Raw genomic sequence first — 54,452 nt, forward strand, 5'->3', positions numbered from 1 at the left:
CAAGATAATATCTTTGAGATTCATTCAAGATGTGTGAATCCATAATTTCTTCCTTTTTACTACTGAGTAATATTTCATTGTATGAATTATCAAAATTGTATCCATTCATTGTCTGATTGACATTTAGATTGTCTCCAGTTTGGAGGCTATTATGGATAAAGCTTTTATGAACATTTGGGTAGAAATATTTTGTAAATATATACTTTCATCCCTCTTAGGTCAATATTTAGGAGAATTGCTGGTTCTTATGATAATGGAATATTTAACATTAGAAGAAACTGACATCCTATTTTCCAAAGTGGCTGTCCCATTCTAGGACCCACTAGCAGTGTATGAGAGTTCCATGCAGAAAGCTAGGGCAACAGCCACTCAAGAGGCTGAGGTGGAAGGATTGCTTGAACCAGACAAATTGAGGCTGCAGTGAGCCGTAATTACACCACTGTACTCCAGCCTGGGCAACAGAGAAAAACCCTGTTAAAAAAAAAAAAAAAAAAAAAAAAGAGCCTGGGTAAATAGAGTCACCTTGTTTGTTCTCCTTCTCCCAGGTATCACAGACCTGTACTGCCTGTTGCTCAATGCCTTAAAACCGTTGTTATATATACATACACAATAATGGTGCTACCTGTAAATTATTGAGTTGTATATGTGTGTGTGTGTTAGTTTTTAGTTGTTAAGAGTGGGAGGACATGTCCAATACCAGGTATACTGTCATGGCCAGTAGCAAAATCCACTTGGTGAATATCTTTAGACATATGATACCTGAGTCGCACCCTATACCAATTATTAATAAACCCGAGTTCCTGGAGAGGGGAGAGAAGAAGTGATCCTAATGTACAAGAACGTTAGAGAATCACTGGCTCAGAGGATTCAATCCCCAGCCTAAGGCAAGATCGTTCAGAATGTGTCTCAAGCCTCCAGTCTAGATCTGTCTCCTCTCCACCATTCCATAACCATCTTTTGTCATTTCTAAGCTGCAGCCATATAGTAGTTTGTCGACATGAATGTAGTATTTCAAATCTTGGTGTCTTTGTACATAACCTTGCCTTTACCAAGATTCTTCTGGTTCAATACTTCTACTAGAAGTACTTTCCTTCAAGACTTAGCTAAAATGTCTTTGGCTCTATGAGGCATTTCCTGTTAAAGAGCCAGAGATTTCTAGGGTAGAATCCTGTGTTAAAAAGAGTATCAGGAAAACAAGTGCAGTTTAGTATCTAGCACTACCATTTACGACAGGATGAAGTTAGACTTTATCATCTGGTTGCCTCAGGTATAACAAGGTAATCATAACTACCCAGCAGAGGGATAAATGAAATTACACAGGGAATGCACAGTTGGGGGAGAAAAATTTCTCCTTTACTCTCTCAGAGTCTCCAGCTGGGTCCGAAGAATTAAACGGACACAAAACAGATTAACAGAAAAAAAAACACACATACAAATTTTATTTAATAAAACTTTACATGTATTTAGTAAAACTTTACATACAAAATTTGTATTAGGCCGGGCACGGTGGCTCACGCCTGTAATCCCAGCACTTTGGGAGGCCGAGAAGGGTGGATCACGAAGTCAAGAGATCAAGACCATCCTGGCCAACATGGTGAAACCCCATCTCTACTAAAAATACAAAAATTAGCTGGGCGTGGTGGCACGCATCTGTAGTCCCAGCTACTCGGGAGGCTGAGGCAGGAGAATTGCTTGAACCCGGGAGGCGGAGGTTGCAGTGAGCCGAGATCGCGCCACTACTCCAGCCTGGCGCCTAGCGATGGAGTGAGACTTTGCCTCAAAAAAAAAAAAAAAAAAAAAAAAAAAATTGTATTAAATAAACACAAATTTTATTTAATAAAACTTTACATGTAAGTGGGTGTCCTCATAAGAAAATTAAGACCGAAATAAGTGTCTAGGCCTATACTAAGTTGAACAAAGGCAATTATGGAAGAGTATCTAGGAAGGTACGGGTTACTTTAACAATGCCTGTACAGATTTCTCTCAGCCTCAACTTCCCTTCTTTGGTGATGAGTATCTTTCCTCTTGGTATAGGGACGGCATCTATCACATTGTAGTTTCTTTTCCTGCTTTCAGGAAGAAAAGGTCAGAGTGCTCTTATTGCACCTGCTGTTTATCAAATGCCTTTTTTTTTTTTTTTTTTTTTGGATACTGAGTCTCTCTGAGACTCGCAGGCTGAAGTGCAATGGCGCCACCGCGGTTCACTGCAACCTCCGTTTCCTGGGTTCATGCAATGCTCCCGTCTCAGCCTCCCGAGTACCAGGGACTACAGGCGCCCGCCACGACGCCCGGCTAATTTTTGTAATTTTAGTAGAGACGGGGTTTTCGCCACATTGTTCAGGCTGGTCTCGAACTCCTAACCTTGAGTAATCCACCCGCCTCGGCCTCCCAAACTGCTGGGATAAGAAGCGACCCCGCCTGGCCGAGTTCTGCTTTCAGCAAATTATTCCAGGCACTTTTTACGGTGTTTTTCACCCTCAATAACAATTCGCACTGTGGAGGCGACGTACTATCAGTCCTTGACAGGAAAGATGAGAGAATCTGACCAAGACCAGAAGTGAGGGTTGCAATTTTTCATCAGATGAAAAATCCAGAGGATGTTTTCATTGTTGAGCTAAATGAATCCGCAAGTCTAGACTGCCCTCTAGGGCGGCCTACAGCGCCCCGAGGCGTGTAACAGGAGCAACACAAAACTAACAGAAGTTTCCCAGCGGAGACATTCCCCGAGCCAACTTCCTTCAGGCCAGAAAGGGAAACCTGACACGTGGTCCAGCACCGGAAATGGAGGCGCGGGTGCGGAAGGCCGGGGCGCGCACGCGCTGTGCGAGGCTCCGCCCCTCCAGCGGTTGCCAGGTTACCGGCCCCGGAAGTCGCGGGAGCTGCGTCCGCAGTGGGCGCCGCTAGTCGGCGGAAGATGGCGGAGGGCGGCGGCCCTGAGCCCGGCGAGCAGGAGCGAAGGTCTTCCGGGCCGCGGCCTCCTAGCGCGCGGGATTTGCAGGTGAGGCGAGCAGCCGGGGGAGGGAGCTCGGCGGTGGGCGCGGGCCCGTGACGGCGCGGGCTGGTGCGACTCGGAGGCTGCCTCTGGTCTCGGCGGAGCCTTTCTCGGACCCTGTCTTGGGTTAGAATCGTGACTTCGGCGCCCGGTCTCCCCAGGTCGGCGCTTAGCACGGTGGTGGCCCTGTTCACTAGTGCCCGACCCTCCAGCGCTCGTGCCCCGTCTCCCTTCCACCCCACGTACGATGTCAAAACAGCTACTTGTTTAGAATGACATTTTGTGGGGTCAGTTGGTTGCACCTCAACAGTAATGATACGTGATTTGTTCTCTTTTTTTGTCTTGGGTGCTGTTTCTCACTTGATTGCTTACATATAAAAATGGTTCCATTTTATCATGCAGCTTTTTCTTTTAAAGAGATGAAGGAAAGCAGTGCACACTGTTCGTACAGCCTAGTCGTCTAAGTCATGGTCTTTAAAACATTGCACGCAAGAAACAGGAAAATAAAACTTCGTCATGTTGTGTAGGACACTGATATTAGTTAGCTAAATGCTAGTGCACCAAATCCCGTTTTATCAGATACTGACGCCATTTTTCTCATTTTAGGCTTTTTTTGTGTGTCTCAGGATAAGATTATTATTTAACAAGTAATATCTGTAAAGAGATACTAAGGAGAATCTTGGTAGAACAGTTCTACTGTATTACTTTACAACCACACTTCATTCTAATGTGAACAAACCACCATCCATGGTGACATACTAAGCTTTGGGGAATGTGAAAATAAGTAGGACGTCAAATCCTTAGTCCGTGTATGTAAGTGTAAAAGACATGTCTACCTTTTGGAAGCCTACAGATTTCTTCGGAGAAATGGGATGTGAATACATTTAGCATAACATTTTAAGATGAAGTATGATGGGGTGCCAAAATAAGCAGTGCATAAAGTGAAGAATTTGGAGACTGGAAAGATCAGTGTTAAGATTAAGAGGTGAACTCAGTGTAGAATAGTCCCAGCGCCCATAGTTGACTCAGTAGTAATAAACAGAATCAAGGGATAGGACGCTATTGTGTACCTCATCTTTCCTATTTAAACCCACATCACTGAGACAGCGTGGAGTTAGTAGTCACATCAGTTTTGATTTTCCTTAGTCCTGCTACTTAGTAGTTTTATGAACTTAGGAGAAATGCCTTCTCTGAGGCTCACTGTCTTCATTTGTAAACTGTGGAGGGTGAGAGTGCTGGTGGTAGTGTAAGGATTAAATGTTGTAAAGGGCCTATGCAAAATTCCTCCATTATTCTGGCTCAGTTGTTACTGAGCAGATATTTGGTTCCTTTTTCCTCAATGAGAAAGATGGTGTAACTTTCACTGGATAGTCCATTTTAATGTCATTATAGTTAATATAGTATGTAACTTAATGTCCTTTCCCTAACTTAAATCCATTTCTTCTTTTTATGTGAAAAGTGAGAACAGCTTGGCAATGGCCATCTGATTCTTGGCAAATTGTTTGCAGACTCAATCCAGTGGATCAAAGTATGACTAATGTTTGGAGATACTCTGATAGATGTTGCTGATTGTGAGAATGCTTTCATTTCCACCCTAAGTTAGAAGATGGGAATTTTTTTTCATCTGTCTATTTCTGGTAGGTAGGGCAGTAGGAAGAAAACTGATTTCTTTATGAATGTGATTTGGTATATCAAGTACAGTATCTAAGTATTGATAATCTTTCCTTTAGAACTTAATATGAATGTGAAGAACTTGCAAAGAAACTTGAAAACAGCCAAAGGGATGACATATCAAGAAATAAAGTATGTATCAAAAGTTTAAAAGAGTTAACTAATGTTCTTCCCAAATGGTATCTTGGATATTGATTATTTATAGATTATATTGTTAGCATTTAATCTAGACATGCTTAAGAGTTAACCCAGTTTGTGCAGCTTTCAGTAGATACTTACTTGCCTAACAGCTTGATCTAAGAGTCTTTCCGAGCGAGTAAGGGGGTAATGTATTACTGATTGGAACAAATATAAGTACCCCTAAGTAAGTATATCTTAGCTGCCATGCAACATAGGGTTTGTCAGCATCTAAATCAGGAAGAAATGCTCCAGGTGCCACCAGAGGCCAGCTGCATAGTTGTTTCCCAAAAGGCCTCCCAGCCATGGGACCCCCCAGCTTACAAACTGCAGACTCAGAAATCTTTTTTGCATATCACACAATAGGTTTTCATAGCTCCCTTCATCCCCCACAAGTTAAGGAAATGGTCAGAGGGAAAGTTAGGAGTGGGATTGTTAGTGAGAAATCTAAGCCCTAAATCTCATCAGTATTCAGTAGTATTCCTGAATTGCTTTCTCTTCTGGTGTCCCTCAGCCCATCCACACACATGTTCATTAAGGTATTTAGTCGTATACTCTGTCCCAGTTTTCCTCCACATGTTCTGTGTTTCTATATAGATTGGAGTAGGGGAGTGGGAACAGGGTTAACTTCTGTACTTATCAGGGTTAGGATTGGATTTGTTAGGATGGACTCAATAGTGAGTACTATAAATGAGAAGAATTAAAATGTCTGATACTGTGTTGCCACAAGTACCCTAATCCTACTGAATATCTTTATTCTGTATCCTTCATTCTCTAGTGTGCATCTATGACCTGGAAGTCTTGTCAAAGATTGCTGGAACACACCCCAAAGTGTGATTCATTGGTTCTAGAGTGGGGTTTAAGTATATGCATTTCTTACAAGTTCCCAGGTGTCTGTATAATAAACATTTATTACTGCTTCTAGAATTGGTTACTCTTAGGCTAGAATTCCAGTACTTTTAATCTTTTGCTATATACTTGATTTTCTCACCCAATTACTCTGCTTTCAGGTTGCAAGTTCTTCACATTTCAAAATCCAGAGGAAAGATTATCAATACTTTACTTAGATACTTTATCCTCTGCATATTATTGAAACATTTTCTTAATTACGTTTTGAGATTTTGTTGTGTTAGTTTTGACCAGTACTTCAATTAATATTTATCAATTTAAATTATCATTTCCTCTTGATGTGATACCATCTGCTATGTTAAATAATATGAATTAAATTTCTTTGTAATATTTAATAATGAACTTATGCCATATGATGCTACATGGCATCAACTCCCTCTAAATATTGCTCATTTTCTTCTAAGTTTTTAGTGATGTACCATTAATAACTAGGATCTTTCAGCCAGGTAGACTCTTAATCATTTTCCTCATATTCCTCTTTTGTTAATGTATGTTCCACGTTCCATGGAGGCAGAGACATTTTTGCTTTTTTTATTTATGTTACCAAAGAAAATTGTTACTTGATTGGAAGCATTTATTCAAATCTTGTTAAAGCAAAAAACAAGGCAAAAATGTATAGCAAATATAACCCCAGTTTAAAATCCATCTGTCTATATCTATATCTGATTCATTTTATATTCTTTATGTAATTCAGCATGAATTTCTTGCCTCTTAGATACAATATTAGAAACAATTTGAGAAACTTAAAGTTTAGTTGGGGAAATAAAACAGCAAAAGTACACAAGTAATAAGTAATGACAACATAATGCTTAATATGAATGTCACTGGAGGTATCACATGCAGTGAGTATTTAGAAAAAAAGGTCTTAAGAAAATTAGAAAAGGTTTTGTGAAGGAGAGCTGAAATGGGCTTTTGAAATACAGATAACATTTTCATTGAGTAGAATAGGAATATCATAAAAGTAATTCATAAAGCTGACATAATCAGCTCAGAAGGAAATCCATAAAATAATACTGCTTTAAAGAAATTTCAGGGAGGTATAATTTCTGAAAACTTCAGACTCTTGTCATCAGAGTGTGTATGTGCATGTCTGTTTATGTCTCCTCCGTCATTTGTTTTGTTTTTTCTTTTGTTTTGTTTTTGAAGGGGATAGAGTAGTAGGACCATAAGGAGATTTAACACTCTAGAAAAAAAAATCTTGGGGGAAAATAAAATACTGATACAATCATTGCTAAACATTTAAAAATAATAGCTTCTAGTAATAGAGCACATGCTTTGTGCTTTCTATACATTCTTTAATCCTTTAAATGACTCTGTAAGGTAATTTTTTAATAGGCATTTGAAGATGTGGTAACTAAGGCTCAGAATATTTGCCCAAGATGACACAGTAAGTGCCTCAATTAGGATTCGAATTCAGTCCTTTTAGACTACCACTTTTATAATTTAGATTTCTAGCAAAGTTGCCATGGTACAAATATGAAAGTTATTGAATGTGGGAGGGTGGGAGTAGAAAAAATTAGAATAGAATAGTCTTTCATTTTGTTTTCTTTGTGTGTATTTTAAAAGTTGACTAATAGAATTTTCAAAGAATTAATTTTGCCCAATGCCCTGTTCTTATAGGTAGTTTTTATATCATTTGTGTGTCTGAAAGGAGCATTTTAATCTGTTTTGTTTTGGTTTTATTCGTAGTTGTTGTTTTGGGGAAAAAAACCCCAGAGATTATGGTCATGCCAGTTACAATTGAATAGCCAGCCACAGGAGCATTAAGGAAAGTTGCTGAGTCGTTGTCCAAAGATGTCAAAAGTCAGAAAAAAAATAACCTATACGATACTGAAATATTGGATTCCTTTTTAAAATTGCATTTTAAGAACAAATATAGTTTTATTTCATTTTGAAATAAACTATCCAGCAAATATCTATAATGTATAATTTGGTAATATTGCTTTCTAAGTGGTATATAAACCATGTATAATTGATGGTCTTGTATTCTTCGGAAACTCATTTTCCTAAGCACTATGAAATTTATGTGTCTGGTAGACTTTTAAATAGAATACTTCTGAAATTGTTTTATGTGCTTGGAGTTTGAAAACTTGAATAGCCGAATGAAACTGTTTTGTGAGATCTGATGAAGGAAGCTGACATTAGTGTGAAACATCTTCAGGAATTCTTAAAAAATTGCACAAGAATTTTAGGTTTAAATTTGAAAATGCTTTGTTACCTAAAACAGATTTTTGATACTGTTGAATAGTTAATAGAAAAATAATCAAATAATTATTACAACTTAGAGTTATTCTCATAGGTGTGGCATTTTGGTTATTTCTATAAAATGAGATGCAGTGAGTTTATTTCAGAAAGGAATCATCTTTTGAAGCATCAGCTTCTTTCATGAAAAGCCTTTACCACTCAATTTTAAGTTAATGTTCTATATGTAACTTCTGGTTGTATGGAAGAGGTTATTGCTAGTGTTACCCTTTATAACATGCCTATTATTACGTAGCTGGCCTTGGCAGAATTGTATGAAGATGAAGTGAAGTGCAAATCTTCCAAGTCTGATAGACCTAAAGCTGCAGTATTCAAGAGCCCACGAACACCACCTCAACGGTAAGTTTTATTTTGTTTTGTCGTAAAAAGAAATTATAACTTTTTCTAAAAATATACTGCAAATTATTTTAAATGGCCTTCTTCAAGATTTCTTCAATGATTTTTTAAAATTATTATTTCCTTCCAAGATTGAGGCAGATTCGGTTAAAAAAATAAAAATGATTAATATCATTTAGTTGCTACTTTAAACACTTTTACAGTCAGAAAGCTAAAAGAAACTTACAGAAAAATTCTTAAAATACCTGATATTTTGGTAGATATGTAAAATTATATCCTGAATACTGTTTTTCTTGGGTACAATGGTTTTTTAATATTTTTTGAGTCATGAGACGCATTAAGGGTCTGATGAAAGCTACAGAATTCTCCTGTCAAAACAACTTTCATGTGCAAGTTTGTCGTTCATTTTTAAGGGTTCGTGTGTTTCTTGAAGCCTCTCCATGAAGCCTCTGTGTGGGTTTTTTGTCTTACATTTAGGAATCTATGATTTCTGAAGTCTGTCTCTTCCTCCTTTAGGTGATGATTCCTCTAATGTGTGACCTCCTAAATGTCATTTGCTGTTATTAAAACCCCTGAACTATAAAAACCAACTATGAAGATTTAAGAGATGAGAACCAGGTGTATTTTATTGCTATGAGTTTTCTTGTTGCCAGGAGTATTTTCGTTAACATCTTTTTAGTACTATAAATACCCCTAGGGAAGAAACTTCAGTTTTCCCATTATATCTTAGTCTCAGAAAGTCTACTTTATAAATTTTCAATCCATCAAAAGTCAAGACTAGTAAATACTGTGTTTATTCCACCTGTATTCACCAAGTGGTTAAAATGTTACATTGCTCTTGTACACACATGGATTCTCTCTCTCTTTTTTACTCAACTATTTGAAAGGAAATGATAGCCAGTATGATACTTCGCCTCTGGTTACTTCAGCATGCATCTCCCAAGAAGAAGCACACACTTTTATAACCTCAATAACATAGCACATCTTACAAAATTAATAGTCATTCTGGCCAGGAGCAGTGGCTCACAGCTGTAATCCCAGCACTTTGGGAGGCCAAGGCAGGCGGATCACTTGAGGTCAGGAGTTCAAGACCAGCCTGGCCAATATGGCAAAACCTTGTCTGTACTAAAAATATAGAAATTAGCCAGGTGTAGTGGCACAGGCCCGTAATTCCAGCTACTCTGAAGGCTGAAGCACAAGAATCGCCTGAACTTGGGAGGCAGAGGTTGCAGAGAGCCGAGGTGGTACCACTGCACTCTAGCCTGAATGACGGAGGAGGACACTGTCTCAAAAATAATAATTCCATGATGTCATTTAATATATAGTCTGTAGTCAGATATCTCTTACAGCCTTATCTTTGGATTTAGGATTCAACTAAGGACATTGCATTTAATTATTCCTGTTTTGAATTTTTGAATACAGAGCATTCTCCCCACCTTTTTATTGTTTTTAGCTCACCTACATAATCAAAGATTTACTACATTGACTTTTTTAGAGAGTCTAGGCCAGATGTCATATAAAATGTCTAACATTCTAGATCATTGTTTCCTCGTGATTAGATTTTTATTAGATTTTTTGTCAAAAATGCAAAATAAGTGATATTGTCTGCTATTTATTATGTGATAACAGCAGTCATAATTTCAGTATTTTCCACCGTTGGTTATATGTTCACTTGGTTAAGGTGCTGACCACCACACCACACCATTGTAAGATAGATACTGTCTGTCCTTCGTAATCAGCAGGTTGGTATCTTGACACTGTTTCGACATCCTATTCTTTAATTCTTATCTTTATACATATAAAATACTGTATTTTTAGCTGCTTCTTTAATTTATATATTCTCCCAAGCTTTGAAAGTACTTCATATGTATCTGTGTACTTACATTTTACTCACTATTTGGTCACTGTTTCTCCAGTTTGAACATATGTTGAATGACTTAATATTTGAACTCTTATCATAAGATTACTGTATTAATATTTTCCTTGCTATTCAAATATTATTACTATTTCAGTGAAACGTTTTCTTTTATGTTGTCTGAAACAATGTTTCCATTAATAGGTATAATTCAGTAAGTCAGTTTTTAAGGATTTTGTGCCTAACATTTGATCTTTAGAATTGTTTACATTTCAAGAGCTGAGCTTCCTCAAAATATCTTGGTTGGGATATAAACTGTGTTTATTCTGTTTATAATACAATGTATAGCAAACTATTGGCAATCTCTTCTTTTAGTATGGTATTTTCTAATGTTAGGTGTACACTTCTTTTGATTGCAGTATCAACATTTTCCCAGTATCACTGTATTTCTGCTAATCTGTTTGGCACCGAAAACAGTGCTTATTTTTGTGGTCCACCTCCTTGGGCAGTATTAGAAATCAAAACAGTTATTGTTTCATTGTCTTTTTTTTTTTTTTTTTTTTTTTGAGACGGAGTTTCGCTCTTGTTACCCAGGCTGGAGTGCGATGGCACGATCTCGGCTCACCGCAACCTCCGCCTCCTGGGTTCAGGCAATTCTCCTGCCTCAGCCTCCTGAGTAGCTTGGATTACAAGCATGTGCCACCATGCCCAGCTAATTTTTTGTATTTTTAGTAGAGACGGGGTTTCACCATGTTGACCAGGATGGTCTCGATCTCTTGACCTTGTGATCCACCCGCCTCGGCCTCCCAAAGTGCTGGGATTACAGGCTTGAGCCACCGCGCCCGGCCGTTTCATTGTCATTTTAAGCCAAGATATTTTCATTATCTGAAACTCTGGACATAAGATGGTCTGTGTTTTTAATTTACAAGAGGAGTTACGTAACCTACAGAAAGACCCTCAGGATATAGTCTGATACCTGTTTTGACATACTCATCTGTGAAAAGTTAGATATGTCCTCTGCAAGTCATTATATAGTAGTATTGCTTCTGAGAATTAAATGAGATAAAGCAGATAAGATGCCTAGCACAGGGTTGGTACTTAGCTGGGCCTTAAAAGGATTTGGGCTATTAGGAGGTAGATGAGCACATACAACAAAGGACACAATTCAAGGAACAAAGAATCACAGAGGAGAAAATACTCAAAATGACCAGAGGCCTCAGAAAAGGAACTAGCAGAACTTTAGTAGCTTAGTAGCAAATAAGTTTGGATAGATGGGGGTGCAGCCAGGAAGGCTTTCATAGGCATGTGACCGGTGCTGTTGCTCAAGGCCCCATGCCTAGAAGGGCCCTGTGCTTAGACTAATGCTTTGCTGTTACTATTTTGAAATTCTTAATAGATTTTGAACAAGAGGACTCGCATTTTCACTTTGCACTGGGTCCCACAAATTATGTAGCCAGTTCTGGATACAACCTTGAAGCCCACGAAGATGAGTCATACCTGTGTAGAAGGCGGTGGAAAGCCAGTTTGTTTTTGTTTTTTTGTTAAAAATTTAATGACAAACCTATAATACAGTGTTAAACGCTTTGACTCTGGAGTTAGACACATCTCAGTTGTAATTTTTTTTCTCTATCCTCTAATAAGGATTTGGCAATTGGTGAGTTATTTAAACTCCTTCAATCTTAGTTTTCTTACCTGTAAAATAGGAGTAATAATGTTGTTTGGATTAACTAAACACATAGTCATCTTTTGATAAATGTTAGCTGTTACTATTCTATTCATGTAGGAAAACAGGATAGGCAATACTGTATAAAATTAATGATGATGGGGAGAATAGGATAAGGAGGGAAATAAATCAAGACAGAAACAATTGAGGTAAACTGAGGAATGAGGTAATAAAATTTTGAATTCAAGGCCAAGGATGGTGGCTAACACCTGTCATCCCAGCAGTTAGGGAGGCCGAGGTGATGCAGATTGCTTGAGCTCATGAGTTTAAGACCAGCCTGGGCAACAGGGCTTAAACCACATCTCTACAAAAAAATGCAAAAAGTAGCCATGCATGGTGGTGCATGCCTGTAGTCCCAGCTACTTGGGAAGCTGAGGTGGCCGGATAGCTTGAGCCCGGGAGGGGGACATTCTAGTGAGCTGAGATCATGCCGCTGCACTCCAGCCTGGGCAATAGAGCCATTTGTTGTCTCGAAAAATATATAAATAAAATAAATTTTGGATTTAGGTGGTGGCAATGGAATAGAGAGAAAAGGGTGAAATTAATAAAGGATACTTTTAAGGTATTTATTATAGAAATGTAGTGACATGGGATATAGGGAGTAAGCCAGTGGGAAAGAGAGAAGACTTAAATGTTTTTAATCTGGGATACAGGAAAAAGTGATTGTTAATGGGAGGGCTTATATGTACAAATAGCTTCAGTTTTGGAGATGAACTTGATTCAAGTAAAACTATCTAGCAGGTGGTTTTAAATTCAACACTGGACTGTAAGTGAATGGTAAAAGCATATATTTGAGGGTAATCTGTATAGAAGAGGTTATCTTTGGCAATGGATAAATATTTTGATGATCAAATGAGCTTAAATAGAGGGGAGTGGAAGTCAAGGATATAGGCAGATTTATGTAAGAGAAGGAGAAAGAAAACTCATTAAAATAGAGAAGGAAATGTTGGATCCCATTGGGCAAAGAAACAAGCAATTTTGGTATAAAGAAAGTCCAGGAGAGTTCAATCATGAAACAAGGAAAGGGAGAAGGACAGGCTCGAAAGGATCAGATGCTTCAGGAAGTGGGTAACAGCTGACGGAAGTCTGTTGGGTTTGGCAATGAGAAGATAACTCAGAATCTTTGAATAACAAAGATTCAGTAGCAAAATGGGAGCAAAAATCTTACTGCAGGGAGTAAATGCATGGGAAATATGAGCACCAGTCACAGATAATATGTTTAAGGTTTGGGTAATCATCATTAGGAGCTAAAAAGATTGAAACCACCCAACTCTTTGAAATTGGAAACTATCAATGGGTAACAACCCCCATCACCAATTTCATTCAACTTGTACTGGAGGTTTTAGTCAGCACAATGAGATAAGAAAAACGTATACAAATTGGAAAAAATCTGTAAATAAAGCTTATTATGTGGAGTGACATAATTGCGTACAAAGAAAACTATAAAAGAGTCTGGTTCCTTTTCTGATTTTTCTGGTCATTTTGATTTTTTTCCCCCTGTGTGCCTCTTTACTTGTAGAATTTTGTTCCTTGTCCTCTGTGCTTATCTAAGTCCTAACGTCTTAAATCCTTTTAAGGCCCAGCTAAGTACCAATTCTGCACTAAGCATCTTTTATTCCTTTTCATTTATATTTAATAAGTTAGTTTGAATGAGTATAGAGAATTACTTCAGGAGTCAATAAATATTGTTGCCCGAACATTCATGAATTAAATTTGAGGTCTAACACTGCTGAGTGCAAAGACCGATTATAAAGCTGCAATAGTTAAGAGAGTAAGAACTGACAGTAGACTATGTACCGAAATAGAGAACTCAGAATCATAGGCACACATGAAAGCAACTTGATTTAATGACACTGCAGAGCAGTGAGGGAGAGAATTTCCTTCTGTGGTACTGGAACAAATGGACATTTACATGGAGGAAAAATAGTTCTTGACCCTCTGCCTTATACCACCTACAAACATCAGTTCCATGTGGGTTGTGGATCTAAATAGAGAAATTAAAACAGTAAAATTTCTGGAAGAAAATAGAATACTTTCATGACCTTAGAGTAGGCAAAGATTTCAACTAATAAAAATCATAAACGAGACAGGAAATCACTTGCTATGACTGATTTTTGCAATAAGGTCTTTCTCACTAAGACTGAGATAAAAAGGAATGATTATTGACTTTGCCAGATTGGAGATGTTGGACACGGAGGGAAGGGGTGTTACAGCAGCAGACAGCTGCAGCAGGAAGCTTTGCTTTGCTGTGCTGTGTTCGTTGTAGCTACCTAAGATAATCTTCTAACGCTAAGGCTTGTCCTAAGAGACAGCTAGGGCAGTGTTCAACCTTGCTTGCTACCCTGGGCCCTTGAGTGTAAGCTTGGGAGGAAGGCTTCTGTAGGCTCCTGCTCTAGATAAACTTGGGTCCAGTGTACTTCTCGAGAGCACTGGCAGGATGAAGTCCCACCTCCACCTTCAGCCATTAGTAGGATTCTCCTGATACCTCCTTGTTCTCCATGTAGATGGATCTTTTCTTTCCTTTACTCGGAAGTGAGAACTGGTCTGCTTTTTCCTCTAGCTCACTCAGTTTTGCATATTCTAATTTAGGAGAAAGCCACCTTGAAGGCGACTTCCATTCCTAGTCTCCAGGGCAGATAGAATTTCCCCCCGTTGTTTTGTTCTGTGTGTCAGTTCAGTGTGAATTTGGAACTGGATTGGAGAGTTATAAGTATTTTAACAAATGAGGTTTGATTGTCATCTTACCCTGGAAGTCTCCATGTTGATGCTTCATTGGTTATATAGTTTCTGATATCCTTGATTGAAAAAATGTTGAAAGACAAAAGTAGGTTATTAATCTAATGTAAAGGTAATTTTTATGTTTCCTGGGACCATTTATGAAGTTGGAATCAAAGTAGAAATTGGTCGCCAAAAATTACTGCCTAAATTATGTACTTTTAACAAACACAGGGGATTATAAAGGAGTAGATCTCTTTTAAATCCAAAAATCTCTGAAGAATAAATCCTCTATAGATAACCCTTTAGTTTGGAATTAGCTGTTTATACTCTCTAAATCTAGAGATCTCATCAGTAACTGGGTCTCTACTGAATGTAGCCTTGTTAGGGAGAAGGGACTATCTTCTGACTATCTTCTGATTGTTGATACTGCTTTCTCTACGACATCAGAAGTGCTGAATTAGTGAATGAGATGTATGTGATAAGCAGTTACAGAAGACTGAGGGATCAGCAAGCAAGCCAGTTATCGTGCTGGAGGCTGAACTTTGCCCTTACAGTCAACCTCTGCAAACTCGGAAAGTATATGATCTATTTCCTCTTTATTCTTTTCCTTAATCCCACTTTAAAAATTAAATATTTTCAGAGAAGTCAAAAGAATGCCTCTTTTTAAATAAAATATTTTATGTAAACTTTTATTTTCATAAGACTCTAGCTTTTTACTTAGTTTATGTCTGTTGTTCTAAGTTTTTATTCATGAACTAAAATGTTTAAAGGTTTTACTCACGTGAACATGAATACAGTGGATTACATATAGTTCGACCTTCAACTGGGAAAATTGTGAATGAACTTTTCAAAGAGGCAAGGGAACATGGGGCTGTCCCTCTGAGTGAAGCCACAAGAGCTTCAGGTGATGATAAATCTAAGGTCAGTGCTCAATTTTAAACTAAATACACTGTTTATATATTTTACCTCCTCTTTCATTTTTATATTACTTGCAAACATATTTTTCTAATTGTAATTTCTCTTTTAAATATTTGTTTCATTTCTATAAAATTATAATCTTTCTATTAATGATTGAAAGTTGAGATAATTTTTTACATTTCTGAACAACTATTTAAGTTACCTTTTAATTTCAAAACAACTAGTAGAGTCATAAGCTTTTGCGTAAAGAATACAGGGAGGTTTCATGTACCTTTCACCTAGTTTTCCCTAATGGTTACGTTTTACAGGATTACAGTAGAATATCAAAGCCAGGAATTTGGCATTTCTCTATGTCTATGTCTTTTTATCACATGTGTGATCACCCAGCTGAAGCTCTCCTTCATAGCCTACCCATTTGTATTCACACCCACCCCCTTTCTCCTACCATCCCTAACCTCTAGCCAATACCAGTTAATTGGTTTTTCATCTTTGTAATTTTACCATATTAAGAATGCTACACAGGCTGCTGGTGGTGGCTCATGTCTGTAATCCTAGCACTTTGGGAGGCCGAGGCAGACAGATCACAGTTCAAGACCAGCCTGACCAACATGGTGAAACTCTGATAAACAAATGGAGTCATAACATATGTGACCTTTTGGAATAGCTTTTCTCACTCTGCATAATGCCCTTGAAATCTATCAGAGTTTTTGCTTGTATCACAACTTTGTTCCTTTTTAATTCCTGAGTAGCATTTTATGGTTTAGATATACCACAGTTTAACCATTCATGTATTGAGGAATATTTTAGTTTCCAGCTTTTGACTATTACAAATAAAGCCGCTATGAACAATTAGGTACAGGTTTTCTTATATAAGTTTTTATTTCTCTGGGATAAATGCTCAGAGTGCAATTGCTGGGTCATACATTAAGTGTATGTTTAGTTTAATAAACAGCCAAACTATTTTCCAGAATGGTTTTGCCATTTTATATTCCCACATATATGAGAGAACCAGTTTCTCTGCATCCTTTTCAGCATATAGTATTGTTACTGTTTTTAATTTTAGCCATTGGGTAGGTGTGTAGAGATAATACAATGTGGTTTTATTTCTCTAATGACTAATGATGTTAATTTGCATTTTCCTAATGGCTAGTGAGGAACATCTTTTCATGTATTGCTTTGCCATTATCTGTATTAATTCTTTTCAGTGAAACATCTCTTCATTACTTTTGCCCATTTTCTAATTGAATTATTTTGTTACTGTTGAGTTTTGAGAATTATTTGTATATTTTAATAGGTATGTGTCCTTTGTCAGATACATGGTTTGCAGATATTTCCTCCCTGAATGTCATTTGTGTTTTATCCTCATAACAGGGTTTTTGTAAAGCAAAAGATAAAACTTTGATAAAGTTCAATTTTTTTTTTCTTTTATGGATCATGCTTTTGCTGTATTATCTAAGAACTTTTCACTTAACTGTAGGTCCCAAATATTTTCTTCCATGTTATCTAGAAAAATGTTACAGCTTTACATTTAAAGCCATGATCAATTTGAATTTTTTATATAAGGTGTGAGGTTGACACCAGAGTTTATTGTTTTGCTTATGGATGTCCAGTTGCTCCAGCATCGCTTCTTGAAAGGCACTCCTTTCTCCATTGAATTGCCTTTGTACCTTTCTAAATTTCTATAAAACTTCTGTACACCTTTTTAATTATTATCAACTGACACAATATCGGTATACTGAAGACCAACACTTAGCTGTCTTTTGGAGTATAATTTCATATATTCTTATAAGCAGCATTTCTCAACCTGAAATTTCTCCATCAAAATTATTTGTGGAGGTTATCTAAACTGCCGCATGGCTTCAGGTATTATGGTTCAATAGATTTGGGGTATGCCTAGAAACATGCCTTTTTAAAAAATCTTTATGATAATTTCGACATCCATTGTTGAGAGCCACTGCTCTAATAAAACTTAAATTTTGGTTTTTATTTTCATTATTCATGAATGGTTTGAAATTATCTTTTAGTCAAGTCTTATGGTAATTTTGATTCTTGAAGGTTCTCCAATATGAGCTATTTTGGCTAATGAGAATTTATCTAGTTTTAAAATACCCATCACATAATAACTTGTTGCTGAATACTCCTTAGTGAATTTTAACTCATTTCCTGTGTATTTTAGTCATTTACAGGTGGAGGATACAGATTGGGCAATTCCTTTTGTAAGCGGTCTGAATATATATATGGAGAGAATCAGCTGCAAGATGTAGGTACAATAATCAAAATGAAAAAATATACATATTTGCTTCTAGTTTCTAAAACTTTTTAGATGAAAAATTGATAATATAATCTTTTTGTTACTTTTTAAAACATGAGTTATAAGGACCAATGATGTGTGAGTTTTCAGTCTCAATTTTTATGTTTTGTATCGCACTTATGCCTTGCACTTAGAGATATGTAACTATTTGTTGAAAGAATGGATGATTCATTGTCAAAATGAATTTGCAGCCAGGCATAGTGACATGCACCTGCAGTCCCAACTACTCCAGTGGCTGAGGTAGGAGGATCACTTGAGCCCAGAAATTCAAGGCCAGCCTGGAAAACATAGCCAGACCCTATTTCTTAAAAAAAAAAAAAACAGTGTTTTAAAAAATGAACTCTGGCCAGGGGCAGTGGCTTAGGTCTATAATCCCAGCACTTTGGGAGTCTGAGGTGGACAGATTGCTTGAGTCCAGGAGTTCAAGACGAATCTGGACAACATAATGAGAGCCTGGCTGTTTTAAAAAATCAATTTTAAAAAATTGAACAAATAAATAGTTACTATTAAAATGATATATTTTCATAATTTGAGGTGAGGTATACATGTAGAACACCTAAAATCATTCTTTGTTTCTGTTGCTCTTTGAAATTTTGGAGTTTTAACTTTATTTTAAAAATTTACAGTTTCTTGGAAGGTTACTGAAAATTCTTTCTTTCACTTGGCTCTGTAGTAAAGAAGAGTATGGATGCAGATGAAGGAAAATGGTGGGAGTCATGGGGTGCACCTCTTCTCATTACTTTCGTTTTCTAGTGAACCAACCATGAATAATTGTACTTCAAGGCCAGGGTTCAGCTGTGGGACCTTTGGTATATGCAACCATTGTCAATTTGTTAAGCTGAATACAAACTACCTAAGCAAACACATGTGATTTCATGAATGTCTTTCACTATGAATAAAGAATAGTAGAAATAACTGCCTATTTTAAAAAGTAAATATGTTTTGAGATATCACATTTAGAATTTAAAATTATTTGGGGGAGATGTATTCTTACATATATGTGTATGTGTATATATATATATATATATTTGTTTTCTTTTTCTATGCTCAAAAGGTTCAGATTTTGCTTAAACTGTGGAGCAACGGTTTCAGTTTAGATGATGGAGAATTGAGACCTTACAATGACCCAACAAATGCTCAATTTCTGGAATCTGTTAAGAGAGGGTAAGATGTATTTTTTGTATTCTACTTGTTACTTAGAGTGGGACTTTTTTTTTTAAGACTACTAATTATTAGTGCACTATGGGTTTTCAAGAAGTAGTTCCTGGAATATATTAAATAAGTAATTGCTGGGGTGTAGATATTCTTAAGTATATAAAGGATATACTGTTACCTGTAAGTCACTGGTTCTTTGTGGTGCAGGGGCATTGGACATTGGCCCATTTTATGTATTTATTTATTTTTTATGAAACAGAGAGAGAGAGAGCGAGAGAGAGAGGGAGAGAGGGAGAGAGATGGAGGGAAAGAAAGAGAGAGAGAAGCTCCCACGCTATTATGGTGGGAGGGGAATCCAGAGAGGGAAATTTATTCAGGTAGGAGCAGCTGAAGTTTTTTTTGTTTGTTTGTTTTTTGTTTTTTGTTTTTTACAAATAAGAATGTGTACAGGAAAATATTAGTAAACATTGAATAATAATGATTTATAAGTAAATTTGCAAAAATTTTTACCAGATTTACCACATTTAATTACAAAAATTAATACAACAGCTATTAAGAAGCCTTAGAGATTCTTAAATGTGGTCTGTAATCTAAACTTACACTTTAAATTCCCAAATAAATGTACGTACATTTTCCAAATTACATATAATAAAACAAATTTGTCTTATGAAAAAAAGTTACAAAACCTTCTTAAAAGCGCTATTTATATACAGTTGTTTCTTGAAGAGAATTGTTTATAGCACCTGCACATGTACCAAAATTGTTATGTACTCGAGTTCCATAGTCGGTCCCGCAGAACCCATATGTATGAAAGAAAATTCATACATGTGGATTTCGCATCCACAAATACTGTATTTTTCAACTCATGTTTGGTTAAAAACAATCCACTTCTAAGTGGACCTGTGCAGTTCAAACCCACGTTGTTCAAAGGTCAACTGTGTGTGTCTGCATGTATGTATTTAGAGACAGAGATTGAGTATCTTTACCTTCCTTGTAAAGGAATTGCTCTTTTATCAAACTTGTTAAGCTGATATCTTTCGGTATCAGTTTTTCAATTAGTATTTGTCTGAAGCTTTTCATTTTTATCAAAACATGTAAGGAAATTTAACAAAATGATAAAGTTTTCAGTATTCTGAGTTCCAGAACTGCATTACTCCAGTGGTCAATTTTAGAGTAGGTGTGATGTGGTGCTGAGAAGAATGTATATTCTGTGGATTTGGGGTGGAGAGTTCTGTAAATGTCTATTAGGTTTGCTTGTTCGAGGTCTGAGTTCAAGTCCTGGATATCCTTGTTAATTTTCTGTCTCGTTGATCTGTCTGATATTGACAATGGGGTGTTAAAGTCTCCCACTATTAGTGTGTGGGAGTCTAAGTCTCTTTGTAAGTCATTAAGAACTTGCCTTATGTATCTGGGTGCTCCTGTATTGGGTGCATTTATATTTAGGATCATTAGCTCTTCTTGTTGCAGTGATCCTTTTACCATTATGTAATGTCCTTCTTTGTCTCTTTTGATGTTTGTTGCTATAAAGTCTATTTTATCAGAGACGAAAATTGCAATTCCTGCTTTTTTTTGCTCTCCAATTGCTTGGTAAATCTTCCTCCATCCCTTTATTTTGAGCCTTTGTGTATCCTTGCATGTGAGATGCATTTCCTGGATACAACACACTGCTGGGGTTTTTTTTGTTTTTTTTTTTATCCAATTTGCCAGTCTGTGTCTTTTGATTGGGGCATTTAGTCCATTTACATTTAGGGTTAATATTGATATGTGTGAATTTGATACTGCCATTTAATGCTAGCTGGCTGTTTTGCCAGTTAGTTGATCCAGATTCTTTATTATGTTCATGCTCTTTACCATTTGGTATGTTTTTAGAGTGGCTGTTACTGGTTGTTCCTTTCTATGTGTAGTGCTTCTTTCAGGAGCTCTTGTAGAGCAGCCTTGGTGGTGATGAAATCTCTAAGTACTTGCTTGTTCACAAAGAATTTTATTTTTCCTTCACTTATGAAGCTTAGTTTGGCTAGGGATGAAATTCTGGGTTGAAAGTTCTTTTCTTTAAGGATGTTGAATATTGACCCTCACTCTCTTCTGGCTTGTAGGGTTTCTGCTGAGAGATCTGTTGTGAGTCTGATGGGCTTCCCTTTGTAGGTAACCTGACCTTTCTCTCTGGCTGCCTTTAGCATTTTCTCCTTCATTTCAACCCTGGTGAATCTGATGATTATGTGCCTTGGGGTTGCTCTTCTTGAGGAATATCTTTGTGGTGTTCTCTGTATTCCCTGAACTTGAATATTGGTCTGCCTTGCTAGGTTGGGGAAGTTTTCCTGGATAATCTCCTGAAGAGTTTTTTCCAGCTTGGATTCATTCTCTTCATCACATTCAGGTACACCTATCAAACATAGATTAGGTCTCTTCACATAGTCCCATATTTCTTGGAGACTTTGTTCATTCCTTTTTACCCTTTTTTCTCTAATCTTGCCTTCTCATTTGATTTCATTGAGTTGATCTTCGACCTCTGATATCCTTTCTTCTGCTTGGTCAATTTGGCTGTTGAAACTTGTGCATGCTTTGCAAAGTTCTCGTGTCGTGTTTTTCAGCTCCATCAATTCACTTATATTCCTCTCTAAGTTGTCTATTCTCATTAGCATTTCGTCAAATCTTTTTTCAAGGTTCTTAGTTTCTTTGCATTGGGTTAGAACATGTTCTTTTAGCTCACAGAGATTTCTTATTATCCACCTTCTGAAGTCTGATTCTGTCAGTTCATCACACTTATTCTCCATCCAGCCTTGTTCCCTTGCTGGTGAGGAGTTGTGATCCCTTGTAGGAGGAGAGGCGTTCTGGTTTCAGGTGTTTTCAGCCTTTTTAGCGCTGGTTTCTTCCCATCTTTGGATTTATCCACCTGTCGTCTTTGTAGTTACTGACTTTCAGATTGGGTCTCTGAGTGGACGTCTAGTTTGTTGGTGATGAAGTTATTTCTGTTTCTTAGTTTTCCTTCTAATAGTCTGGTCCCTCTGCTGAAGGACTGCTGAGGTCCACTCCAGGCCCTGCTTGCCTGGGAATCACCTACAGCAGCTGAGGAACAGTAAGGGTTGCTACCAGTTTCTTCTTCTGCTATCTTTGTCCCCAAAGGATACCAGCCAGATGTCAGTCTGAGCGTTCGTTTATGAGGTGGCTCTTTGGGTATACAGGGGTCAGGGAGCTCCTTGAGGAGACAGTCTATCCTCTAGGAGCTCAAGTGCTGGGCTGTGAGCTCCATTGTACATTAAGAGCTGCTGGGCAGGCATGTTTAAGTCTGCTGCAGCAGGACTCATAAACCACTATTTTTTTTTTCCCCAGGTGCTCTGTCCTGGGAAGTTAAGGCTTTATTTATGGGTTTCCGTTGTGTTGCTGCCTTTTTTTCAGGGCTGCCCTGCCCAGCAGGTAATGGTGGACACCCCTCCCCACAGAGCTGAATCTTCTTGGGTTTAGCTGTGCTTGCTGTGAAACTCAACCCACCGCGTTTCCAATTGCTGTTTTTTTGTTGGGGTGGCACCAGCTGAGCCTGATCACCTGGCTCCCTGCCTCAGAGCCTTTTTTTTTTTTTTTAGTTGAACAGTCGACTCTCTCCCAGGTGTTCCAGTAGCCTGTTGAAAAGGCACCGGGATCTGTGTGATTTCCTGTGCGGTGACCCACTGCACTGGCAGCACTGAGATTCGTGGCGCTTTTCTGCCCGGGAATCGCCTGGCCTGGTTCCCTGTTTTGGTCCCCTTTTTAATCAGCTGAATGGGTGTTTCTGCTTTCTCAGAGCTCCAATCACCAGCCAAAAGGGCACCCAGTCCCATGTATTTTGTACTGAGAACTGCTGCACCAGGGCGCCGGCATAACAGCCACGCCAGTCAAAAGAGCTGCGCTGGCAACCCGTGGGGCTCCTCCACTTGGGAATCTCCTGGTCTGTGGGCAATACAAATCCGTCTGGAAATGCGGCGTCCACTCACCCTCTGCACTTTTGCAGGGAGCTGCAATCCTGAGCTGCTCCTAATCGGCCATCTTGGATCTCTCTCTCCATTGGCCCATTTTAAAATCTGATGAAACTGTGGACCCAGTTCCAAGAAGAAACATCTTAATGTGACAATCAATGAATTAATTAGTATGTAGCTGCCCACCCACTAAGCCACTGTCCTGCTTACTGTTGACAGGGTGACTCTCATTGCATGTATGCCTGAAATTCAACAACTTATGTTAGAAATCTTTTAATGTGCGTTACTGCTGGCAGAAGATTTCAAAAGGTTAGTTTGAAGTTATAATTTGTGAAAATAAACTCAGATACTCAGTGCTCTGCAGAGAACATTGTAACTCACCAGTTCTGTTTGCTTAAGAATGAGGAACCAAATGATTTTGCTATGATAATGAAAGCTTTTCTGTGTTATAATTAAACTAGCTGAAAGTGGGTTTATTTCTCAGTAGAAGTACAATTAAAGACAAAGTCAAGCATAAACTGGGGAATTAAGTCATAGGAAAGGATCAAGTCATACTGTTATAACCCGAATTATATATACAGGATTATACTCCATAGAGGAATAGGAGGTGGATCTTTTCCAAATGTTGAAATATGTCCAGAGTGAGTGGCTGACATGGAGTGGAGGTTAAATTCATTGGAATAGAAGTAGTAGAGGAACTCTGAAGGAAAGGTATTTTAGAAGACTAATTAACATGAATTTTGAATTTAAATTATATTCAGATACTGTCAGGATACCAAACAAAGGCAACAAATGCTATAAGAAGTATGCAGAGCATCTGATATCCCCCACCTTGACAACTGAATGACAGCAGTGCTCACAAATCCCCATGATGTTTAGATGGTTTAGATGTTTTTGTCCTTCCCAAATGTCATGTTGAAATGTGACTTCCACTGTGGGGGTGGGCATGTGGGAGGTGTTGGGATCATGGGGTGGACCCCTCACAAATGGCTTGGTGCCATCCCCATGGTAATGAATGAGTTCTTGTTCTGGCAGTTCAAGTGAGAGCTGATTCTTTAAAAGAGCCTGGAACCTCCCCTTCTCTCTTGCTTCCATTCTTGTTGTGTGACACACCAGGTCCCCCTTTGCCTTCTACCATGATTGTAAGTTCCCTGAGGCTTCTCTAGAAGCAGAATCTGGTGCCGTGCTGCTTGTACCTCCTGCAGAACCATGAGCCAAAATAAATCTTTTTGCTTAATAAATTACCCAGCCTCAGGTATTCCTTTATAGCAGTACAAACAGACTAATACAGAAAATTGATACCAAGGAGTAGGACATTGCTCTAAAGAAGGCTGAAGTTGTGGAAGCGTCTTTGGAACTGGGTAATAGGCAGTGATTGGAAGAGTTTGGATTTCCCTGAAGAAGACAGACAAAGGAAAGTTTGAAACTTCTTAGAGACTTCTCAAGTGGTTGTGACCAAAGTACTCATAGAAATATGGACAGTGAAGGCCAGGGTGATGAACTCTCAGATAGAAATGAGGAAGTTGTTGGGAACTGGAGTAAAGGCCACCCTTGTTATGCCCTAGCAAAGGACTTGGCTGCATTGTTTCTATACCCTACGGCTTTGTGGAAGGTTGAACTTAAGAGAGTGATGATCTAGGGTATCTGGAAGAAATTTCTTTTTCTTTTTCTTTTTTTTTTTTTTTTTTGAGATGGAGTCGGGCTCTTTTGCCCAGGCTGGAGTGCAGTGGCACTATCTTGCAACCTCCACCTGAAGAAGAGGTGTTAAGGCAGCTTCTAACAACCTGTGGTCAGACATAGGCACTTCAGGCCTTTATGGCAGCTCCCTGCCATCAGAGGCCCAGAGTCCTTGGAAGAAATTGTGGTTTCGAAAGTCAAACTCAGGGCCCTGTGCAGCCTCTGGACACGATTCCCAGCATCCCAGCAGCTGCTGCAGCTCGAGCCACAGCTCAAAGAGCCCCAGGTATAGCATGGGCCTCTGCTTGTTCTCAAGGGCACAAGCCATTGTGAGCCTTGGTGGCTTCCACATGGTGTTAAGCCTACAGCACACAGAATGCATGAGTGAAGGAGGCATGGAAGGCTGCACCTAGATTTCTTAGGATGTACCAGAAATTCTGGGTGCCTAGGCAGAAGCCTGCTGCAGGAGCAGAGGCCCCTCAGAGAGACCCTACTAGGGCCATGCCAAAGGGAAATGTGAGGTTGGAGCCCCCAGACAGAGTCCCCACTGGCACACTGCCTAGTGGAGCTGTTGGAAGGGAGGTGCCACCCTCCAGACCCAAGTATGATAGAGTCACCAGCAACTCATATCCTGAGCTTGGAAAAGCCACAGGTATCCAATTTCAACCCGTGAGAGCAGTCACAGGGCCAGAGGTGCCCAAAGCCTTGTTTGGCACCAATATGTCCTGTATGTGGGACATGGAGTCAAGGATTATTTTGGAGCTGTAAGGTTTAATGTCTACCCTGCTGGGTTTCAGACTTGTGTGGAGCCTGTTGCTTCTTTCTTTTGGGGGATCTCTCTTTTGAAATGGGAATGCTTAACCCAATGCCTGTACCACCATTTTGTCTTAGAATAAATAGTTTCTTTTTTATCTTACAGGATTATAGGTAGAAAGAACATGGCCTGAATCTCAGATGAGATTTTGGATTTTTGAGTTAATGCTAGAACAAGTTTTAAGACCTTGGGGGACTATTGAGAAAGGATGATTGTATTTTACAGTTTGACAAGGACATGAGATTGGGGGGGGGGGTCACTGGTGGAAATAATTGGTTTGGATGTTTTGTTCCCTCCAAATCTCATATTGAAGTGTGACCTCCGCTCTTGGGGTGGGGCTGAAGGGAGGTATTTGGATCATGGAGGTAGATCCCTTATGAATAGCTTCGTGCCATCCCTATCGTAATAAGTGAGTTCTCAGCCTGGTAGCTCGCTCAAGAGCCTGGAACCTCCCTCCTGTCTCTTGCGTCTGCTCTTGCTGTGTGATATGCTGGGTCCCCTTTTGCCTTCCACTGTGACTGTAAGTTTCCTAGATCTCACCAGAAGCCAGATTGTGATACTATGTTGCTTGTACAGCCTGTAGAACCATGAGTCAAAGTAAAACTCTTTGCTTTATAAATTACTCAGCCTCAGGTATTTCTTTATAGCAGTGCAAATGGGCTAATACACCCAACAAGCAAAAACACCCATATCAATTTTCAGAACTTTCTCCAAGGAGTTTATTAATAAATATCCACATTATCTTTTATCCTCACAGGAATTTTTAGTGTTAATTTACAGATAAATTGCTCTTAAAATTTAACTTTCTAAATACCAGAAGCACTCCAATTGTGACAAACAAAGCATCCCTGTGTTGAGAGCCACCAAGGAGTAATGTGAAGTAATTTTAAGAAGGATCTTCAAGGACTAATCAATCATCATGGAAATTTTTGTGTTATAATTTCAGCAGAAAATTGTTTTCCAGTATGGCTCATGATATAACTACAGTAATCTCAACAATGTAGTTTAATTTTTGAAAAACTTAATGATACCTTTTTTCCCCCTTTTTAAAAGAGAGATTCCCCTGGAGCTTCAGCGCCTTGTTCATGGTGGCCAAGTGAATTTGGATATGGAGGATCATCAAGATCAAGAATACATAAAACCAAGATTGAGATTCAAGGCTTTTAGTGGAGAAGGGCAAAAACTTGGAAGGTAAAAATCCTAAAATGAAGAAAATACCTTTGTTGAACATGAATTTTTCTTTGAGAATAAGAAAAGCAAAATTACCTGTGAAGTAAAAACCGAAATATGAACTCTGCACATTAGATATACAAATCTGTTAATAGTATTATGTTGTTATACCACTATATCATTATGATATTAATTGATATTAATAATACTATAATTAATATTAATATTGAGATTACAGTTACCATGTTCCTGGCCTTCTAAGCCCTATGTATGCATTATCTCACTTACAACAGCCCTTTGATGTAAATACAGTTATTACTTCATTTTGCAGCTGCAGTAATTTGCCCAGGATGATTCAGCTGAGAAATGGCTAGCATGTGGGATTCAAACCCAGGCACTCTGACTCCAGAGTTTGTGCTTTTCACCACTATATTATATGCCTCTTTCAGATTACCTGGTTTCAAAGGAGAGAATTGTAAAGGATTGTTGGTGAGATAAAATAATGAGTATCTTACATCATAACTGAAGCATGCATGTCTGCCATCAGTAAGACCAAGCTCTTGCAGCAGGAGCAGTGTGCTTAGCTTTGTGATTTTCAATGGTTTTTAAACAGCCAAACTCTTTTGTCAAGTTATGGAAGCCCAGTATGTAAAACCTGAGCTCCTCTGATTGTTAGTGAAGGAAGGCATTGTCTCTCAGACATTTCCAAAGAACCTTAGGACATTGAAGAGCACAGTTTAAAAACCAGTGTGCATGGCAGAATGTTTAGTGGGTTCCTTTATGATAGTCATGGCTTAATAGGATCTTAGAAATTGTAAAATACGTTGGTAAAAGTTCCCCTATACTTGTGCACATGCTGTTGCAGGTGATACAGAATTGCCGCACTGGGGATGTTTCCAGTGTACCCTTTGGTGCTTCTCTTCATGTGATTCCTTCCCTTCCAAGCCCTTTTCAGCTGCCTGCTGCACACTGGTTGTCTCTTCTCCCATTTTTCAAGATAGGAAAGAATTCATTATTGCTTCTTTATACTTTGCTATCTCTAGTCTTCCTTTTTGTATTCTCCTGATAGTGACTGGTTCTGGGGACCCAAAGGAAATACAGGAATTTATATTGACCTGTTTTTCTCAGGACACAAACTCTTCAATTTTCAGTCACAGGCCTACTTGGAATTTTCTTCCTCATCTTTCTTTCCTGCCATATATCAGGCTTCTCTCTCTTTTTTTTTTTTTTTTTTGAGATGGGGTCTTGCTCTGTTTCCCAGACTGGAGTACAGTGGTGCAGTCATAGCTCACTGCTGCCTTGACCTCCTGGGCTCAAGCAAGCTTCCTACCCTATTCTCCCGACTAGCTGGGACTACAGGCACTGCTGAGCCCAGCTAATTTTTTTTCTTTTTAGTTTTTGTAGAGGTGTGGGTCTCACTGCATTGTCCAGGCCGGTCTTGAATTTTGGGCCTCAAGCTGTTCTTCTGCCTTGGCCTGCCAATGTGCCTGGGTTACAGGCATGAGCCACTATGCCTGGCCAGGCTTCTCTTGAATTGTAAAATACTATGTTTTTGCTCCTCTTTTTGTGATCAACATGCATATGTATATATATTAATTTTCTCACACTTCTCATTTTTACTTAATATTTATTGAGATTATGATTTTTAATTAGAATGCAGATAAAATGCCTAGTCATCTCTTTGCTATGTACATTTTCCTTCTCTATTATTTAAATGTGTGACCAAGAATTTATGTTAGACTGTACGTCCTTGTTAGTAGACATATAGTAAATTTAGAATTGGAATTAAAGAAGCTAACATAAAGGGAAGGCATCTGAGAAGAGCCAGCAGTTATTAAATGCATGAAAATAAGGATATTATCTCACAAAGATCATTTTCCTTTTAAGGCAAATAGCTAGAGAAAATAATAGAAAAGAAAGGAGAAACTGATGGAAGAAAATGAGAGATCAGTGGTGATAATGCCATGCTAATTTACTAGCCATGTTGATCAGGATTCTGATTACAGAAAATAGAATCTACTTGCTAGTAGTAATAGGTTTCTTGCGGAATCTTCTGTAGTTTATAGAGTATCTGGAAGAGACAAGCAAACCAAACTTTCCTTAGCCAGGAGAAACAAACACAATAGAACAGTGTTCTAGAGACACACCTATGCCCCCCCATCAGGTGCTCCATCCCCATGAAACTAGGGACTAGATACTAGGACATTCCGTTGTAAAAGAAAGAAATGCCTCCACTGCCTTGGTAACCAGAAGAGCTACAGAGTTTTCACTTTGCAGTGCTACTTCCACCAAACAGGTATATGTTTGTTTCCTTGGTGGGAGGGTAGCGTTATGAAATCCTAGCTGCAAGAGAGTCTGAGAGATGTAGTCTTTAGAATTTTAAGCTTCTAATAGAGACTTTACACTAGAAGGAGAAGAGCTTGATGTGAGCCTATATATACACAAACCCAAATGTCGAATAAGCAAATATCATATATTCTGAAGTAAAGAATTACATATAGAACATTGTATATTAAAGATTTACATTAAGACATATATTAAGAGTTTAATAGTTAACCTTCATTAGAAAGTAAATTTCTAAAGTAGCTTGTTTCTCAAGGGTTCCAGATAACTATTTACTGAACAGGACATAAAAAGAAGCAAGTAAAACAGAAATGAAAATAATCCATTGTCTTCCATAGATGGCAGTCCAAGTACACACAGAATGTTACATAGATGGAAACTAAATCTTTTTATGTAATATACAATTTTGGTACAAACCAAAATGCAGTAAAAATGTTACATGGTACCGTCACATAATAGAAGAAAGCAAACCATAGATGTAAAACTGCAAATTTCCAGTGGTATAAAAAATAGTTTGGTGAGCTAGAGTAGTGCCTCACAGCTAAAAGACCTACAAAATCACGAAGTCATTTTTAATAGGAAGGACGAGTGAGTAGGCATTCTTGGTAGGCTTTTGAGCTGACATGTATAGTGATAAAAAATCGTGATTTGATCTGCATAAAAACAGTCACTGCCTGTTTGTCCTACTGTTCTGTTCAAAAGATTGTGCTTGCCTCTCTCACTCACCTGAGATTTGACTTCATCTAGGGCCCTAGACCCTGAGGGCTGTCTTCTCTAAAACTTCAAAGCCTTTCCTTCTCCCAGCTCTTCAACAACTGTGGCCTGACTGGAGCCTGACTGGGTTGTCTGCCCTGTGCACCTCAGTGCTTCTGGGGCCAGTCTCAGCTGTGCTGAGCAGGCGGTGCTGTGCCTCCCCAGTCTTACAAGCCTGAGCTGCTTTTCCAAACCCCCCTCCTCGACCCCTGTCCCTCCCTGTCAGCAAATTTCTTTGCTTCCAGCTTCACTGAGAAAATAGTATCTAACAGGAATTCACATTCTTATTATGTTCCCCTCCAGCCTTCAGGATTATTAATGGTCATTTCCATTCCTCTCTCCCTCCATACGTTTGAAGAAGAGGGTATTTGTGCTCCTGTCTGAAGGAATTATAACCTACGTCCCTTCATGCCTTTTGCCCAGAAACCTGTACCAATTAATTTCTGTCTCTCTTCTTTCTTAAAGTTTCTTTTTAATGTAAAAATTTTACTATGGTTTGATCAATTGAATGATACGGAGAAAGTTTTAAATAGCAAACAGATGTGATTTTGAAAACTAAATAATAGAATTAACATAACTTGGCCAGGCACAGTGGCTTACTCCTGTAATCCCAGCACTTTGTGGGGTTGGGGCAGGCAGATGACTTGAGATCAGGAGTTCAAGACCAGCCTGGCTAATATGGTAAAACCCCATCTCTACTAAAAATAAAAAAAAAATAAAAAAAAAATTAGACTCATATGGTGATAGGCACCTGTAATCTCAGCTACATGGGAGAGTGAGGCAGGAGAATCACCTGAACTCAGGAGGCAGAGGTTGCAGTGAGCTGAGATCCCACCACTGCACTCCAGCCTGGGTAAACTACATCTCAGAAAAATAAATAAAGTAAAACAAATAACATAACTTTTTAAGCTGGTTTTTTAATACCATACTACCAGCTTATCCAGCTGTCTGTCTGGGTGGTTCTGAGCATGTCTTTTAGTCTCTCTGTGACTCAGTTTCTTTTGGGTAAAATGATGTGGTTGGCCTAAGTTATATCGAAAGTCCATCCATTCCAGTTCTCAAATGTTATTATTCCATATATAATAGTTTCATTGTGACAGATACACATTTTCTTACATAGCTTCCCCACCCTGTGTTTTCTGTTTTGAGAAGAAGCATACCTGGTCAGAATCTGCCATAAACAGAAAGCAGTAGATTACAAAAACAACAGAACAACAGAGAGGCAACTTGATGTCTGGAAAGAGCCCAAGATAAACCTCAGCTCTCTTACCAATAGGAGTATTAGGGCTTTTTTTCCAGAGTAGTTGTTAGGATAATTATAATACCAACTGTTAGTAGTGCCAGCTATGTAAAAGCACCATTTGAAGTGCTTATGTGTCCTAATTAATCTTTACAACAATGCTGCTGTTGTCTCTTAGGCACAATAAGGGTAAGTGACTTGCCTGATGTCACATAGTAAGTGCAGAGTTGGGATTGAATCCAGGTAATCCGGCTCCAGGAACCATGCCGTTAACACTGCTTCCCAAGCTGATGTAAATGAAATAACGAATGTGGCAGAGGTGGTAATGGTGGTAGTGATGATGATAATGTGTATACCTGATTATCAGCGAGGCAGAGGTAAAGATGTCCTTTGCATTCAGTGTCTCGTGTCTTTTCTCTTGGCTTTTCGTTTCCCTCCCTTGTGTAAGGAACACTGGACCGCTGGCACAGTAAACCAGATTGGCAGTGCAATTACCAAATTAAAAAGAAATTCCTTAATATCTGGTCATTTATTGTAAGTCATAATTTTAACCTTTTGTGTATCTTTATATATTTTCATATCACTTCTAAAATTAGTGTCAGGAAATAGCTAAAGAAAAAGTGTCAGCAGTTAGTACCAGATAATTTTACCACTTTGCTGTGTACTCTGAGAAACTTTTTGATTGGGAGTAAGAGTCATGATGATTTAGTTTCATATTGGACTAAAGCCCAAATGCTCATAGAACTTTTATACTAATAAATATGTCGATACATGTGTGTCTTTTTTCCAAATAATGTATAGAAAACCATCTAAATCTTATTGTTCAAGAGAATAAACTTCAAGGCTATCAAAAATCCCTTGAGATGACTGAGAAAATTGGGCTAAGTTTCTTTTAATCTTTGAACCAAAAGGCACTATATTTTTGACAGTCACTTTTGGTATATACTGATCATTCAGCTAGTGTTAGAAGGGGCTGAGACAGCAATGCTAGGGTGACTAGTAACCAAGTTCAAATGGTAAGATGTTCTATTAAATTAGCTTCATTATGAATTTATTGTCATGTTTTAACATTTTACTCTTCACTGTACTTAGAAATTCTCTTTTGCAGATTAGTGCTTGAATCAGATGTTTTTAAGTAATATTAACCAAGTTTAAATTAAGTTAATTTAGTGCTGATAATATGTACACAATACCTGGCACCTGTTGAAACGCTGTGTTCTAGGCACAATGTTAAGGACTTACTGGCATAATACACCTTTATAGCATAGTATTGCCTCATTTTGTAAATGATAAAACTGGATTCAAAATGATCGATGAACTTACTCAGCTTTATACAGTTGACGTTGCTGGGATGTGAAACCATGTCTGTCTGTGCTCTCAGTCATTCTTTGACACCAACTCAGAGTTGCTCATATTTCTAACTAAAACTGATTTGCTAAACAGTCTGATGAAATTGCAAGGCCGGGCGTGGTGGCTCAAGCCTGTAATCCCAGCACTTTGGGAGGCCAAGGCAGGCGGATCACAAGGTCAAGAGATCGAGACCATCCTGGTCAACATGGTGAAACTCTGTCTCTACTAAAATTACAAAAAATTAGCTGGGCATGGTGGCGCGTGCCTGTAATCCCAGCTACTTGGGAGGCTGAGGCAGGAGAATTGCCTGAACCCAGGAGGCGGAGGTTGCGGTGAGCCGAGATCGCACCATTGCACTCCAGCCTGGGTAACAAGAGCGAAACGCCGTCTCAGAAAAAAAAAAAAAAGAAATTGCAGACAGTTAAACAAGGAAAGGATGCAAAGTTAGGTTTTTGAGAGAGATTAGATAAACCAAATCAGAATCATAGGATCCAAAATAACTTTATGGTAAAGAAAGAGGTTGAAAGAAATATGGGAGACTCAAATGAAGCCATATTCTGAGTGTTGACCTGCTCTCTTCAGTTTTTCATATATTTTACATATTCATATTGTGTTCTAATTCTTTAATTCTTTCTTAGCCTTACACCTGAAATAGTCAGTACACCTTCTTCTCCAGAAGAGGAGGATAAATCAATACTTAATGCAGTTGTTCTTATTGATGATTCAGTCCCAACAACAAAAATTCAAATCAGGTTAGCAGATGGGAGTCGTTTGATACAAAGATTCAATAGTACACACAGGTAAGCTTCTTTACCAGTGGGGTCCTGTTTGCTATTATATGATGGGTTGCTTACCTAAGTAAAACTATGTAACATGAGTAATGAAGAATATGATATTCTTTAGGTTTACTTTTGAAGTAAGTTTTTGACAGAAGAAACATTTTTAAAAGAATAATAGCTGTGCATAAGAAATGAAATATATGGTATTTAAACAGTTTGTATAAACTATCAAAATACTAATGTGATCTCAGGTATCACACAAAAATAAATTAAGAACTATAGCTTTGTGTTGTTGCCAAAACTATAATGAAGTAGAATCAGATTTAACATTGTAAAACCTTTTTGGTACTTTATTCATTTAAAAATTTGTGATAATTTTGATGGGGATTAATTTTCTATATAGCAAATACTTTATAATATAAATGTATAGTGTAAATAAAGTTGAAATGTACTCTTGTCCAGAACTTCAGATAGTGTTAAATGTTCTTTTTATATTGATTGATTTGTACATCAACATATGATTTGTCCATTGAGGTAAGACCTTAACAGATATATTTATGATGTTGGTTGAATTACTGTATTTATGCGAGAGTAATTATTTAAAATTATGACAACACATTTCATAGTTTTAGACTCAGTTTGCCACAGGCCAATCATAATCACCTTTTTCTGGATCATATGCTGCTAACATATTTTATACTGTGAAAAAAGTAGGACCTGCACCTTTTTTTTTTTTTTTTTTTTTTTTTTTTGGAGACAGAGTTTCACTTTGTCTCCTAGGCTGGAGTGCAGTGGCAGGATATCTCAGCCCACTGCAAACTCTGTCTTCCAGGTTCAAGCAGTTCTCATGCCTAAGTCTCCTGAGTAGCTGGGATTACAGGCAGGCACCACCATGCCCACATAACTTTTTCTGTTTTTAGTAGAGATGGGGTTTCACCATGTTAGTAGGCTAGTCTTGAATTCCTGGCCTCAAGTGATCCACCCACCTCAGCCTCCCAAAGTGCTGGAATTACAGGTGTGAGGCACCATGCCCAGCCAGCCCTGCACTTTTAAAATAACAACGTTAGTACACTTATTTTATGCATAACTTACCTTAAGATTTTTTCCATTTTACAGGAAAAGCAAATGTTAAGTACACTCTAAAGTTACTTTACATTTTAACTTAAGCCTAAGATAAATCTTTCCATTGAAATACTATATATTAAAGAAAGTTATAACACCTTTTATAAAGACTAAAATTTTGTGATTTTTATTATAATTTTAAGCTTACATGAAAATACGATTTTTTACATTATAACTTATTTTTATCTTGTTTCTTCAGGATCCTGGATGTCCGGAACTTTATTGTACAGTCTCGTCCCGAATTTGCCACTCTTGACTTTATTCTTGTGACTTCATTTCCGAATAAAGAGCTAACAGATGAAAGCCTGACACTGCAAGAAGCAGATATCCTTAACACTGTGTTACTCCAGCAACTAAAATAATATTGCTCCTGTCCATGTGGGAATAGATGATAATGCCATATTAATAAGGACAGTGCTTCCAGCATTAAAAACAACCAAATTATTTTTATTATTTCTACAGATAAATTTTGGTTTTATTGTTATTCTGTCTTCCAAGCTGAATATAGACAAATTTGGATTAGGAATAGGCTTCAAGATAAGTATGTTTGAGTTTTTAGTTGAAGGACTGGCTTATGTTGATAGTTTTTGGATTTCTAGGCAGATCAGTTTGTTCCATGCTTAGTGTTCATGTAACAACATTTGTTCGCAGAAAAAAATTAACAAAACCCCTTTTGATAAGATGCATTTAGTAAAATTTGCACTAAAGTTTCTTGATGCAGCATTGACCAACAGCCATTAAGAAATCTTTTGATCAAGTAAGTTGAAAATTTGTCTGTAATATATACTGAAAAGTGTCTATTTTGATTTTGAAGTTGTTTGATCATATAATAATTATTTCTTCTATTAAGATTTTACACATCCTTTTTAATTACTGATTTAGGTATGTTCCTAGTATCAGAAAATACAATTTTGCCTTGTATTTTATAGAATTATGACCGTCGTGAACTTAAACAAAAACACATAAAGGTCAGCAGTTCTTAAGAAGATATGGTAAACAACAACATTTTAAAATCCAGTAATTACAGTTCCTCCCAGAGCTTGCCTTGATCACACTCATTTATTCATTCAACACATTTTTCTATGAAACTCCTTATATACACTAAACACTGTTCTGTGTCCTCAACCTAGAATGTCTTCTCCAGAACAAGACTAGTGTAGAAATACAGGAGTGTAAATTCTGTGAGACAAATTGGATCTAAAGAATTACCAGCATAAATGTTTGCATTTCTCCTGAAGCCAGAAGCTTTTCCTTCTTCCGAGACACCATTTCATCTTCAATTCTCACTTCTGGTTAGTTTTCCATTGCTGCCATAATAAGTTACAAAATAAGGCTCAAAATACCACAAGTATAATTATCTTAGAAATTCTATAGGTTAGGATTCCAAATGGGTTTTGCGGTGCTAAGATCAGTTTGTTGGCAGAGCTGCATTCCTTTCAGGAGGCTGTACAGGGGAATCATTTCCTTGTCATTCCACTTTCTAGAGGACATCTGCATTCCTTGGCTGTGACCTTTCTTCCATCTTAAAAACCAGCACTGTTCTATCTCTACGACCCTTCTCTTATCACATCTCTTTGACACCAGCCTGAAGAGGTTCTCTGCAGGACTCATGATTAAATGAGGCCCACTGGATAAATCTAGGCTTATCTCCTCATCTTGAAATCCATAGTAACCTTAATTACATCTGCAAAATCTCTTTTACCATTTAAGGTTACATGCAGGTTTTGAGATTAGGACATGAACATTTTACATTTTACATAGAACATTACTCTTCTTGCCTACTGCATTCCCCACCCCATGTTAAAGATTCAGGGTGGCCCTTTATTGAAGATTCAGAGCCATCACAAAATAAATTTACCTTACTCATAGGTGCTCAAAAGTCACAACTCATTATTACAGCATCAACTCTAAAATCCGAAATCTTCTATGAGTCTCACCAACTCAAAAGTCTCAAATCTCACATTAAAGCCATCTAAATTAAATTTGGGAGAGGATCTGGGTGTGATATCTCAGTTCTCTGGGCTTGTGACTGTCTCAGAGTCCTTTTTACTTTTTCACAAAAGGTAGCCCACATTTCCAACTGTGTATTGGCTTATTAGCTTGTTTCTTTTATATTTTCTAAAGCTTTCTGTTAAAAATGGTGACGTTTCTGCTGCTATAACATTGTCAGGAAACTTATGGGTCTCTTATATATGTCATGGGGATTCACTCATTTAGATAGGAGGTTGCTGACATCTTTGCTGGAAAATCCTGTCTCTGTTCGTGGTTTTTTCTGAAATAGCTGAGCGGATGTATGATACACACCCTTAATCTCTTCAAAGAGCCTTTCCTGTGACCTGATACTCAGACCTTTTGATGTTTCTGAAGTATTAGCAAAAGGTTATACAGCCATACCTTCATCACTTTCTCTAGAGAAGACCGTCCTGACGGCGAATCTCTTATTAGTTTTAGCAGCTTTTGCCATTTGAATAGGCCATGAATTTCCCAAATCAAGTCCTGGTTTCTTTATATTTAACAGCTCTTCCCTCTATTTATCTACCTCCTTCTATATTTTACTATAATCAGCAAGAAGACAGTAGGCTGTACCTTCCACAGTTTACTTGGAAATATCCTCAGCTCAATATTGAAGTCATCACTTAAAAATTCTGTTTTACACGTAACTGCAGGACACAATTCAGCTTATTTTTTTTTTTTTTTGCCACAATGTAACAAGGATCCCTTTCCTCCAGTTTTCCAATAATATATTCCTCATTTTCTTCTAAGCCCTCAATGGCAGTGTCTTTAATGTTATTTCAATTAATAGTCTATTCATGATGAGTTAGATATTCTATGGCAGTCTAAGTATCCACTATTATACTCCGACCTTCCTTCGAGCCTGCCCTAGCATTACCATCCATATTTCTACTACAGTCTGTTTGAAGCAATTTAGCTTCTTTCTGTCATGCTCTTCAGAATTCTTCCAGCCTCTACCTGCTGCCCAGCTCCAGAGCTACTTTTTCATTTTTAGGTATTTGTTACAGCACCACTCCAAGTACCTAGAAAAGTCTTTTATGCCTACTTCACTGCCAGAAGACTTGAATATGCTACTAAGAGATTTGGAATTCACCTTTCTTCAGGGTCACTGCTTATTTCAAAGAGGTGAATTTACCTGTGCTAGGATTTTCATTACTGAGAGTGCTACCAGAACTACCACAGGATGAAAGTGGTGATCCCACCATCACAGGGAAGAGGAATTCTTCTCAAAATAAGCCCTACTCCTTTTCACTTACTGAAAACTACATGTATACAGCCAGCCTCAATTCATAAAGATTACCAGGTGTAAAACAACCTTTTCAGGAGTGAAAATCATCTTCTGAAGAAAATTATTTTTTAAAAGAAATGAACATTTTAAATTAAAGGGCATTGTCCTGTTTTGGATTAACAAAACAGGAAACATAACCACACCTTGTAAAATTATTTGAAATTTTCTTGTTTTTATCAGTTGGGTGCCTATGGATGCACATACAGAAATAACTGCCATTTTTGTATATAATAGTCTTCCAAAATGCAGAGATTTACATTAGGAGAGAATTAAAACATCCAGGAGGGATGAACAGTATTTCATGTGTGCTATGTAATGTTTTGCTCATTAAGAGATTTTCATGAATTATTTTTACTACTACAGTCATTCTTTTTAAATTATAATCATGTCAAAAAAGATGTCACAATGAACAGACAACCATGTGTAAGGTCAGTCATTTTGCATGATCTATGTAATCAAAAAGTTTGAAGTGTCTGCTTATCAATAAAGAATGTTTTCACGGAAACTCATTCTAAAGGTTTTTCAAATTTTCTTTGATTTGTAGTTTTGAGTAGCCAAATAGATTATTTTGACATGAATAACATTTCCTGTGGTTTAATTTCCCTTGGTCCACCTTTTTCAGGGACTGAGAAGGAACCGGTTGTAGCAGTATCACCCAAATTTCCTGTTACTGTTTCTGTTTTTATTCTACCCAAATAAAAAGGTTCAGGTGCTTCTTTTTTTGCCACAGTGGATTTCTGAAAACATTGTAACAACTGTAAAAGGAAAATAAATCTTAGGACCCCAGAATCACTAAACTAAAGGAAAAAGTCAAGCTGGGAACTGCTTAGTGCAAACCTGCCTCCCATCTCCCAGTCATTCTATTCAAAGTTATCCCTCTGCTCACGGAAATAAAGTCCTGTCTGATTGCCTCCTTGGGAAAGGCTAATCAGAAACTCGAAAGAATGCCACCGTTGGTCTCTGGAAGTCCTCTCCCACACTTTGAGTTCTCCTGCCTTTCTGTACTGATCCAATGTTCATCTTACATATATGGATTGATGTCTCATGTCTCCCCAAAATCTATAAAACCAAGCTGTGTCCCAGCCTTCTTGGGTTCATGTCATCAGGACCTCCTGAGACTGTGTCACGGGTGCACATCCTTAACCTTGGCAAAACTTCCTATATTGAGACCCATCAAGTATTTGGGGTTTGTGCAACATATATTGTTGAAAAGTGTATCATGCTGAAGTGGCCTTAACCTGGGATGACACCCAAGTTTTGTTGTATCATGGCCATGGAGATCAAGGATGCCAACACACAAAGACGTTAGGAGCTGAAGTTTAATAGGCAAAAGAAATAGACAAATGGGATCTAATTAAACTCCAGAGCTTCTGTACAGCAAAAGAAATCATCATTAGAGTGAATCGGCAACAAAAGAATGGGAAAAAATTTTTGCAATCTACCCATCTGACAAAGGGCTAATATCCAGAATCTACAAAGAACTAAAACAGACAATACAAGGAAAAAACCCCATTCAAAAGTGGGAGAAGGATATGAACAGACACTTTTCAAGAGGACATACATGAGGCCAACAAACATGAAAAAATGCTCATCATCACTGGTCATTAGAGAAATGCAAATCAAAACCACACTGAGATACCTTCTCACACCAGTTAGAATGGTGATCATTAAAAAATCTGGAGACAACAGATGCTGGAGAGGATGTGGAGAAATAGCACTCTTACACAATTAATGGGAGTGTAAATTAGTTCAACCATTGTGGAAGGCAGTGTGGTGATTTCTCAAGGATCTAGAAATGGAAATTCCATTTGATCCAGCAATCCCATTACTGGGTATATACCTAAAGAACTATAAATTGTTCTATAAAGACACATGCACGCGTATGTTCATTGCTGCCCTGTGTACAATAGCAAAGACCTGGAACCAACCCAAATGCCCATCAATGATAGACTGGACAAAGAAAATGTGGTACATATACACCATGGAAACTATGCAGCCATAAAAAATGATGAGTTTGTTTCCTTTGTCGGGACTTGGATGAATCTGGAAACCATCATTCTCAGCAAACTGACACAAGAACAGAAAGCTGAACACCGTATGTTCTCACTCATAGGTGGGTGTTGAACAACGAGAACACGTGGACTCGGAGAGGAGCATCACACACTGGGGACAGTTGGTGGGGTAGGGGAGAGACAGTGGAGAGTGGGGAGGGATAACATGGGAAGAAATGCCAGGTATATAGTATGCACTTCAAGTAAAATAAGTAAATTTTTAAAAAAAGATTTTTGGATGTGCAGATTGCTTTTTATAAATAGAATTTTAAAATAATTTAAAAAATTAAAAGACGAGCTCTCTACTAGCAAGAAGGGTCCTGGAAAAATTGGTTGCTGATCTGCAGTGAAATGCAGGGAGGGTTATAGATGAGCTAGTGGGGAGGTAGTGTCTGGTGTACATAGAGTACGAAAAACCGGTTAGGACCAGGTGTGCCCTCAGCATAGGGTGCAAATCTATGGCAGCCCCCAACACAGTCTACTGTTATGCAGGTGGGTTCTCTGCCTGAGCTTCTCTGTGTTGTCCATTTCTTTCGTACTGTACACGTGCTAACAAAGGAAGATGGAGTTTCCATGGTGGATGTGCCTGGCCCCCAGGTAGCCCTTTTCTATTGGCATAGCTGCAGGCATCCTCCCATGGAAGCTTCCAGCTTCCTTACCTATGTTTGCAGCTCAGTCTTTCAGACTGCTATTTTTTAGAAAAGAAATGATTTCTAGGGCTGCTTCTTGTTAAAAGGAAGTTCTGCCAAGGATTCTTTGGCTCTCACTATCTGCCTAAATAATTTATTTCTAGCTCCTGTATTAGTGTTTGCCTTTTAAGAGTGTCCCTGATCAATGATGTGAATATATATAATCCTCTGTAAAGTTTTTAATTAAAGTATCTTCTAACCCAAATAGTTTATGCAAAGAGCCCTAGTGCATATGTGGAACAAATGTGTGTGTGTGTGTGTGTTTTATAGCATATGAAAATAGCATGTGTGTCCCAGAACTAATAACTAGCTCTAATCCACTTAGCTTAACAGTTTTGCCTCTGGGATTTATAGCTATGACCTGGGGACGTGTGCAGTGGAAAATGCTCTTTTAGAAAGTTTGAACTTGATGATTCATTGTCCTTTAGATAAATGTTTATATGTAAAGCAGAGCTACTCAGAATCATCCTAAGCAGTAACTACCTTAAAATTTCCTTTGAATCCTATAGTTTGATTTCATGTGGATTCTCTGGCACAATTCCAAGTGCAGCTATTCAAAAGGAAGCTACAGGGAAAGAGAATGTTGGTAAACCACTGTTTTGTTGATTGTATCGCAACACTTCTTGCTTTCTTTGGAGGGGGTAACAAACAGTTTAACTTACCAGCATGGACATAAAGACTTCACACGTAATTAGCAATACAGGGCTTTCTGATGGCTCATGATCATTATTGAATTATTAAGGTGTGATGGTAATTAGGCAACATTAAAAGAGGGTTAAGAAATTAAAAGGTTTTTTCTCACAAGATTCTCTTTACTGCCCTTTACCTCCTTCCATTTACACTGGCTTGGAAACAGTGTTTCAAATGGCTCACAAATAGTGTCAGTATTTAAGCCAGTGCCTTTTCTGACTTTGACCTTGGAGATAGAAGAATATTTAAAATGAGGACATGTCTCTTCTGTTACACCTGTATTGATTTTTTGTTTGTGTTTTCCTTACATAGTATACTTTTCAATGTACTTTTTAGAACATTCTTAATTATAAAAGGTCTTTCCTTGTAGTTTCTGTATTTAATATCTTCCCTATTTTATTCTTCAGTTTTATCTTTGTGGGAAAGGCTTGTTGAACAGATTTTATCATTTTTATCAGGAATGGTAAAATTATAATGTTTGGGGTTTTTTTGTTTGTTTGTTTGTTTTTTCGAATAGGAGTTTCACTCTTGTTGCCCAAACTGGAGTGCAGTGGCACATTCTCAGCTCAATGCAACCTACACCTCCCGGGTTCAAGCAAGTCTCCTGCCTCAGTTTCCCCAGTAGCTGGGATTACAGGTGCACACCACCATGCCTAGCTAATTTTTTGTATTTTTAGTAGAGACAGGGGCTTCGCCATGTTGGATGGACTTGTCTCCAACTCTTGATCTCAGACAATCCGCGCTTCTTGGCCTCCCCAAGTGCTGGGATTACTGGAGTGAGCCACCGCGCCTGGCCTAATGTTGTTTTCTGTAAGCATCTATGTTGATTAAAAAGCAGCAACAATAAATACAACAGATATTCAGAGCACCAGTAGACTTGAAAGTAAAAGCATGAGCTAGTTGATACAAGTGGAGTTTCAACGTTTCAAGGGATGAGGTCATCGTTTTTTATTAATATAGTAAAATTACCTTCAAATCCCATATTTTATACATGTACTTATAAAATACATAATATTGAGGCTAGGAGGGTTTTCTTTACCCCTTGAAAACCTATTATAAGTATTTGTAATGTGACTAGATGTTAGTGTCTAGAATATTGTGTACATTAGTATTCTGTTGCAACCCAAACTAACCTGACTTTATATCATTTAATTTTAAGCATGTGGACAGTGCATTTGCAATAAGGTGTACATAACTTTTGGGCTTTTTTTGTTTTTGTTTTTGTTTTTGGTTTGAAATGGAGTCTTGCTGTGTTGCCCAGGCTGGAGTGCAGTGGCACGATCTCGGCTCACTGCAACCTCTGCCTCCTGGGTTCAAGCGATTCTCCTGCCTCAGCCTCCTGAGTAGCTGGAATTACAAGTGTGTACCACCATGCCCTTCTAATTTTTTTTGTATTTTAGTAGAGAGGGTTTTCACCAGGTTGGCTGGGCTGGTCTTGAACGCCTCACCTCAAGTGATTCACCCACCTTGGCCTCCCAAAGTGCTGGAATTACAGGTGTGAGCCACTGCGCCCAGTCAGGAGCACATAACTTAGAGATGACTACTTGGACTTACCACTTACTGAGGGCCTGCCAAGAACACAGTCCCATATTTGCAAGCAGCACGTTACTCAGGGTAAATGACAGACAATTTGTCCTTCTGACCTCAGCTTAATAAATGTCATGTCTTCAGAAAGGCCTTTGCTGATGCCTCAATCTAAAGTGATCTCTTTTCTTTCTCAACCACTTTTTATACTTTTTACCATAGCGTTAGCAATACCTGATTATTTTCTTGTTAACTTGTTTGACTAACATGCTCCTTTCCCATTCCCCCAGACTCTTCACTTTGTGTCCCTACAGCCCAGAACAATATCTTACATATAGGAGTCACTCAGTAAATGGTTAATTAGTAGTAATAAATCAGCAAATGAAGAATAAAACCCTCTGGACCTTGGGAGAATATATACATTAATGTTTTTTAAATGAGAGAGCAGTGGCAGCAATGTTGATGCTGGTGATAGAAAATGTATGTTGGCTAGGCGCAGTGACTTACACCTGTAATCCCACCGCTTCAGGAGGCTGAGGCAGCAGGATTGCTTGAGGCCAGGAGTTCGAGACCAGCCTAGGCAACATAGCAAAACCCTGTGTCTACAAAATATTTTTTTTAAATTAGCAGGGTGCAGTGACAGCTATTCAGGGACTAAGGTGGGAGGATCACTTGAACCCAAAAGAGGTTGAGTCTGCAGTGAGCCGTATTCAGGCCACTGCACTTCAGCCTGGACAACAGAGCAAGACTCTGTCTTCAAAAACTATGTATATATAATATATAAAATATATAATATATATAAGACAGAGTCTCAAAAACTATATATAATATATATAAAATATTTGGGATTTAAAGGGAGGAAAATATATAAATACATATTTATATATTTTTTAAATTATATAAATATATAACATTTGTATTTATACATAATGTATATGTTTTGATTGGGTTTTAAAGGAAGGAAAAAGGCATTTTAGAAGAGGTGTTTGTTCATTTCTGGGTGTTGGTAATATCTATATGGCTTTAAATGAAGTGTCCTTGGCAGTTCCCTATGGTAGAACTGAGAAGAAAAAGGCTAAGGAATGCCCGTATGAAGAACTCATAGTGTGTGAAATACCGAAGGTTCAAAGTCTCACTCTGCTGCCCAGGCTGGAGTGCAGCAGCATGATGTTAGGTCACTGCAACCTCCACCTCCAGGTTCAAGTGATTCTCCTGCCTCAGCCTCCTGAGTAGCTGGAACTACAGGCACACACTACCATGCCCAGCTAATTTTCATAATTTTAGTAGAAATGGGGTTTCACTAAGTTGACCAGGCTGGTCTTGAACCCCTGATCTTGTGATTCACCCACCTCACCCTCCCAAAGTACTGGGATTACAGGTGTGAGCCACCACACCTGGCTAGATTTTCTTGATTCAGCATTAGTGACTACTGTGATTCTAGAAGTCTGGCGATAAGGAAGAACACTGTGCTATGAAGACATTGTAGAAAAACCTCAAGCTGTTCAGTAACTATTTTTTTGATTACTGTGAAACAACCAGTTTCCTGGTCACTTATGCAGTCTGATTGTTTACAGTATGATTCTTACAGATTTTATTTTTATATATAAGCTTTCTTTATATAACACAGGCTATATAATACAAGCCTGTGCAATAGCCATTCTTCAGTTTCTTTTTATAGTCCAACATTTTCAGGCTTTGAATGTAATATCTCATCATTATTTATTTGTTACCAGACTGCTGACACCCAAAAATGTGAAAGAGGAGTAAATGAGATTCTAGATCTACGTAATGACTTTTTAAATAAAAAACTGTAGAAAATTAGATGATACTAGAGGGTTTAATTATGTGGCACTCATGACCCTGAAATCAAACCAGTTCAAGTAGCTGTTGACTTTGGCTACCCGCTCAATTTGGCTGAACTTAACAAAAAAAATTCTCACTTGCCATTATACATTGTTCTTGTTCTCTAAATTAACTCACTTACACAATCTTCCACGCAAGCAAAGGCAGTAGAAATGACCTGGAGTTACAGATTTCCAAATAACCTTTATCAACAGACAAGGATATCTGCAAACATGCATGAGTTTCGATGTTGGTTTTGGAATTATTTTTCAGAAAAAAAAAAAATACTATAAATTCCTCTTAATTTGGATAGTTCTTAAAAGTGCCCTATTATGCATGCTAAAATATTTAACCAGTAATTACTTAACTTCCATGGGTTTTTTATTACTTATAAATAAAAATCTTAAGTATATTTGACATTAAAAATGGCACTAAAGTTTACAAGAGATCAGGAGTTCTCTATTTTTAGTTCTTAAAATGATAAATTACTTTTAACATAGGACTGTATTCACATGCATCTCAATCCTCCATACATTATTTCAAAAATATGGCCTCCACAAGAACCCTTGGAGAGCCGGGCGCGGTGGCTCAAGCCTGTAATCCCAGCACTTTGGGAGGCTGAGGCGGGCGGATCACGAGGTCAAGAGATCGAGACCATCCTGGTCAACATGGTGAAACCCCGTCTCTACTAAAAACACAAAAAATTAGCTGGACGTGGTGGCGCATGCCTGTAATCCCAGCTACTCAGGAGGCTGAGGCAGGAGAATTGCCTGAACCCAGGAGGCGGAGGTTGCAGTGAGCCGAGATCGTGCCATTGCACTCCAGCCTGGGTAACAAGAGTGAAACTCTGTCTCAAAAAAAAAAAAAAAAGAACCCTTGGAGATAAGCAGAATAAATCTTAGCCCCATTATGTTCATGGGTAAGAGTTAAGTGGCATGAAGAATCACACTGTTAGTAAAGATGAAGTCAGTATCTTTTCATGGTTGACATGGCTCAGTTTCCATTCTTTTACAATTTTGGGTAACAAACACTGTCCTTCTTAATAATAAATAGCAGTGTAGGTACAGACATATTGAAATAGTCATTTTTTAGATTATTATACAAGATTAAGCAGGTTTTTTTTTTAAAGGATATTCAGCAAATATGGTGAGTATTCAACACATTAAATAGTATTCAACATATTAAGTAATTTTCCAATGGCTATTCCACAAAAATAATTCTCAGCTTCACTGCCAAAAACATCCTCAGATGAAACGTTAATGTATGAAGATTTGGTAGTTTGGGTTCTATTTAGCCCTTGTGTTGAATGTTCTAATGTGTTTTAATATTTTGATATATTTTCCTTGAAAGTTTGTTGTTTTTGTTTTTCAAACTTATCCTAGAAACTTTATTACATCAGCCTGGGCACGGGTTACTCCTGTAATCCCAGCACTTTGGGAGGCCAAGTGGCTCACAGGTCAGGAGTTTGAGACCAGCCTGGCCAACATAGTGAAACCCTCTCTCTACTAAAAATACAAAAAATTAGCCAGATGCGGTGGTGGGTGCCTCTAATTCCAACTATTCAGGAGACTGAGGCAGGAGAATCGCTTGAACCCGGGAGGCCATTGTTGCAGTGAGACAAGACTGTGCCATTGCACTCCATTTAGCCTGAGTGACAGAGTGAGACTTCATCCAAAAGAAACGTTATTACATCAGAAATGATGTGGCAGGAAAAAGCAGAAATTCTGCTTTTTCTAATTCTGTAAAAGCACTAATTCTGTAAGAGTATTATGTCTTTCTTTAACTGGAGATAGGAATATCTTTTTTTTTTTTTTTTTTACATTGATCTAGTGCAAGAATCTGGTATTCTTATTCAATTGTAAGGCAGAAAAGAGAGGACGACATCAGATGTCGTTGGTTGACAGCAATTAGAAATATCAAGAGTACTATTGTTTATTACATTTTCACTTCTTTGACAAAGTTAACTTAGGTCTTATAAAAGACCCAGGCTGTAAGACAAAGAACTGTGTGGTTTCCACCGACTGATAGGTATGCATGTGTGAGGAGCCACATCAGGTAACAATGAGTGACGAACTGTTTTTGGTTTTTATTCCCCAACATGTCATTATTTGGCAATAAATACTTAAGGGCAAAGAGCCTGTTAATCTTTACAAAATCAAGGTGCTACTGGTAGTAAACCAAAATCTTGTACGGTACTGACCTTTTGACAGTTAACATCAGGTCATCGGAGTATGGGAATTCAGTTACTTGTTCTCGTCTCCACCAGGGGTTGTATAGGTCCTGGAAACAATCCATGCCAGTATCTTTCCCTTAGCTGCGTTAATAAAATGAAAGGGACAGGATCAAAGCTACTTGTTCAAATAAGAATTAGAAATTACCCAGACATCAGTATCATGTAGCTACAGTTTCTGTATCTCCTGCAGTGTAGATGGGGAATATTTGGCTGAATATAATTGGCATTTTCAGAAATGTGAAATAGCTAATGTCAAAACATAAAAATATTGAGAATGTCAGTGTAGCAGGCCTTGGGTTCTCTTCTTTTTTTTTTTTTTTTTTTTTTTTTTTTTTTTTTTTTTTTTTGAGATGACATCTTGCTCTGTCACACGGACTGCGTGCAGTGATGTGATCTCATCTCACTGCAACCTCCACCTCCCAGGTTCAAGCGATTTTCCTGCCTCAGCCTCCTGAGTATATGAGATTATAGGCATTTGCCACCATACCTGGTTAATTTTTTTGTATTTTCAGTAGAGATGGTGTTTCGCCACATTAGCCAGGCTGGTCTCAATCTTCTGACCTCAGGTGATCCACCTGCCTTGGACTTCCAAAGTGCTGGGATTAGAGGCATAAGCCACTGCACCGGCTGGCCTTGGGTTCTTTTAGGGTCATATTGCCCATCAGATATTTCCCGGATGGTCATTACTTGATTGTATTACTCACTGACCATGCTCCCTGGACAGCATTTAAAATGCCTACTGAGTGCTCCCATGCCTTCTCAATAATGCATTCTTTATTTAAGTGCACTACCAGAAAATTTAGTCTCTTTTTTCTTTTAAACCCATTCCATATCTCCTGTTTTCCTTGGCTAAATTCTGATTTCTCCGATTTTAATTCCTGGCTCTTTTCTACCTTTGCAGTCCCCAGTTCTCACCATACCGACTTCTACTTTGATCTTTACCTTTCCCTCTTGCAAAATATTGTTGCAACTTTACAGTTATCAAGTGTGCTAAAAGAGATGTAAGTGCCAAAACTGCAAAATGAAAATGGAGAGGATTAGCATAGGAGTTGGATGTCCCAAATTTCTAAGCATATCTCTAACACCAACTCTGCAAGTCTCTACTTTCTCATCTCCAGAACGAGGAGAATAGAACATAATCCTTCGGGTACAGCCATTATGAAAAACAATATGAAGGCTGCTCAAAAGATTAAAAATGGAACTACCACATGATCCAGAAATCCTCCTTCCGCATATAAATTAGACTTTTTAGTATATGTCCAAAAGAAACAAAATCACTGACTTGAAGAGATGTCTACCCTCCCATGCTCACTGCAACATCGTTCACAATCTCAAAGACGTGGGAACAACTGGAGTATTTGTTCTACAACAGGCGAACGTTTAAAGAAAACATGGTGCATATACACAACGAAATGTATTCCATTTATTCATTCTTCAAAAAAATAGAAGGAATTTTCTGTTTTTCCTCTGCCACTTGTGATAACATAGAAAAACCTGAAGGACAATATGCTAAGTGACAAAAGCCAAGCGCAGAAAGATAAAAAAAAAACAAATATTGCATGAGCACTTATATATGAAATTTTTTTAAAAAATGGTTGAACTAATAACAGTAGACCAGTGATTACTAGGGGTTGGGGTGGGGCAAAAATATATTGAACAAGGACCATGAACTTTCAGTTATAAAATGAATGAGTTCTAGGGACCTAATATTCAGCATGGTGACTAAAGTGTGTTACATACTTGAAATTCGCTAAGAGAATATGTTGCAAGAGCTCTCACCACACACACACAAAAATGTGAGATGATGAAGCCTTAATCAAGCTTCATGATAATCATTTCATAAGGTATGCTTATATTGAAATTCACATTGTACACTTTAAAAGTCTTCAAAAATGTAAATGGTGATGGGGTATAGGTTTTGGAGACAGGCCTGGTTTGACACCTGACTTCATTTACTAGCTAGTGACCTTTGGTTAAGGCATTAAACTCTTTATTCCTTAATAACCTCATCTGGCTGTAATACCCTTCAAAGATAATGGGAATTGCATGACATAATGCATATAATGTACTCTAACATTGAACTACTGTGCGTTCCCCACTAACATGCTGCTGGTTGGCCCATGTTCTTTATTTCTATTCTTAATCCTTTTTAATCTCTTTTTTGTTCCTCTGTGTTTTAAGCTTTCACTGGATTTCATTTTTATTTCCACTCTTGATTCTTTCGATCTATTTGTGCACTATGAGAACTCAGTGTGAAGTTACCCTTTGTTACCTGTGTTTATGCCACTGAGTACCCCATTACATAATTATTCACTCTCTTAGGTCTTCTTGTCTCTAAAAAGTTCAGCAACCCCTGCCTCTTCATCACGTTACAGCTCTTCATTTAGCACAGTACCTGTTTTCTTATTGACTCTTCATAATCTTCTTTAGCCATTCATTCCAAAAATAATCTCTTCCTTCTCCTTTCTGCTTCTGCTTCTCTCTCTCTCTCTCTCTCTATCTCTCTCTCTCTCTCTCTCTCTCTCCTCTCTCTCTTTTTCCCTTCCCTCGCCCCCCACACCCTCCCATATAGACCTTTCACTCTCAGTACTAAGGCATGTAAGGGAAAAATCACTTTTCTTGTTGAAAGTTTCTAGACCTCTGACATTCTCATATTTTCTTTACCTTGTACCTAAGCCAAAGTTTGAGAGCAAACCTAACCCAAAGTTTGCTTCTGAAGTGCTTTGCATATGCACTTGAATTGCCTCAGCTGTCCCCTCTCCAGTGCTCTCCTCAATTTGTGCTCTTACCTCTCTCACCCTTGGTTGTCAGACAGCCATAATGTCTTTTTAAACATCTTCTTTCTTAACTAAATTCAAAATCCCCATTGTTAGCTTAAATCTTCAAATGTTTCAGTTACTTGTGATTATCATTAAAATACAATCTCATCTTTATTAATTTTCATCTAACTAGCTTTCTTCCTTTCCCAGTAATTTAATTCTACCATTTGACTTCAGTCTACTTGACATTCTCTCTCACTTACCCCTCATTTATTTACCAATAATGAATGTTTCCCCGTATTTTCACATCTAAAGTTAGTTTTTAATTCCTCCAATGTCTGTGTAAACAGCAGAAACATTCTATCTTCTGGAGTAAATTCACCCAAGAAAATGGACTCTAGGGAAGAACTAATAGTGAAACATAAAATAAAAATGATGATATAGCAAAGGTAATTAATTCCTTTGAAAGCTCCTACTAATTTATTTAGGGATCTGAATATATAGATCAATAAGTAATTAGGGCCAATAATATATGGCAAACTGGGATTTTTAGATTATGTGTCACCAGCAGTTCTCCCCATTCCCATAACCATGCACTTCCTCAGTTCCAGAAGGGTTCATGTCACTTTTGTGTGGCCTGCTGGAATAAATATTGCCCTGGAGTTGGACAGAGCTCAGTTAATTCCTAGCTCTCTTACTTATTCCTGAGTGGCTGTGAAGAAGTTACTCGGAGTGCTAGTGTCTCCATTTGTAAAATGAAATAGAAGCTAGGCCGGGTGTGGTGGCTCACACCTATAATCCCAGCACTTTGGGAGGCCGAGGCGGGTGGATCACGAGGTCAAGAGATCGAGACCATCCTGGTCAACATCGTGAAACCCTGTCTCTACTAAAAATACAAAAAATTAGCTGGGCATGGTGGCACGTGCCTGTAATTCCAGCTACTCAGGAGGCTGAGGCAGGAGAATTGCTTGAACCCAGGAGGCAGAGGTTGCAGTGAGCTGAGATTGTGCCATTGCACTCCAGCCTGGGTAAAAAGAGTGAAACTCCATCTCAAAAAAAAAAAAAAGAAGCTAATAATATCTTGCAAATATCCTGCAAAGGTAATAACATTAAAGTTAAGTAAAGATATTTACATATTTGCTAAGCACACTCCTCCTTGCCTAAAGAGAGAGACAGAGACAGGCAAATAGACAAGGTAATTTTACCAGAAGTAACTGTGCTTTCTCTTCTTTGTAACTTCTAGATATGTTTGGCTCAGCTCCATCCTATATCCTGTGAAAGTGATCCATGTTGGCCAGGCTGGTCTCAAACTCCTCACCTCAAATGATCTGCCCACCTTGGGCTCCCAAAGTGTTGGGATTATAGACGTGAGCCACCACAGCTGGGCAACATTTCTATTTCCAAGTCCTTCCAACTGTCCATCCTTGGAATTTTTCTTTATCCACCTTGTTCCACTCCACATTCCCAGACCTATGCTGTCACACCAACTCATGTTCCCTGTTTGCAGACAAGAGTCTTCCTGTAACTCTGATATGATTGGCTGTGGCCCCACCCAAATCTCATCTTAAATTATAGTTCCCATTATCCCCACATGTAATAGGAGGGACCAGGTGGAGATAACTGACTCCACCTGGCAGTTTCCCCCATGCTGTTCTCATAATAGTAAGTGAGTTCTCATGAGTTCTGGTGGTTTTATAAGGAGCTTTCCCCTTTGCTAAGCACTCATTCTCTCTCCTGCCACCCTGTAAAGAAGTGCCTTCCACCATTATTGTAAGTTTCCTGAGGCCTCCCCAGCCACGCAGAACTGTCAGTCAGTTAAACCACTTTATTTATAAATTACCCAGTCTTGGATATTTCTTCATAGCAGTATGAGAATGGACAATAAATTTGTCCTGCAGAGAGTGGAGTGCTGCTATAAAGTTGGGTGCTGCTATAAGTCCTATAAGTGGGGTGCTGCTATAAATACAATTAATTTGTACTGCAGAGAGTGGGGTGCTGCTATAAGGATACTTTATGTGGAAGTGGCTTTGTAACTGGATAAAGGCAGAAGTTGGAAAAGTTTGGAGGGCTCAGAAGAAGATAGGAACATGTGGGAAAGTTTGGAACTTCCTAAAGGCTTGTTGAATGGCTTTGACCAAAATGGTGATAGTGATATGGATAATGAAGTCCAGGTTGAGGTTGTCTCAGGTGGAGATGAGGAATTTGTTGGGAACTGGAGTAAAGGTCAGTCTTGCTATGCAAAGAGACTGGTGGCATTTTACCCCTGCCCTAAAGATCTATGGAACTTTGAACTTGAGAGAGATGATTTGGGGTAACTGGAGTAAGAAATTTCTAAGCAGCAAAGTTTTCAAGGGGAAGTAAAGCATAAAAGTTTGGAAAATTTGCAGCCTGATAATGTGATAGAAAAAGAAAACCCCATTTTCTGGGCAGAAATTCAAGCTGGCTGCAGAAATTTGTACACAGAGCCAAATGTTAACCACTAAGACAATGGGAAAATGTCTTCAGGGAATGCAGAGACCTTCATGGCAGCCCCTCCCATCATAGGCCTGGAGGCCTGGGAGGGAAAAATGGTTTTCTGGGCTGGGACAAGGCCCCCTTTCTCCCACCATCCTCCTTCTCCTCCTAACTCCCCCCGACCCCCACCACTCTGTGCAGTCTCAGGACATGGCCCTGTATCCCAGCTGCTTCAGCTCTATCCATGGCTAAAAGGGGCGAAAGTATAGCTCAGGCCATTACTTCTGAGGGTGCAAGCCCCAAGCCTTGGCAGCTTCCACATTATGTTGAGCGTTTAGGTGCACAGAAGTCAAGCATTGAAGTTTGGGAACCTCTGCCTAGCTTTTAGAGGATGCAAGAAAACACCTGAATGTACAGGCAGATGTTTGCTACAGGGACACAATGCTCATGGAAAACCTCTGCTCAGGCAGTGTGGAAGGGAAATATGGGATCAGAACCCCAACACAGAGTTACCACTGGGGTACTGCCTATGGAACTATGAGAATAGGGCCACTGTCCTCCAGCCCCCAGTATGATAGATCCACTAACAGTTTGTACTGTGTGCCTAGAAAAGCTGCAGACACTCAATGCCAGCCCACAAAGGCAGCTGGGAGGGGGCTGTATCCTGCAAAACCATAGGGGCAGAGCTGTCCAAGGCCATAGAAACCCACCTCTTGCATTAGTGTGCCCTGAATGTGAGACATGGAGTCAAAGAAGATCATTTTGGAGCTTTAAGGTTTGACTGCCCTGCTGGATTTTGGACCTGCATATGGCTTCTTTGTTTTGGCCAATTTCTCCTATTTTGAGTGATTGTATTTACTCAATGCCTGTACCCTCATCGTATCTAGGAAGAAACTAACTTGCATCTGATTTTACAGGCTCCTAGGCCAAAGGGACTTCCCTTGTCTTAGATGAGACTTTGGACTTGGACTTTTGAGTTAATGCTGGAATGAGTCAAGACTTTGGGGGACTGTTGGAAGAGCATGATTATGTTTTGAATTGGGAGAATATGAGATTTGGGAGGGGCTGGGGTGGAATGATGTGATTTGGCTGTGTCCCCACCCAAATCTCACCTTGAATTGTAATCCCATAATCCCCACATGTTATGGGAGGCACCCAGTGGGAGGTAATTTAATCATGGGGACAATTACCCCCATCCTGTTCTCATGATAGTGAGTTAGGTATCACAAGATCTGATGGTTTTGTAAGGTGATTTCCCCTTTGCTGGGCTTTCATTTTCTCTCCTGCCACCCTGTGAAAAGGTGCCTCCTGCCATGATTGTAAGTTTCCTGAGGCCTCCCCAGCCCTGCAGAACCATGAGTCAATTAAACCTTTCCTTTATAAATTACCTAGTCTCAAGCAGTTTTTTATAGCAGCATGAGAACAGAATAATACAAACTCCACATTCTCTCTTTATATTAATAGAGACAATTACTTCTGCCTCTAATCATAAACTTAGCCCATGAGCAAAACCAGAAGAGGTCCTCAGCAGTAAAAGGTGGGGTGGGAAGCGTGCATTGAATAGGATTTGACTTTCTTAGAAGCTGTAGTAAATAGCATTTCCTTCATTCATTACATAATGATTTGGGTCTTGTTCTTAGTGAAACTGTGGCTATTGCATTGCAGTTTTTTTAAATGCCACTTAATTAGAGTTTATAAATCTAAGAATGTAGAACTACCTCAACATAAATGTAAGAAGTACAATACACACAAGATCAAGGCTACATGCCAGCGCAGTTTGGTGTCAATGTTCTCAAAAGGCCATAGTCCGTAGTTTAAATAATTTAAAAAAAGACATTGGCAAATATTTTTCAAGGTCTACTCTTATCAATAAATGGCCTTGATCTTCGCTGTTGGGTCCAGAGTTGATCAGGAGCTGTATATCAGCCGCTGTCATATGTTGACTTTGGAAGCTTTAGAGCTCTTCAGTGTCAAAATGCTTGGCATTTCTAAGCTTTCTAGTATATATGCAAGTACACAGCATTTCCAATTCTTCTTTATGCTAATAGTCATGAGTTTACCTTTTGTATAAGTCTATTGTTGTATAAACTTTGAAAACTGTACCATTTCAAAGCAAACAGAACAAAGAGAGGAAAATCATATCTTCAATTCAATTGACATATCTCTATAGAACCAGCCTTTGGGTCCTCATGCTTTATTTGAGATTTCTTTTTTAAGCACTTGTAAAATCTCATATGTGGCCAGCAAAATATGAACTCAAGATGGAGTGGAGGCTGGAATGTGGAGAAAGTTCTTATAACCTTTCCTCGAACTTCATAATGTCCAAAATCAGTTGAACAACTAAGAAAAACAGCATAGTCCCTGACTTCAGATAATTGAACAACATTTTCGGCGAAATCATAGTAGATTAACATCATAGAAGTGAGCCAGTTAAGTTGTTTGAAGTTCTTTGTTTCTCAAATGTCCATGCCTTACATGGATTTCTACCCGAGCAGTGTGATATACAGATGCAGTATGATTTAGGGGAAAGAAAATGATTATAACCTGAATCCTAGTCTTTATTCCACCACTTACCATCAGTGAGACCTTAGACAAATCACTTCACCTCTGTAAAATGGTATGCAATCAAACATATATTTATGGGTCTGTCCTCTATTTATTTAAGTCCTTATTTACTTTGCTTACTA

General features: G+C 38.4%; 1 protein-coding gene across 2 annotated transcripts; it reads left to right on the forward strand.

The window, feature by feature from the left end:
* The first annotated feature begins 2,875 nt into the window (after positions 1-2,875).
* UBXN2B (UBX domain protein 2B) lies at positions 2,876-39,806 on the forward strand. Of its 2 annotated transcripts, XM_010346040.3 has the most exons (8): positions 2,877-2,998; positions 8,247-8,350; positions 15,414-15,564; positions 17,738-17,821; positions 18,927-19,036; positions 26,519-26,656; positions 32,960-33,121; positions 34,422-39,806. In XM_010346040.3, the coding sequence occupies exons 1-8, from the start codon at positions 2,915-2,917 to the stop codon at positions 34,582-34,584; spliced, it is 996 nt and encodes a 331-aa protein (XP_010344342.1). In that variant the 5' UTR covers positions 2,877-2,914; the 3' UTR covers positions 34,585-39,806. The 2 variants fall into 2 exon arrangements, with proteins under 2 accessions (XP_039320796.1, XP_010344342.1); XM_039464862.2 differs by lacking the exons at positions 32,960-33,121; positions 34,422-39,806 and adding an exon at positions 23,194-23,283 and having other exon boundaries at positions 2,876-2,998; positions 26,519-26,602.
* The last annotated feature ends 14,646 nt before the right edge of the window (positions 39,807-54,452 follow it).

This window comes from Saimiri boliviensis, chromosome 15, assembly GCF_048565385.1.
Source record: "Saimiri boliviensis isolate mSaiBol1 chromosome 15, mSaiBol1.pri, whole genome shotgun sequence".
Taxonomy (NCBI): domain Eukaryota; kingdom Metazoa; phylum Chordata; class Mammalia; order Primates; family Cebidae; genus Saimiri; species Saimiri boliviensis.

What these genes read in the sequence shown, in the direction of transcription:
- UBXN2B (XM_010346040.3), top strand. Translation starts at nt 2,915, where the DNA reads ATGGCGGAGGGCGGCGGCCCTGAGCCCGGCGAGCAGGAGCGAAGGTCT. An exon ending in CTAGCGCGCGGGATTTGCAG is followed by an intron (nt 2,999 to 8,246) that starts GTGAGGCGAGCA and finishes ATTATTACGTAG; the next exon opens with CTGGCCTTGGCAGAATTGTA. An exon ending in GAGAGAATCAGCTGCAAGAT is followed by an intron (nt 17,822 to 18,926) that starts GTAGGTACAATA and finishes TATGCTCAAAAG; the next exon opens with GTTCAGATTTTGCTTAAACT.